At 36.1% G+C, this 71,635-nt stretch overlaps 6 protein-coding genes and 1 long non-coding RNA gene across 7 annotated transcripts; 3 read left to right on the top strand and 4 right to left on the bottom strand.

Annotated features, from left to right (window-relative positions):
* Window positions 1-9,093: 9,093 nt before the first annotated feature.
* On the bottom strand, window positions 9,094-9,615 carry LOC110901416. The gene has a single exon (XM_022148247.1). The coding sequence runs from the start codon at window positions 9,613-9,615 to the stop codon at window positions 9,094-9,096; it is 522 nt and encodes a 173-aa protein (XP_022003939.1).
* A 1,085-nt stretch (window positions 9,616-10,700) lies between these two features.
* LOC110898852 (pectin acetylesterase 5) lies at window positions 10,701-16,507 on the top strand. The gene is made up of 12 exons (XM_022145699.2): window positions 10,701-11,067; window positions 12,345-12,427; window positions 12,765-12,894; window positions 13,005-13,084; window positions 13,183-13,272; window positions 13,476-13,600; window positions 13,963-14,023; window positions 14,249-14,302; window positions 14,427-14,504; window positions 14,582-14,687; window positions 15,208-15,353; window positions 16,230-16,507. Exons 1-12 carry the CDS (start codon window positions 10,842-10,844, stop codon window positions 16,347-16,349), a joined length of 1,299 nt encoding a protein of 432 aa, XP_022001391.1. The 5' UTR covers window positions 10,701-10,841; the 3' UTR covers window positions 16,350-16,507.
* Window positions 16,508-36,104: 19,597 nt separating this feature from the next.
* Window positions 36,105-37,478, top strand: LOC110903062. Its single transcript, XR_002571635.2, has 3 exons — window positions 36,105-36,230; window positions 36,698-36,751; window positions 37,249-37,478. It is a non-coding gene; the product is annotated as an uncharacterized LOC110903062 (long non-coding RNA).
* A 5,364-nt stretch (window positions 37,479-42,842) lies between these two features.
* Window positions 42,843-49,058, top strand: LOC110898853. The gene is made up of 7 exons (XM_022145700.2): window positions 42,843-42,998; window positions 44,683-44,746; window positions 45,691-45,753; window positions 45,862-45,909; window positions 45,985-46,038; window positions 47,674-47,731; window positions 48,794-49,058. Exons 2-7 carry the CDS (start codon window positions 44,711-44,713, stop codon window positions 48,832-48,834), a joined length of 300 nt encoding a protein of 99 aa, XP_022001392.1. The 5' UTR covers window positions 42,843-42,998; window positions 44,683-44,710; the 3' UTR covers window positions 48,835-49,058.
* Window positions 49,059-51,241: 2,183 nt separating this feature from the next.
* On the bottom strand, window positions 51,242-52,905 carry LOC110898854 (thaumatin-like protein). The gene is made up of 2 exons (XM_022145701.2): window positions 52,751-52,905; window positions 51,242-52,073 (listed from the first exon to the last, which is right to left on the bottom strand). Exons 1-2 carry the CDS (start codon window positions 52,824-52,826, stop codon window positions 51,400-51,402), a joined length of 750 nt encoding a protein of 249 aa, XP_022001393.1. The 5' UTR covers window positions 52,827-52,905; the 3' UTR covers window positions 51,242-51,399.
* Window positions 52,906-54,942: 2,037 nt separating this feature from the next.
* LOC110898855 lies at window positions 54,943-60,192 on the bottom strand. The gene is made up of 6 exons (XM_022145702.2): window positions 59,877-60,192; window positions 56,961-57,103; window positions 56,817-56,867; window positions 56,464-56,685; window positions 56,233-56,335; window positions 54,943-55,601 (listed from the first exon to the last, which is right to left on the bottom strand). The coding sequence occupies exons 1-6, from the start codon at window positions 59,960-59,962 to the stop codon at window positions 55,088-55,090; spliced, it is 1,119 nt and encodes a 372-aa protein (XP_022001394.1). The 5' UTR covers window positions 59,963-60,192; the 3' UTR covers window positions 54,943-55,087.
* A 4,384-nt stretch (window positions 60,193-64,576) lies between these two features.
* LOC110898856 (actin) lies at window positions 64,577-70,101 on the bottom strand. The gene is made up of 5 exons (XM_022145704.2): window positions 69,873-70,101; window positions 68,657-68,726; window positions 67,116-67,509; window positions 65,941-66,554; window positions 64,577-64,911 (listed from the first exon to the last, which is right to left on the bottom strand). Exons 2-5 carry the CDS (start codon window positions 68,714-68,716, stop codon window positions 64,846-64,848), a joined length of 1,134 nt encoding a protein of 377 aa, XP_022001396.1. The 5' UTR covers window positions 68,717-68,726; window positions 69,873-70,101; the 3' UTR covers window positions 64,577-64,845.
* Between the last annotated feature and the right edge of the window lie 1,534 nt (window positions 70,102-71,635).

The raw sequence follows: 71,635 nt of genomic DNA, 5'->3' as shown, positions 1-71,635 counted from the left end.
TTCGCACTTTTGCACTTGTTTAAGAGATTATCTTAGTTATTGTAGTAGGCCCCTCTTTTGAAGGCGACGTTACCCTCAACCCAGTAGTTTGAGTCAGCAAGGATACAATCCTAAAGGGTCGGATTATTGAAAGATAATGAATTAAGTTATTAATGCAAATTATGGTAGGCCCCGCTTTTGGCGGTGACGTTACCCTCGGCTAAGTAGTCTGAGTCAGCAGGGATACAGTCCTAAATAGCCGGGTTATAGTATTAATAGTAGTTAACTTATGAGGGGGTCAAAGAGTTTGGATCCCCGCCATCCAATACCTATGGGCATTGAAGGAGATCCTACTAAATTTGACCCAGGTCCCAAGCAGGACCTCTAAACGCTGAACAAGGGCAAGACCCTTACCAAACCGTTCCCTTAACCCCCGACCAGGTAGCCAACATACCTCCATATAGACCGTGGAGATATGAATGGTGAAAATCTTTTATTTTATATAGACAGTAAAATAATGCCAAGACACCACGGACAAACGATAAGGAAAGATCACCTTCAACATAAGTAACTAGTTATTAAAGTCATTAATACAAAACCAAATAAAAAGTGCAAAAGATTAAAAATAAAAAGTATTATACTAAACACTTGTCTTCACCAAGTGATGTAAGAGACTTAGGCAAACATGGCCTTGATTGTCAAGAACTCTTACGATCAATCTTGGATCCCGAGACGACTCACACACTCTACAATGGACAATGGATGATGGTGGTGGATGATGGTGTTATGGTGGTGGTGGGTGGTGGATGAGGTGTGAGAGAGGTGGTGTGCCAAGGGATGAGAGAGAATGAAACCAAGCTCCTCTATTTATAGGCTGGACAGAACGCTGGACACGGCCCCGTGTCCGCTGGACACGGCCCCGTGCCCGTCTGACACTCTCTCTCTTCATTAATTGTAATTGCGAATTACAATTAATGCGCCTGCTGTACTTTCAACACGCCCCCGTGCTCGCTGGACACGGCCCCGTGCCCAGCAATGGAAGCTTCTACTGGTTTGTCTTTTCTGCTGCTTCCTGGGCACGCCCCCGTGTTCGCTGGACACGGGGCGTGTTCAGACTCTGTTTTCTTCTCTTTGTCTTGGGAGGTGCCGTTGAGGGTCCGGGCAGTCCACTTTTGTTCCTTTTCTCGTAATTATGGTAGAATTAGTGGTCTTTTTGCTTCTTTTGTGATTTTGAGCTCATTTCATCCTGAAAATACAAAAGGAAGACAAAAACACTCTTTTTCCAACATTAGTACTTAAAAAGGGTTAGTTTTATGCCTTAATTGATGTGTTTTATATGTTGCATTTTACACACATCAAATACCCCCACACTTGAACTTTTGCTTGTCCTCAAGCAAAACTCTTTTAATGTGGCTTACACTCCCAAATGGAATAGGTAGAAGAGAAGTTTTTTTAGCTTGTCCTAGAGTGTCGGGAATCCAAGGTTTGTATAGGTTTTATTTTTATTTTATTTACAATCCTATTCGTCATGATTTATTTTGAACTTTTCATAAGATAAACTACTTATTTGGGCATAACATGCCTTTTTTAAAATTCCATTTATATACAAGTTCACATACCTCACGGGAGATCACTCAATCACTCGGCCGAAGGTGTATATTTAAGTGAATCGCTCGAGAGCGGCACGGACTTACGTTTTCCATAGGCTTGCCAAGCGATCAATCCTCCTCCTTTTTAACTTTTTACCTTTGTAAATATCAAGAGGACTTTTGGGGTGAAGGCTTGGGTTTAAAGGTGGGTAGTTGGTTAGTGGTTAGTAAAAAGGGCGAAAATCGTAACCAGTGTCGGTTTTCATAAAATACCTTATTTCTAGTGACATTTATTTTTGAAGTATTTCTCCAAACAAGCTTTTGTAGCTTTTGTTTGTTTTTGACTTCATTATTCATATTTTTTTTTTGTCACGTAAAGGGTATGTTTATGAAAAACCGAGCTTGTTACTAAAATAAGGGTGAAAAAATGAAAAAGGTTTTTGGTGGGTAAAAAAAAATTGTTTTGGGGGTAATGAAATGAAAGGTTTAGGCTCAAAGGGGTTTTTCTAGGGGGATTTTGGGTAGGTAAAAAAAATGAAAAATAATGGTTTTGAAAGAAAAATAGTTAGTCCTAATGCCTCCATCATTTACTTACTTGGGTTTAAGTTGGTAAGGACCGGGAATGTATCGTCGTGGCAAGTTCTAGAATTGGTTTTACAACCCAAATTCAAACCAAAAGTTAAGCCCATAACTCATTAATGAAATAAACGAACACAGTTACACGGCGAATTCATTAAAAAGTTGTTCGGAAAATTTTAAGACCAATATTCATTAGTTTGGCCAATATTTTCAAACGCAAACATAGCTTGACCCAATATTTTCAAGCGCAAACATTTCAAGCCAAATATAAAATTGAAATTTACTCATAGGAGACTCGAACCCATATGTAAAACCAAACGCCAAAAAGGTTTTCTAGATCTTAAAACCAAAATTTCAGTTTTGGTTTTGTTTGGTTTTCTAGACTAGAACCCACAACCAATAAATGTACACCTAGAATTAGGTGATACCGGTCTGATTACCTTATTTATTCTACTTTATAGGGTAATAGAATAATATACAAATTTTGTTTACGTTTTAGCTTATAATATTTATTTTTGCCATAGTACGAATATATGAAATTTAGAATAATAAGAAATGTACTTGAGAATCCAAATGAATATGAAACAACATTATCATGCATATGAGATTACATATGATAGAGTATTTTATTATTATGAAACACTTATACGCATATTGTTTCATAAGAAAGCGCACCTTTGCATTCCACCGAATACTTCCATGCTCTGATTTTAAAGGATTATCCATCATTGTTACGATCGATGCTTCTTTGTCATGAGTTTCCTCATCAACTTGAACAAAATCATGCTCAAAACTGTTTTACAGTAACAAGTAACAACATAACATTATTGTTTATACACCCTCAGTCACATTTTGGAGTACAAACATAAGTTTCCACAGATTAAAAACACCGTTGAATGTAAGTTCAATTCTTAACAAATGAGCACATTATTGTCAACTATGATTCATAATGAATGATGTCATTGCAATAAGAATATTTAAACATACCTAAAAGGGACATTCAAAGAAACTTTAACATCGTCCTTTGGCCAATTAACAATCACCTGCAACAATTTAGGGTTTACGCGGTTGTCAAATAGAGAGAACGATAAGTAACTGATCTACAAGCATGACGTACCTTGGAACATTCCGGAGAAGTAAACAGCCTAGGATATCGCTTATCAATAGACAGATAACCCCTTTCCACATCTACTAAATTGGATGAATAAACCTGCAAAGATTGCACTTAAACCATCAAATACAAAGATACGAGAAAATCAGAAAATCGTGTCTTTTAAATTTGAAACCATTGACAATTTAGCCACGTATGTGTCCACAAAAACTCAAGTGATAAATGCCTCATTAGAGCTCAAGTCTTGATAAGAACCCCAAAAATGAAGATATTTCGGAATGCAGTAGCCCGAATTTAAACTGCAAACAAGTTATAATCTAAAACCCTAATCAAAGATACGAACTTGACAACAAAACTAAGAATAAGATGTTGATGAATTACAATCTACAATGTCAAATTGGGGGTTTTGTTCACCCAATTGTACTTGATGAGGATGTGAATTAATCTTTGGAAACCTGGGAAGAACCTTGTCGTGGAATTCATCCGCGCAAAATCCCTAACAATCGCCGGAACCCTAGCCTTGGGAGCCGGAGGTTTGGAAGAGAAAGATAAAGGATCGGTCTCTATATTTCATGAATGGAAGAGAATGGTCGGTATGTGTGAATGCACCAAAGTTACAATACCAACATTGCCCCTCTAGTGTCTTAAAACTTTGGTGATTATACCATTTCACCCCCTCTCAACATGCTTCATTTTCTTGTACATGTTGTTATAAAGGTTGTACATGATGTAAAATTACATTTCAGTACATTAGATTTGCTTTATATATAGTTATATAGATATATAGATTGGGTAGGGATCCCGTACATTAATCCAGAAGTGTGAGAAGTGTATTATAACACTGTACACAACACTATATAACACCATATAAACACCGTATAACACTATGTAACACCATATAACACTATGTAACACTATATAACAATATATAACACTATACATCTATTATAGACATGCTATCAGACAAAATATAGTGTTATATTCGTTATATAGTGTTATATAGTGTTACATAGTGTTATATGGTGTTATATGATGTTACACAGTGTTATACGGTTTTTATATGGTGTTATATAGTATTATATATTGTCACAGCCCCCGATCCCTATCTCCCGGGAACGGGCGGCCGTGAGCCAGTTTCGGTGGTATCACATTTATTTATCCAATTTGGCAGCGGAAATTTTCATCAGGACCGTAGTTAGGAAATATTTTAATCAGAGTAAACCACCATGTTTTATAACATTAAACATATGGGTAAAACCCAAGTTTTCAATACACACATTTCATAGGAATAAATCCTATTTATTTATTAAAAAGCATCTCTTTTATTCTTAGGTAACTTTATTGCCACTTTTCCAAGCCTTCAGTGCTGTCCAGCTGGCTTCTATTTGGCTTTCACATATTGTTACCTGAAACGCGTTTTAAAAATATTTTGTCAGTGGGAAATACTGGTGAGTGAATCCCAGTTTAATCAAGTTTAAATAAAAATTCACAGTGAACAGTATTGAGGGCGCATCCGCAATTACATTTGTTTCCAAGTTATATCAATTACCACCACACGGTACTGTCGTTCCGACTTATGGTCATGTTACTCCTTTACCAGGTGGTAACAAATTTTGTATACAAAACCCCAAATTTACCGACTGTAATTGTATTCTTACAAATACTCAATAACTGTTATTCGCATGGAAATTTAAGGTTTTGTAAAAACAGTTAACAAAAAGTGGATCAACTCACATTGCTGTCTTAGGTGATTCTTTAGGGTTTCCTGGTGAATATCTATAATTTACACAAATGCACGTGTGTTAGTATAATAACCCATTTTAACATTAGTAATACTCTCCCCGAGACGGCATTCCAACGACTACGTCGGGCAGAACCACGACAGCTGTTACGGAACCCTAGATCAATCGGGCAGCGTATCTAATACGTCTCCAGGGGTTATAATACTTACATCGTAGCAGAACCTCGCTATTTTAGGGGGTATAATGCCCGGGTATAGTGTATACTACTCGGAAATTTAGTAAGAAAGAAAGAAATTGAGCGATCGTCGAATGAAGCCGATGCGTGCTATTTATAGGATCTGATCTGGGGTCTCTCGCGGCCCGCGTGACATATGGGCTAAGCTTACGCGGCCCGCGTCAAGGCTGGGTCAACGCGTAGCTTGGCCCAGTCATCGTATAGCTTCGACGGGTGTTTGGCCAGGTGGCGGCCCAGGGTGTTGCCAGATTTCCAGGTGCTCGCGGCCCGCATGAACTTGGGCTACCTTGCACGCGGCCCGCCTTAACTTATAGTTTTGGCGAAGTCTGGTTACATACTCGCGCGGCCCGCATAAGCTTGAGGTGAGGCCCTACGCGGCCCGCCTCAGCTTAATAATTATTGTTTTTATATAGTATAATCTATTTTGGGGCTCGGTTTTCACATACGGGGTGCATATAAAGACAAGTTGATATATTTAAAGATATATTAGGGTGACAGAATTATTATGAGAGGTGTCGGTTTTACCGAGGGTTGTTATATCCTCCCCACCTTGTTTTAGAGCTCGTCCTCGAGATCTACTGGAACAAGTGTGGATATTTCTTTTGCATTTCGGATTCAAGCTCCCACGTGTACTCGGGTCCTCTTTTGGAGTCCCACTTTACTTTGACTAGAACTAGTCTTTTGTGCTTGAGATTCTTAATTTTCCTATCTTCAATTTGCAGAGGCTTCTCCACAAACTTGAGTTGTTCATTAACCTCTATATCCTTAAGAGGTACTACGAGTGATTTGTCAGCTAAACACTTTTTGAGATTAGATACATGAAATACATCATGTATTCCTGCCATTTCCTCTGGCAGTCGAAGCTGATAAGCTACAGGTCCTATTCTTCTGATAATTTCAAAAGGTCCAATATACCTGGGACTTAGCTTTCCTCTTTTGATGAATCTTACCACTCCTTTCCAGGGAGAGACTTTCAATAATACTTTATCTCCTACTTGAAATTCTAATGGTTTGCGTCTGTTATTAGCATAACTCTTTTGTCGATCACGTGCTGCTTTTAGTCGTTCCTTGACTTGAATAATTTTGTCGGTTGTTTCTTGTACTATCTCGGGTCCAGATAGTTGCTTTTCTCCAATTTCTGCCCAACAGACTGGGGTTCTGCACTTTCGTCCATAAAGTGCTTCGAATGGTGCAGCATTGATACTTGTGTGATAACTGTTATTATAAGAAAATTCTATTAAAGGTAAGTGTTCGTCCCAGTTACCTCCAAAATCAATTACACAAGCTCTAAGCATATCCTCCATTGTCTGAATTGTCCTTTCGCTTTGACCGTCCGTTTGAGGATGATAAGTTGTGCTTAGATTTAACCTAGTTCCCATTGCTTTTTGGAAACTTGACCAAAAATGAGAGGTAAAACGGCTATCCCTATCAGAAACAATTGATAAAGGAATGCCATGTAAAGAAACAATTTCATTTACATACAATTTGGCTAATTGTTCCATACTAAAGGTTTCCTTCATTGGTAAGAAATGAGCTGACTTGGTTAATCTATCTACAATCACCCAGATTGTATCATTACCTTTTCTTGTTTTAGGCAATTTGGTAACAAAATCCATTGTTATCAATTCCCATTTCCAAACTGGTATTTCTAATTGTTGTAACAATCCTGAAGGTTTCTGATGTTCAGCTTTAACTTGTGAGCAAGTTAAACATTTAGAAACATAAGCTGCTACATCCTTTTTCATTCCTATCCACCAGAAATTTTTCCTTAAATCCTGGTACATTTTATCACTTCCTGGATGCATCGTATATTTAGACTTATGAGCTTCTTCTAATATACGGTGACGTAAATTTCCTAATTTAGGTATCCACATTCTCTTTTTATGGAACCTCCAAATTCCATCTGTTCCTTGTTCTAATTCCTTAATCATTCCTTTTAATTTTTCAGTATCCTCCTTGATTACTGATTAGGGTTTGCCCCCTTCGAGTTTTAGGGGCCTTGATCCTGATTCCGATTATTCCGGAAATTTCAGGGTTTATGCCAAATTACTTGGGTGTCTTAATTAAAGTTTTCTTATTGGATAATTATTATCCTAATTACGGGTTTTATTGACAGTTGTTACACTTTTATTAATTTTATTGGATCAGTGATGTGCCTTGTTAATTAATTTATTCAACCAAGGTTCGTTTCGTTTCTACACAGACACAAAAGTATCATTGATCTTAACTTTTTTTCCATCCTCAGTTTATTCAACCTAAGCGTTTTAACCCGCACTAAAAGTTACCTTTGAACAGGGGAAAGAAACCGGAAGACATTATGGACTGTGTGCCAACATGTATTCTTCCTCAGTTTTGCTCGGTGAAAATAAACACCGGTCAATTGCTGCTTTACCCATCGATAAACAAAGCTAATAAAGCTGATGGTTTTAAGGTTGTTTTCCCATATATGTTTTCCCCATTTCAATTGATTTGATCTGAAACGACATGATAGAGCTAATGGTAAACACATCATGGAAGCTACAGTCCTCATGGCTGATCACCGCCACTTCGTAGCGTGTCACCCCCTCGCAAGACTAACTACATCATGCAACCTCCACATCATAGACGAGGCGAGTTTCCAACACAAACGGGTGTTTTTATTTCCGTTTCTTTTTGAAGTTATATGTACGTCAAATGTACCGCATTTGAAAAAGGCCTTGGCTTTTTTTGGAAACCAGCATTTTAAGACGAAAGCTTCTAAACTAAAGGAGGTCTCCTTTTAGTTTTTTTTTTTTTATTACAACTTGCCCTATTTATGTTTAATGTAAACTAAAACCCCTCTAGACTTTTTTTGGGTGCCAGAATGTATATGAATGAAGCATACATCATTTAACTATCCCATGTAGCCGGTAAAACCTTGCATTGCCATGAAGTGCGGGGCTTTTAAACGCATACACACCTTACATAGTTTTTTTTTTTTTTTTTTTTTTTTTTTTTTGTAATCGTTTGAAGGCTTGATTTATTTTCCCACCCCTTATTGTTGACCCCGCCGCAACGTGCGGGCTTCCCACTAGTACATATATTAAAAATAGAAGGCAATGAATAGTGTTTTAAATATTATAATAATATATAGTTTTTTAATACTTTTATTATCTTCTTTACTTTTAAGTTGAATAAGCTTGTGTCAACCGGTACTGGTATCAAAAATACCAGTACAGTTATCGGTACATGAAGGTAAAAAACGACACCTCATGGTACAGAAAACGGCAAAAGTCGGTATCGAATTGATTTTGAAAATCTTTTCATTCGGGAAATTCGGTGCTGCTACCCAGTACCATTTGCTCATCCCTGATCACGGGTACTGTACGAACAACAACGGTATCGTGCAACTTTTTTGTTGATTTTCTTTAACTTTTAATTATTTCTTTTTTTAGTTTTGTTAAAACAAAAATTGTGTTTGAAATATTTTTTTTATATCGTAAGCCATACATCTGTCAAAAACCCAATAAATCTAGAGAAAACCCCGTTTGTAGGTATCAAACTCACGACGTAGCCTTATCAAATCCCCAAAAATGCCATGAAGGCAATGTTAGGGTGTAAGGAGTGGTTAAACACCTTAGAGTGGCAAACCAAAAAAACAACCAATCAGAGTCGTGATGTCAATTAGTCAAAAGAGTTTAAACTTTGCTGAAAAGTGTTGGCAATGGTTACACTTGCTGAAGTGATAAACTTTTTTTATTTTTTTATTTTTTTGTAAACTGGTATATTTAATATTAATAAATGTAGAATAAACTAATAATAACATTAAATTAAATAAAAAACATTAAAATTAAATTAAATTAAAAACAATAAAATTACATTAACTTGAAATAAATTAAACTAGTCTTCGTCGGAATCGACCAAAAGGTGGGGTAAATCTTGACTTGCGAGATGATTTATGAGATTGTGTTTTAGTCTCCAATGCGTGTCTTCATCCATCAACTCGCCCAACACCGTATCGTCTAGAGTTGGCTCGACCGGAGGATCCCGAATGTGCACCGGTGCTATCGCCCTTCCTTCATCTTTCAAAATTATGTTGTGTAAAATAATACATGTGTACACAACACTCCTAATTTTTTTAACGGATCTTGCTCGCATCGGTCGACTCAATACACCCCATTTCGCTTTCAAAACACCAAAAGCCCGTTCGATGTCTTTTCTTGCCGCCTCATGTTGCCTCTTGAATTTCTTTTGGTCTACTTCGTGAGGGTAAGGGATCAACTTCACAAACACAGACCACGAAGGGTAGATTCCATCCACGAGCAAATAACCACGTTTGTATAAATGGTTGTGAACGTAAAATGGACATTTTGGCGCGGTTTCATTTCGTTCGTTAAAATAACGGAGATTGTTGTAGCACATTGATATCGTTTTGAGAACCCGGTGGACCAGCAAAAGCATACCAAAACCATAAGTCTTGAGAAGCAACCGCTTCGAGCATAACAGTCGGGTATCGATGATCTCCTTGCATATATTGGCCTCGATACTCTGTCGGACAAAATCGCCAAACGAAATGGGTGCAATCAAGGCTATCGAACATACCTGGAATGTGATGTTTTTTTCCTCATGAGCTTGGTATAAAAGTGCCATGTCGTGGCTTGTCGGTCTACGTTAGAACTCGGGAGCGTATATTTTGCAAACCGTGTCGCAAAAATATTCTAGGCACTCGCGGGAAGTTTTTTCGGCCATATGCAAGTACTCGTCGTTCTCGTCTGGAGTGTTACCAGTTGCGAGCTGTTTAATAGCCGATGTCACCTTTTGCAACGGCGTAAAGCCCTTCCTACCTCTCGCATCAGGGGCCTCTTCAAACCACGGGTCGTTCTCTTCCACGTCGGCCACAATTTATATAAACAAACGTTTCGACATATGGAACCTATGCCGAAAGATATCTTCGTTGTACTTCGGCTCTTCGACGAAATAATCCGCCATGAGTGTCTCATGCCCATCCTCACGTTGACGTTCAATATATCTCCTTCGGTAGATGTGCCCGTGTTTTGAAGTTCGGCTTCTTCGATGAGATTTTGAAAAAAAAAGAATGCTACTATCGGATGAATCGTCGCTACTCATGGGTGGGAACCATAACGGGAGTTCATCCGCCATTTTGTTTTGTAATTGTTTGGGAAGAATTGGTGGTATTTTTTTGGTTTGGTTGGGGTATGAATTTGAAGGTATTTGGTTTGGTATTTATAGTTTAATTTTTTAAAGAAAAATATTTTTTTTTTATTTTAACGGCATTATAGCCGTTATAACTCGCCCAACGTTCAAACTCGTTTCCTTTTCCGAGCGGCATTGTCTCCCCGATTCACTAACCAAACCGCGTCGGCAAAAGGTCGGCGGCGGTGTTTGCCGCTCGGCAACCACATTTGCCGAACCTTTTGCCGACTCCACACTGTTAAATAGTCGTTAATTAACTGACACTAGCAAGTAGCAACCGTTTTTTTATTACTGTTTGGTGAGACAACTGACTCTCTACGTTTCGTCTGGTCAACGGTAGCTTAAACAACACTAAACTCATCAATTACCCCAATCTGGATCTAACATCCACCATAAACATGCTATAACATCACACCTCACTAACCCTAGCAACAATGGCGATCACGCAACGAAGAGGATGCCGCAGTTACATAACAATTTTGCACCAACGATGGGGAAAACGTGAATCGGCGATTGCCGTAGCTGGATTCGCCGCTGTTCTTCTAACATTCTCGTTCATCCTTTCATCAGATTCATCTTCCTCCGATCGTTTCTCCGGCACCGGTACTGACGGTTTTGTACCGCTTACTTTTTTAAGCAATGCTGTTCAACGAGGCGCCTGTAAGTCTTTTTGTTTTGTGCTACTTGTTGTTTATTAGTGAAGTTTGAGATTCCATAGAATGTAGCTGTTGATTTTTGAAGCAGATACGGCCTAGGGTTTGCTGTTGTGCTCATTGTTTAGCTATGAAATTAGAGATACCATTGAATGTAGCGGTTGAATTTTGAAGTTTTAGACTCTAGTTTAAAGGAGACACATGTATTTGGTATTAGCTAATAGCCTAGAGTTTGCTGTTTTGGATTCAAATTTTTTGTGCTAATTGAGTAATTGTTTATCTGTGAAATTAGAGACAGGATTGAATGTTGCGGTTGATTTTTGAAGTTTTGAAGTCTAATGTTAAGGAGATACAGGTAGTAGATATTAGCTTATGGTCTAGGGTTTGCTGTTTGGTTTCAGTTTTTCTATGCTTATTGTTTATGTATGAAATTAGAGATACGGTTGGATGTAGCGGTTGTTTTTTGAAGTTTTGAAGTCTAATTTCAAGGAGATACATGTATAAGGTATTAGCTAATAGCCTAGGGTTTGCTGTTTGGATCCAGTGAACTACATGAATAGAAGTAGGAGTGAGCAAAAACTGAACTATAACCGACAAAACTGATTGGTTATGGTTAAGTGAATTTGATCATTCGGTTATGGTTATGGATAATGTGTCTTCATTAACTGGCTTTAACTGAAACCGAGCCAAACCTTGTATGTTTGTGATTTTCCAGCTTTTAATCTTCAGTTATAGGTCGAACATTTGCATTCATGTTGCAATTGTCAATAACCAAGCTTGGAACACCATAACTGAGCTTGGAACCTGCATATTTCAGCTTGGAAGCTGCATAACCGAGCTTGGAACACCATAACCGAATCTTTTTTTCAGTTGGAACAAAGAAAATAAAATTAAAAGAATACGTTGGACTTTGGACAGTTCACCGAACTTAACCGAACCGACCCATGCTTAACCTTCCATCAATTATGGTTATGGTTAAGCCTTCATAACCAAACCGAACCGACTTTGCACACCCCTAAATAGAAGTTATTAGAGATTATATATTAATTAGGGTTTATTGCTATATCATTATCATAGTAAGAAAAATATGAGTTGATTAGGCTTCCTTTATAATTATTCTCAATGTACTTCTACAAGTTGTTGATCAATAATACAAAAATAAATAAAACTTAATCTATAGATGATGACTTCTGAAATGCAGATCAAGTGAATTAGTCTGTTATTTAGGCATCACTTCGAGTGGATTAAGTATAATGACTTTCATTTGCAACATATGAAATGCAGATTGTTTAGATGGAAGTGTTCCTGCATACCATTTTCAGAAGGGTTTTGGATATGGCTCTAGGAGATGGGTTCTACATATTGAGGTTATTGACCAATTGTATACAATTTAATTTAATGATTTATGGTTAATGAATGTTGCTACCTTGAATAAATATTGTTTCATGCTTTTTATTTGGTAGAGTAAATGATACATATTACCAAACACTGGCACACCGCACACCATGCTTTCAATAAGACAGTTGCACCTTAGCTGTTGGTTCTGCGAATGTCTACGCATTGAACATTGCGTGGCTTACCATTGTGATTCGTGAACATAGAATCTGTAGTGGTCACGATTGGGAAACTGTCGGCATATCATGCTATTCATTGTTTAAAATCTAGCTTACTCATTTTTTTAATTTTATTTTAAACAAAATGCAGGGTGGAGGTTGGTGCAATACAGTAGCTTCTTGTACTTTCCGTAAGACAACCGCCCTAGGATCTTCAAAGTACATGGATCACCAAGTTCTGTTTTCTGGAATTTTGAGTGGTGATCAGTCCCATAATCCAGGTAAATTGTGACTATTGATGTCCATTGGATTTTTAGTTATAAAATCAAGAAATTCTTACTGCCTTTAACATGATTATATTATGAATACTGAGATGTATGCATTTCTTCAGATTTCTATAACTGGAACAAGGTCAAGATACGGTACTGTGATGGTGCATCTTTTACTGGGCACCCTGAAAGTGAGCGAAATGTAATTTTTTATATCTTTCTTTTGGAAATTGTGAATTTTTTTTCAAGTATGCCGGTTTAGTATAAACAACTGTTTTACCTGTTTCAATAATGCAACAGAATGATACTAAACTTTTCTTCAGAGGTCAACTCATATGGGAAGCAATGATGGATGAGCTCTTGTCAATTGGATTATCTAATGCTCAAGAGGTACATTTTTTAAACTTTTTATGGATAAAGTAACTTTTTTCATCAAGGTCATTCATGTATTTAAACTACTAAAGCTATCAGCAAACGTGAAAAGACAAGTTTAACTATTTATATCATTCTGACTGCAGATTATTCTAGATTCTGTATTATACGATAAGTGTAAGTAGATATATTTTACTTGAAAGTTTAAAATAATTTGACAGGCACTTCTTTCTGGATGTTCAGCTGGAGGACTTGCAACACTCATCCACTGTGATGATTTCAGAGAAATTTTGCCGAAAGATGCCAGAGTCAAATGTTTATCTGATGCAGGTTTCTTTCTTAATGAGTATGTTCTTCTGCAATAACCATTATCTGATCACTTCATCAGTGTGCATACTGCATACGCCTGTGCAGTGTGCGTAATATGTATGGAACATATATATTAATATATGTATATGTGCGTGTATGTATAAACATGCACATAGATATATAATTTGCAGGGGGAGGGGTGGGGGGACCAAGATAATGCATATCAACATCTTTTGATTTTTTTATTGCCAACCAAAGGAATGCTGTTTTATGTTTCTTTAAGTGTACCTGATGCATATAAATATTTAATACCTGAAAAATAGAAGCGCATCATACATATATTATTTGCTATTTTCTTGAAATATTGAGAAGTTTTACATCAATTTTCCTTGGTTGTAGGCAAGATGTTGCTGGTAATGCCACCATCCAGTCATTTTACCATGATGTTGTCCATCTTCAGGTTTGTCATTTTATTAAATAACATAGCACAATTCTTGAAAGATCTAAGGCATGTTTAGGATCTACTTTTTATAGTCTTCTCACTAATAGGATGATATAAGGTCTCGCGTTAGTGTCGGTAATTATAAGTTATCAATAGGTATATGAATGCCCATCAGACAACTTGAAAATTTGTGCTAATTAGGTGGTATTTTGTTAAATTATTCTGCATGTATGATGATATTAGGGTACAGCAGGAAGCTTAAAACAGGATTGTGTAGCCAAAATGGAACCATCCAAGGTGCCCTTTTATTTTAATTCCTGAAAGGATCTTTTTTCCTTAAATAATAAGTTACATCTTAATATTTTATCATGTTAAATTTGTTCTGCATTACTAACTAATTGCTGTATTTACTGCAACCCAGTGTTTCTTTCCTCAAAATTTTGTGAAAAGCATAAATACACCAGTTTTCTTTGTCAACCCAACTTATGACTTTTGGCAGGTAATATTTTAATTATATTCGTTTTAAGAACTAAACTTCCTTTTTCTTACTGTCTTCAATGCATTTTTTTCTTTTAGATAAAAAACATTTTGGTACCTCGTTCAGCAGATCCTCGTGGTCATTGGCACAATTGCCATCTTAACATTCGCAATTGTAGTCCTGAACAGATTGAAGTGCTCCAAGGTATTAGATTTTTGATGTTTGGTAAATATTTTGAATAGGCTATAACTTAGGGTGTTAACAGTCGACTAAAATTTTCGGCCGAACCTCTTACTACGGTTTTGAAAAACGGCAAACCAAACCGACCGGGTTGGGTTGGCCTGATCAGGGTTTCAGCGGTTTGGCAGTTTTGAACCAATTCTTTTTTTTTTCAAAAGCGTCATTTTGTATTATTTTGTTTTCAAGTGTTTTGGATGGTTCATGAATGTTACACGTATACATAATTGCATATTCCTTAAATTAAAAAAGCATATATATATATATATATCTATATATATATAGAGAGAGAGATGTTAAATGATGGTTTGGTTTTCATAGCCGATTCCAAGTTCCAACTTTTAAACTGTAAAACCGAACACCGAACCATATACATGTTAAACCGGCTGACTTGCTTTGGTTTGGGCAGTTCGGTTGGTTTCAAAGGTTTATGAACACTGCTACTCCCTAGGCTATGTACTAATTGGGGATATATTTGTATATACAGGATTCAGAAATTCATTTTTGAAGGCATTGTCAGAATTACAGCAAATGAAGGATGTGGGAATGTTTATAAATTCTTGCTATATTCACTGCCAAACATGGATATCTGAAACTTGGCATGGTCCATATTCTCCCAAAATTAATAACAAGGTAACATGAAATATATTATGTGAAATGGTATTTTAAGAGTGTAAGAATTCAAATACACTTCACATTACCTTCGACTCCTTAGACCCGTCCCGTTTCAACCAGGTTAGTAAGCTTTACCCATTAGATGTAGATATAACCCGAACAAGCCCATTTCTAGGTAAATAGTAGAAATTTCCACCTCATTAGGAGGGTGATTGGTGAACGAGCATTGGTTATTTTATTTTATTTTATTTTATAAACTTGAGTTCGACTCATTTATTACTTATTAGTTATTTTATTTCTATACGTATGTAATTATTTTTCTAATCGTAATTATATATAACGGTTATATATATTAATAAGATATTTTTTTTTATCATATTTTATATATGCGTGTGTATAAAGTTACATTTATTAATATTAGACTCCTTGGGAATCACGAGCCTAGTCATGCCCAGTATATGAAATCCGGGTTCGAGCTCATTTATTAAATGAGCTTCTATTTAGACGTGAGCCTGTTTAAGCTTGGCTCAGTTTGAACTTTTAGCTAACGGATCTCGTGCAACTCATGAACGGCTTGATTCCTATTGTCTCTTTGTACCTACTACAAATCTACAGTAGGGTGTTTGGAATTGCTTATTTAAACCGCTAATCTGCATATTGCCTTTTGAATTAAGATGTTTTTGGTAACTAGTTACAAGTTGCTTATTCGAAACTGCTTGGTTCACTAAAAGAATCAGATAAGCAATTTGGTTACACAAATCCCAAATAGACCAAAAACCGCCTAAAACTCAATAAGCAGGTAAGTAGTTTTAATAAGTAAATCCCAAACACTCGATTTTATTTTACAAGGTTGGATTATAACCACTTACAAGTTTTTTTTTCATGGTTGAATAGACAATTGCAGAATCCGTTGGTGATTGGTTTTTCGAACGAAAAGTATCAAAGCATATTGATTGTCCATATCCTTGCAATCCTACTTGCTACCATATGGATTTCACTCTTCATCGACGATAACCAGAATGCTGACATCACGTGTGCGGAATCATCAACCCGATTTTGTAATTGAATTCTTGTTGTTTATATATTATAACCATATGGTTTTATGTGTTAGTAACTATATGCAGAAAAATACTTTTTATCTAGATGATCTAATGGGTGTTTTATTGGTAAAATGAACCACGTCAAAATAGGCAAATTTTAAGACCCAGTCCCAGTTCATCATTTGCTTTGATACTTTTTTTTTGTAAGCAAATGCAAGATGCCATAACATTTGATTATGCTTGTTTTTATTTTGTGCAACCAGGGTTGTAAAGGTGCCGAGTCGAGCCTTGAGCTCGGTTCGTGAGTTGTTTTTCAAGCTCGAATCCGGATCGTTTATTATTTATATATTATTTTATATACATTTAAAACTATTTTAGATATATATATATATATATATATATATATAAGTATAATTTTTCTATATAATATAGTATATCTTATTTTGTAATTTTTATCATAATTTTTTATATATAATAAATATTATTATGCAAATACATATTTGGGTAAATTACTTTTTGAGTCCATGTGTTTTAGTGGTTTTAACCACTTGAGACCAAAATCAAAAAGTTTAACAACCTGAGTCCCTATAAGCATTTTCTTTAACCATTTGAGTCCTTTTGAGTTCGAATTTTAACCTTTTGAGTCCAATTTTTTTGGACTCAAATCGTTATAAAATGAACAAAATTGGACTCAAAACGTTATAAAATAAATGACTAGGGACTCAGGGCGTTAAACTTTTTGATTTTGGACTCAAGTTGTTTAAACCACTAAAACACATGGACTCAAAAAGCAATTTACCCAAATATTTACTATATCAAACAAAAATAATATAATATAAATAATGAGCTGAGCTCGGTAGATTCGTGAGGCTACTCAAGCTTGATAAGTGAGGCTTGAACTTATTTATCAAACAAGCTTATTTTTAGGCTTGAGCTTGAGTTTGTTTAAGTTTGGTTTGATTCAAGCTTTTAATGAACCGATCATGAGTAGCTCACAAGTGTCTTTAGTCCCGGTTGGTTTTAAAAAGTAAAACTCCATATGATCATATTAAACAAACGTACCATACAATTGACTGCTAAACCGGTATCAAAGCTACTTTTAGCTTGAATGTGGATGGCACATCGCTCAAATGTTGCGAACCAATCTGATTCAATGATAGACGGTCGATCGAACTTTTTAACTCCCACTATCTCTAAGAAGATGGATCACTTGGTGACTTGTATCAATGGTCTTCCGGGGACGTGCCTACATGATAATATTTGATAAAACAAATATATCCGGTGTTTGGTTAGTTAATACTTACGTTCTACTCATGAATATAATAATAGTTTTTGTATAATTAACCAAAAAAATAAATAAATAAACAAACAATCAATCCTATCACAGTAAAATCTTACTCCTATAAGGTAGTACTAGTTGTAGGACCCGTGTGAACATACGGGAAGGTTTAATAACCATCGAAATCCAATATTAAAAAATAGATTATAATACATCATTTAAATTGTTTGTGTTTAGTTACATATCTTTATAAAACAATGTTAAAAACAGTATATGTTAGTATTATAAGTATAATGATAAAAGTTTTTGTCTACATCTATATGTAAAATATGATGTGAAATTATTTAATGAATTCACATTCGCATTATACTTATGAATTGACAACAACATCAGGCATAAGTCATAATTGAAGCTACAATACATTAAGAAACAAAGGTCCTCTGTCTCTGTTTAAAGCCAAATTGACCTTAAAACCATAACTGCAAGTGGCGCTGAATTTCTTGGTCTCAATACCCAACCTACCTGAAATGGACAATTACTATCCAATAAGTTTCAAAACCACATTGAAAAATCATACATAACAACCTAATTTTCGAGATGTATTAAGGAAAATCGTTACCTGATATGTAAACGGAAAGAATGTGATGGCTCAATAATGGTTGCTGTCATTAGGTGCATTGAGACCTAACAAAAAGAATGTGATGGCTTAAGTATAATTATAAGCTTATTAACAAATGAGACCATATTAATTTAAAATTTAACCTTTTTGCCATACCATAATGCTATCTTCATTCAATTTTTACTCAGATCTACAAAATCATCATAGCCTCATGTTGAAAGGACAAGAAAAACACCATAGTTTTAGTCTCAGCTGAGAAGCATCTCATCAACATCATTGACTGAATATCCCATAGGTGACATCGATATCAACATCATCAACCGAACATCTATAATCTATATAATAATCTATAATAAGAGATGAGAAGCTGATGTCGTTTTGCTGAATATCCCTTAGGTGACATTGATCTCATCATCATCAACCGAACATCGATTAATTCAGATTTATGACATGAGCATGAACAATGTGAGATCATCTTCTAAACTCTTATTATAGATTATATAGATATAGATATCAATATCGATATTAAATAACCTGAGATCCAGTAAGAAGAGTTCGATTTGCAGAAAACAACATTTCTTCCCATAATTGGAAACACTTCTTCACATGAGCATTGGGCTGTCATGAACAAAATTAAAAATTATAATTTAAGATCTCATATGTAAAAATAAACGTGTTAATGTAATTCCAAACATATAACTGCTTGTGTGATTTGACATTGCAATGCAACTGTTGTAGTCTTATTGAAGTAGACAAGAAGTCATCTAATTATTCTTAATCGTGAATGCACAATCAAAACAAAACGTATATCTGTCGAGATCTCGACGACGGTACAGAGCGTCTGGTGCATCTTCAATTTTTAGAACGATTGAGAATCCATTTAGGTTAATGATCATAAACACAAAACCTAATTAAAGAAACTTATGCATCCATTACAAAATCTCAAAATCTGGTAATAAACATACCTGAACTTCACCAGCTTGACGGTTAACATCTGCACCTGATACATAAAGAAATCAATCAGATTTAATCATCAACAATTTTCATCAGCAATTTTAAAACAAAGATCTTGTACCTGATAGAGGCCAGTTGACTGCATAGCTCTTTGAAAACATTACATGTAAAAAAAATCCACAAATTAGAACCCCAATTTCTAAAATTAAGCAAATTATTACAAAAAGGTAATTAATTTATACAAAAGTGGACAGTTCTAATTAGGTAAAACAATAAATTCAACTTTAAAATAAAGCTTTTAAATAAAGCAAACTTCAAAGTGAGATAAAACACCACGTGCAATAAATAAATTTCAACCAAAATCAACCAAATCACAACAAAATTACAGAATCCTGAGTTCAAATTGTTACATAATTCACTTAATCAGTTCTAATCATGTCAAAAACTGAACAAAACAAAATTGCACCTGATTCCTTACAAACTTCAACAGCTTCTTCTTTCACCACCACCACCACCGAATCTTTCAAATTCAAACCTATGAAATCTCGTTCCATAGTTCCACTACAAGATTCCAATGCCAATTTCATCAAACTTTCACCCGATCAAAAACGCCCAAAATTTCAAAAAACTCAAAACCCTAAAAATAAAGAACAATGTACCATCATACTGAAACTCAAAAGGGGATAATGTAAATCAATCACCTGGAGAGACGAATGATGAAGTTTATGAGGTCTGTGCTTTCTATGGTTCAGAACTTTCACAAACCATGGCTGCAAGAAGGGTTGCAGGTTTAAACTTGCCTTCCACTATTCTTGCCACGCCATGGTCATGAATTGTGTGTAAAAAATTTGAAGTCATCATAACCAAGCCACAGACCACTACCAATTGAAACCAGAGCCACCATCGTCAACCACCGTCCAGAAACCCTAAAGGGTTCCAAGACGAACACGGAACAACACAAAGGCGTCGGCGGTGAGTCTGTGCTCCCCATCATCACCAGAGATACTGAAACAAAAAGCTTCCATCATGGCCACAACAAAATCAAAGAAGAAAAATTTAAGATATAAATCTACAAAAAACAAATTCGATTTACCTTATCAGAAGTTTTAGATCGAGAGATCACTGTCATAATCTAAAGTATAAACCGAGTCACCGTCATAATCCCAATCGGAACCGCTAGATCTCGCCATCGTAGCCTCGGATGACAAAATCATCTTCATCGATCAGAGTGACAAAGATGGTGATTCACGGACGGAATTCTTTGCCGATAACATGGTTCGTATAAAAGATGAAGAAAATAAACCCTAGAATCGGCTGTAGCTATTGAAATGAGAAGAAAGAGTGAAGAAGAAAGAGAGAGTTCAGATATGATTACTGTGAATTAAATGCCCATTTCATCTCCCAATGCATTTTTAGAATTCCCTCATAACAAAGGCTTTATCATAATAATAATAATAATAATAATAATAATAATAATAAAATGTTATATTATATTACAATTAAAAAACAGAATTATGACATCAGCATGTACATGTGGCATAGCTTAGGAGTTGACACGTAGGCAGATTTACACCAGCCTCAAATCTCTTATTATAGATAGTATAGATTTGGTATGCAAGAATGAGATGCGGAATGGAATAGACTATTACGAGGGAATGAAATCACCAATAATGCATTTCACAACTCGCCACCACCACGCTCCACTGCTGCCACCGTCATCGACTACCGGCGCCACCAGCCACTGCCGCTACCTTGCGCCACCAACCATTCCATTTCCACATAGTAACCAAATAAGACTATGCAGTGGCGAAGCTTGAAAATTCCACCGGGGGGTCGGAAGTCACCGGACCTAAAAGTATATACCTATTTTTTTATGTGTCTTAACAGGTCGTGTCAGACATGATACGACCTGTTAAGATTTAAGACCATTATATAATATATGTTAAGACCTGTTAATGGCTAAATATTAGATATGTAGTAACAGGTCGTATTCATGTTTTAACAAGTTGTATGATACATTGGTAATTTTTTCGTGTCTTAACAGGTCGTTTTGTGTAACATGTTTATTATCAGGTTCGTGTTCGTGTTTGGAAAATCTGACACGATAAGATTTTGTGTCGTGTTCGTGTTAACCTGTTTTTTGTTCGTGTCCTTACAAGTCGGGTTGATACAATATGCCAGCCCTAAGATATATGATATTTGTTCTCTTAAAAGGAAGCACGTGATTCAGTTTTCTTAACTAAATTAAACTAATTGGAAAATAAACTTTAAATCTGTAACTACTTTTACCATACTCCTTATAATTTTCATCAAGTATAAACAAATAATCGAATTTTTAAGATATATTGGCAAAATTATCTTTAGTTCGTTTCATCCTAAGTAATCAGTTTTTTTACAAAATATTTCATACCAAAAAGTCTACCATATTTTTCTAAACCATAGTATTGAATCTACAATAGTATTATATAATCACGATGTCACTCTTTATTTTCTTTATTTGTTTTTTGACTGACCGGATCGGTCACTCTCCTTTATCAGGGATGAGATTCGTATGTTTTTTTAACAAAATACTTGCATCGGTCAGCCTTTGTCCTGAATCTACAATAGTATTATATAATCATCATTTTTCATTTTAATGCTACATGTGTTATGTGACCAATTGAGTAATTATGTATTTGGACTATACACTAATCAGCCTTTGTCCTTTGTCCTAATTCCTAAGTGTTATTTATAAAGACCCAATTATTTATTGTCACTCCGTCATCATCTTCTAGTTAGAGAAACATTATAAATCGTGTTGGTTCTAAGCACGGCAATTCCAAAATAATAGCTTCTACTTCTTCTTCACGCATTAGATCTTCTTGGATCATCTAGTGCATTTGCGGCATTCGAAGCAAATACTCGTCCTTCGTCAGTGGTTTGGACAACATTCCCACCAACAGTTCCTTTAGGATCAGGCTTAGGACAATCTTTAATCATGTGCCCGGACAAAAGGATCAGACTTAGGACAATCTTTAATCATGTGCCCATTTTGTCCGCATCTAAAGCAAATCCTCGTTCCTCGACGACATATGCCTTGGTGGACGCTTCCCACATGTGGTGCATATATGGGTTTGATTTTGATCTGGCTTTTAGGATTGTCTAGTAGTTGTGATGTGGTTGCCGCGATTTCTCTTGCGGTTCTTTTGTTATTTAGTGAGTTTTTCTCTTATTTTCTACGTTTTAATAGCGTCTGCTAATTCCGTTTAGTTGCTAAACTTTTGCATTATCCATCTTATAGTATTGTAACAAAATGTTCGCTTCTTAGTTTCTGCTACTGTGTTAGGATCTGAGTTTGGATTGATTGTGATTTGTGTTTGAATTTAGATGAACAATGAAAGAGTAGTGCAGCGGAAATTAAATGGAAGCAAACTTTTCACAATCAAACAGAAGAAATGCTTTCAATCATACATTTTCACCACAGAATCAAATGATTAAATTTATTTCAAACTTTGATTACAATGCATGTATGATTCGCAAACTCCCCCTCAGCCTGAGCTCAGTATTTGTTCGTGCAGGAAGAAGATGGTGAAAGAGCTAAACAGAACAGTACAGAGTACTGTTCTATTTATATGCACTAGCAAACTACTGAGCATCTAAGCTGACGTCACCATGAAAGTGACATCTAACCTCCTAACAAACTCTTAACAACTGACCTATACAAACACTGCTTAAGCTAACTACTGATATTACATTGTATTACATAAACAAATAAAACAACTGCTGCATCCTTCCACTGATGTGAACCCAGCAGTACTTGTCATGATCAGCAGTGCTTGAACCAAGGCAGTAGATTGAGCAGTAGAGCTTTAATTCTTCAACAGTCCTTGACTTTGCTCAGTAGTTGTAGGTCAGCAGTTTGCATGATCAGCAGATAGGAGGTCAGCAGATGTTGAAACCACTTTCAAGGGGAGAGACTTGCATTCAAAATATCTGCTTATTCTGGATCCACTGCCCTGATCCAGTTTTGGCTTTTATTATCTGTTCCTTTGGCAGGGTTCAATCCCAACAATCTCCCCCTTGAACAGATAATGCTAAAACTCTTCATTATTGGTAGATCTTTATTGCCTCATCAGCAGTTCCCTTATTTGCCCTTTTAGTTGTAGTTCAAAGGTTAAGGCATCTGTATCATCATCATGCCTGCTAAGTGGAAGATCAAGGAGATCCTGCAAATCTTCAAGACTCTAGCCAAGAGCTTGTTCCCTTGTTAGTTTCTTCACTTCTCCATCAGACTTAAACACTATCAGTACGTGGGTCTGTTTATCAGTTTTCCACTTTAGTAGTTTTAAGCCTGGTGGGTTTCTTGGGAGATTTTTATTCGATGAGGTATTTGGTGATGCTGGCCTATTCATGACTGGCTGAGCAGTGCTTGCAGATTGTTCCAATTCAGATTCTTCTTTCATCATTAGCCTAATACCTTCTTTTACAAGTTCATTACCAGCATCAAGATCTTGAATTGATTCAGCACCTGGCTGGTTTTTACTCCTTCTTTTGTAGATGGCAGCACCAGCTGGAGCAGTGTTTCTTTTAATTTGCAACTTTGGTGGTCTTTTTGAGACCTCTGCTTTGGAGTAGTCAGGCTTTTCTGGAGCTGTTGGATCTTTCTTCCTAAGTTCCTCCAACCTTTTATAGGTGGCCCTAACCCTCGCTTCTCCCCACTTTGACACAGAAATTTTTGACCCATAATCAGCTGTGATAAGCTCCTCTTTCATTCTCTTCAACTCTAATGCCTTTTCAGCTTCAAACTGTTTGAATTTTTCAGGAGGAGTCTGCTGGACATTATCTTTGATCATCTCTTGGATCCTGGCTGCTTCATTTTCAAGCTAAGGAATGGTCCAGTTTTTGTACATGTGTTTCTCCCCTTTGTATTTCTTGTAGGTCATAATATTTTCAGTGTAGTCTTTTCTCAGGGTCTCATCTGCCCTTTCTGAAATTTGTTGACTAACATTTTTGGCAAATTGCTCCATTGATCTGACCTGTGTGAGAAGAAACTGATAGTTTTGCTGATATTCCCTATCATATTTCCCTTGTTTATTTTTGTTAGCGATATCCTCTGCTTGCTTGGCTTTGATTTCTAAGTATTCTTCAATGTTGTTTGGCCTAGGATATCCTTTAACTGAAGGCAAGCTTCTTTTGGCAGGGTTATCCTCATAGTAGAAAGATTTGATTTCATCTCTAACTGCTATGAGTTCTAAAGGAAACACAACACCTGCAGGAGGTAATGGCTTTTGAATTCGAGTTGAAGAGAGAGGAATGGGTTTTGAAATTGTGACAAGTGCTTGGGATTTTGTAGATGTTGGTGGTGGTGATGGAGAATCATCATCTGGTATGATAATCCTTCTCCTTTTAATTTTAGGAGAGGCAGATGATGTTTTGGGTGGAACAGTGGATGTGATTTGAGTGGCAGTGGTTTGTGTCTGACTAACAGTTGTTGAAACAACTGGTGTTTCAAACACTGTTGTCATTACAACAGATGTTTTAACATCTGCTGTCTTCTGCTTTATGGCAGGAAATGATGGTGGAGATGTTGTTTTTGGTGGAGATAAGGCAGTGGTAGTGGTGTGTGTTGAAGTGGTGTGTGTTGAAGTGAGAGCAGCTGTTGTAACAACTGAAGTATCAGCAGATGTTGATACAACAGAGGTTTCAGCAACTGTTTGGGTGGAGGTTTGATGTTGGTGGCTTTTGGATGGTGGTTTTGAAGTATGCTTAGGAAGACTGGATGGTGTGGATTTGGGTTTCCTTACTTTTCTAGTAAGATTTCCTTTTGGAGCAGGATTTTGATCATCCTTTTCACCAGAACAACCCTGTGCATTCAGCTTCATGAAAGCTCTCTTCTTCTCATTCCACCTTGACAAATCCTTTGCCGCTCTATCCCTTTTTACACTTATGATGCCATCATCAAGTGCATTTTGGGTAACATCAACCCTCTTGCTACCATCTGGCAATGGAATTTTTCTGAGCATTGCATCCTTTTCTGTATCAAGATACAACCCATTATCAATCCCTTTCTTTATCCACTCCTTAATTTTCTCCCCCTTTTTGGCATTATCTGAGGGGAGTTCATCAATAAACAGAACTGTTGGAGGAGCAGTGCCAGTGGTTGCCAACAGATGTGTTTTTAGAGCCTTGATGTCTGCTTGTGTGGTTTTGAAACTAGACTCCATTGCTTCTCTGAGCTCTTGAACATGTTTTTCATGCTGCTGCTCAGCCATCTGTTGTTGTTGGTGGAGAAATGGTTGAAATAGATTCCAGAGCTCATTTGTAACATCTGCTAGTGGTGGGGCAGGTGCTTGAGGTGGAACAACAGTGGATGGTACCATTTGAACTGTTAACAACTGTTGCAGCATTTCTTTGATTTCTACAACAGTTGTATCCAGTTTTTCAACTCTTTCCGTCAATTCCTGGTACTTTAACCCATCACCCAATTTAATGGGATCATCTGATTTCCCATTAGCAGTGGTTGTATCAGAGGTTGAGGTAGGGAGTGTACTCCAAACATCAACAACTGATGCCCATTTTTCTTGGTACTGGGGTCTTCTTCCTTCAACACTTGATAATCTTTTGATGGAACCAGTGGTTAAAACAAACTCAATAGCAGATAACAGAGGTGTTATGGAAGGAATTGCCTCCAAGGAAGTCTTATTGATGTAACCACTGTCCAAGTGTAAACCGGTAGGTTCAACACTTGTAGTGGCTGCTTCACTTGGATTACCACCAAGAGTTACTTGTAACTCAAAGGGTGTAACCTCCTCAGGTTGTGTTGGTGGGTTAGCAAAGATTGATGCATCAGGCCCAGTCTCATGTTGAGGTATATTCTCATAAACAGGTGATTGAGAAGGACTGGTTTGTGCCAGGTTCAAATCAATTGCATCCAACAGTAGTTTGGTATTTGGTGGAATTGGGGATGTGAAGGTAGGTTTAGAAAGAGAAATTGCCCCGGGCATTGGGCTGTGGATGATGGAAGCGAGTGCTTCCAGAGCATCATGATGTGGTGACCCTTGTTGTACAACCTGTTCTTTTTGTGAAGAGACAGGAGGAATTTCAGGTATGGTGTGAGATATTTTTACCAACTGCTGTGAGGAAGTAGCAGCAGTGGTTTCTTGTGACAGTAGTGTTGTCACAGACAGTTGCTCTGGTATCTCATCCTCCAGAGTTGCCTTTTTGTAACACCCTTAATATTTGGATAGTATTTAGATGATAATCATATGAACTTTATAATAAAAAAAAATCAGAGTTTACAAAAACATTTCGTGTTTAACACCATACACACTTGAGATAGTACTAAACACATCCAAGATAATGCATAACGAGTTTAAAGTTAACCCTTACTAGTCAACTACAACTAGTTTACAGGATTCCAAACAAGTTTGACAAAAATATTTACAATGTGATTAAAGTCTAGACAAAGTTAAGTTTAGTGCGGAAGCTTCAAAATGCGTGTTCGGTTCTTGATAACGTATTGATCACCATCCGGAAGAGAACTCATCCATACCTAGAGTCAAACACTAAAAACATTAGTTTTGACATTAATAGAATACATATAAACGAATGCCGATATGGGATAATGTTAAATAAAATACAAGTTTTCCTGGGTTCCACCGTAACTTACGGTGTCTACCGTAAGTTACGGTAGACCCTGAATGACTCTGGTTCTGCCGTAACACAGGGGTAACACACCGTAACATCTTGGTTTCCACCGTAACTTACGGTGGAACCGTAAGTTACGGTGGGCTCTGCATCCTTACCCCTTAACTATTTTTCAACTTAAAAGATCATAACTTTTTGCTCATTTATCCGATTTAACCGATTCTTTTTCCTATGAGTCCGTAATAAAATTACGGATCTAACCATATAAATTTCACATCAAGGAAACCGAGATACCAGTATTCGGCTCACAATTTCCTTACTTCGATTATCCAACCCATTAGTAAGAGTGCATAATCCCATATTTCAATCCTAAAGACACTTTAGACATAGTTACCCCATTTTCCGGGCTATAACCTTGGAGAATTCGCGCCATACCATGGCTTTGCGTTCTCTTAGAACTAAACACTTGTTTTCACGGAATTCAAGCATTCCGTTGTCCAACGACACATTCCATCGACCTCTATTATTTGACCCGATATCCCGGGTTCGTAGACTTAAAATATCATATCCAATTTCTTGGTGTAGTATCATTCATCACCTACCGTGATATGAGAATTTCAAGTTTCTACTCATGTGATTCATTTACAAGCAACATTTTGGCCCGTTTGGCTATCTAGTGAAGACTATCACTTTATTATCAAGCCAAACCAAATTTCAAATCTTTGTTTGACCCGTTTGATGATCTAGTGAACTTCGCCACTTTAACGACGCATCAAACACATCTATTACAATACGTTATCATTTATACACTAAAACCAAACGTTATTACACACTATAACGAGACTAAAGTCACGTACCTTTATAGCACACCTTTTCCGCGTGTATCTCCTCCGGCGTGTCCGCTTGACGTTCCGGAATCCTTGCCTAAAGAGTTCAATTCATAACAAGTTTAGAACTCTTTCGTAAGCTTTATCGCATTATTTCTTAATATATTCAAATCTGCGTTTTAGCCAACATTTAACATTTTAACCCTCATTCAGGCGTTTTATCAAACACCTAGCGGGTCAGATTTCTACATGATCTAAACCAATTTCATAACTTGTGATTATCATCCAAATTGCTTTAATTAGTCTATTCTACACAAATCTTAACATCAATATTTCTGAATTTACTCTTAATTTCAGATTTATGTTAGAACAAGATTATATTTTTAGGACTTATTAGCCACCTACAATGGTGGTTATAAACTCTATGATTATCATGAAATCTTTTAACAAGATTTCACCTAGGGTTCATCCCTAAACAACATATCTCTTCTAATTACACACATGCAATACACAATCAAGTTAAATTCTGATTTTTTTACAACTAACCTAGAACTTGAGATGAATCAAAACACTAGAATTTCACATACCTTGTGATCCCTTCAGTGAGGTGATCACCAATTCGTGCTTAGAAATCGATTTGGACTTGATTTATGCCTTGAATTTATGATTTCTAGGGTTTTGAGAGTGGGGGTCGCCCCTTCTCTTGCTCTGATCGACCAGACCTCCTCAATGGAGTGTTTGGTTTTGTTTTTAATTAATTTTGATAGTATAAGTTTCAATTTTGACAACACGAGTCCCTCATTTTTTGTTTAACATATAGTTTGGTCATTCTAACCCTAATTGGAGTTATTTCTAGACTTTTAGTTAACTAGGTTATAATTTCCTAGTTAAATAAATTCTAGTTTATTTATACTTTATAACTCTAATATAAAGTTTTATATTTTCGGGATGTTACACTTTTTGGTAGGTTTTGGGGGTTTTTGATTTTTCTTTTTCTTTGGCTTTTTGGTGATTTTAGGTGTGGGTTTCAAAGCAGTTGTTTTGCTACCTTGATCACATTGAGCAGTGGGCTCAGCAGCAGATGCTTGAGGAGCAGTGTTTGCTGCTAAAGTCTGTTCAGGCACCTCTGCTTGTGTTTTGCAAGGTGTTGACATTCTTGTAAAAGTTTCAGCAGTTAAGCTGTGCATTTGTAAATAGTTACCTTGGTTTATTATAGCAATATCATCCTTACTGAATTTTTTCTCAAGGTAATAACTTAAAAATCTTGGAAACAGTAAGAATGATTTTGTTTCAACATTTTTAACCAAATCATTGAAGATTACCTTGGAATAGTTAAACTTTTCTTCTTGTAAAATAGCATATCCCAAGTTTTGAATCTTCATTGGTATTTCATTAAAAGAAGTGGTTTTATTAGAAACACACATGAGGAGGGTATGGAATAAAAATCTTGTTGCAGGAGGGAAGAAACCTTTTTGTAAGGTATCCTTCTTCATCATTGTGTCTGCATACCCTCTCTCAATGAAGTCAATTTTTAAATCGTTTTTAGGGAAAGAATCCATACCTTCCTGATCATCGAGCTGAAAGACTTCAGATATGGATTGTGGTGTTATTTGAACTGCTTTTTCTTATAGAGTAGAGTTAATGGCTATGACATCTTCACCTTGTTTGTCAAGGGTACAATGTTTCCAAAACTCTCTCTGGGTTTGCAGGTAGATGGGAGCATCTGCTGTAAGCAAAGTTTTGTACTTTGACGCAGTGATTATATCGAGGATGGAATCAAATGTATCGGTGGTGCCGGGTTTTATGAGAAGACCCAGAAGATTATGAGACGGTTTGTGTGGGATTTCTGTGGAGGTAGCCTTTTGAGAGGCCCCTTTTGAAGATTTTGCGGATGATTTCGATTTTGTCATTTTGAAGATGAGAATCGAAGATGAGTTTGTGAAGAAATTTGATGGAATGGGATGGAAACTGCTTTGAGAAAAGAATTTTTAAGAATTCAATTCGACAGTGAAACCCTGTTTGGGGTTTGAAAGGGGGTTTTATGGAGGAAAAGTAAATGCTGACATGGCAACGGTTATAAAAGGTCTGGCCACTATGTACTGTCCGCATGCCATCCCCTGGTGAAATGAAGGACATTACTTTTGAACAGTACTTTTTGTGAAAACAACTGGTGAAGACAGTAGTGGTAATGGTAATGGAGAGCAGTGGATGCTTTTAACTATCAGTGGATAGCACAACAGTGGATACAACATTGATTTTAAACATCAGTGCTTATCAAGGAATGTGAGAACAGGGGATGACTTTCAGCAGTGGACAGACTTTTGAAGTAGAGCAGACTTTTGAACCCATCAGTGGTTATGGCAGACTTTTAGGATTTTAATGAAAAATTCATTTTTAGCTATTTTTAAGGATTGATTTTTGATTTTCTGAAAACATTTTAATGCTTTTATTCATAAAACAACAGGATTTTGCCTGTTATTCCATGTTTAGCATGCCAATCATAGAGATCAAGCTTTCAAATGTGGATGTGTCTAATGCTTTGGTTAGCACATCTGCTAGTTGATCCTTAGTTGGAACATGATGCAGAGAAATCCAACCTTTTTCATAGCAATCCCTCACAAAGTGATGTCTGATGTCGATGTGTTTGGTGGTTGAATGAGAAACTGGATTTTTGATGATATTTTCTGCTGCCTGACTGTCCAACATAAGTGGTGTTTTCAAGGCAATGATACCAAAATCCAGCAACTGATTTTGAAGCCAGAGCAGTTGGGCTGTACAGCTTGCAGCAGCTATATATTCTGCCTCAGCAGTGGATGTGGAAACAGCTGCTTGCTTTTTGCTTTGCCAAGACACTAAGCAATTTCCTAGGAATTGGCACCCTCATGAAGTGGACTTCCTTGTCTTGTCACATCCAGCAAAGTCATATCTGAGAAACCTGAAAGCTCAATTTTACCATCAGCTGGATACCAGATACCAAGTGTGGGAGCACCTTTGAGGTATCTGAATATCCTTTTTACAACAATAAGGTTTGACTTTCTGGGGGCTGATTGGGATCTTGCACAGACACATGTTTTCAAACATGATATCTGGTCTAGATGCAGTTAGGTACAATAAAGACCCAATCATGCTTCTATATAAGGTCTGATCAACCAAATCATCATTTTCTTCAGACATGACCAATTTATTGGTTGCAATGGGTGTACTACATGACTTACAATCATCCATATCAAATTTCATTAAAAGTTCTTTGGCATATTTGCCTAGATGGATGAAAGTACCATTTTGCAGCTGCTTTACTTGGAGACCAAGAAAGCACTGGAGTTCACCCATTACACTCATTTCAAACTCAGTTGTCATGAGTTGCCTGAACTCTTCACACATTTTATTTCATGTGCTTCCAAAAATGATGTCATCCACATAAATTTGGACAATCATCAAATCCTTCCCTCTCTATTTTAAAAACAGTGTTTTCTCAATCCTGCCTCTGGTGAAACCAATGGAAAGTAAAAAGGTGGACAGAGTTTCATACCAGGCCCTTGGTGCTTGCTTCAAGCCATACAAAGCTTTATTAAGCTTGTAGACATGATCTGGATTAAATGGATCCTCAAAACCTGGAGGTTGACAAACATAAACCTTCTCTTGAATCTTACCATAGAGGAATGCACATTTGATATCCATTTAATACACCTTGATGTTGTGGTTGACAGCAAAGGCCATAAAGAGTCTGATAGCTTCAAGTCTTGCTACAGGGGCAAATGTTTCATCATAGTCAATGCCCTCTTCTTGTCTGTAACCTTGAACCACAAGCCTGGCTTTATTCTTGACAACAATACCCCTTTCATCAGTTTTGTTTTTGAAGACCCACTTTGTGCCAATAGGACTTACATTCTCTGGCAGTGGTACAAGCTCCCATACTTGTTGTCTTCTGAATTGTTGGAGCTCCTCTTCCATGACTTCTACCCAGCTGTTGTCTTTTAGTGCCTCTTGGTACTTGACTGGCTGATGGAGTGATAGAAAACCAACAAAAAGACAAATGTTTTGGAATTAACTTCTTGTGAGCACCCCTTCATTAATGTTGCTAATAATTTGATCTGGTGGATGAGATTTCAAGAAGATGAGCTCTCCTTGGTATGGAACAATGGCATTGAGTGGTGAGGGCTGCAGATGTGTATCATCTGAGCTAACCACTGTTGGGGACTTTGATGACCCAGCAGTGGCTTCAAAAGGTGGTGGCATAGGGGGTAAAGATGTGGACACCTGCTGACTTTGATTCACTGTTTGAGGACTTTTGTCAGCAGTGTTTGATGATGTGGAAGCAGTGGTTAATGGGCTACTTTGGTCAACAACTGTTGAGGTAGCAGTGGTTGAGCTTTGACAGCTGTTTTGAACATTTGCTGCTCTTCCCATTATGGCAGACTTTTGTTGAGGAATGATGATTTCATACCCATAGTCTGGTGATGAATCTTCTGATGGACCTGCACTGTTAGTCTTGACAGCAGTATTTTCAAAAGTGAATTTTTCAAGATCAAACAATTCTGCAGGATTTGCAGGGATTTTCATTGATGAAAGTTCATTGAACTTTACATTCAAAGTCTCTTCCACTGCTTTGGTCCGTGTGTTGAACACTTTGTAGGCCTTAGTAGTGGTTGAGTATCCCAGGTGGTATCCCATATCAATTTTGGCTGCAAACTTTGAGATAGAATCTTTTAAGTTTAGAATGAAACATGGGCAACCAAAAACTTTGAAATATGAGATTAATGGCTTTATTTTATACAGAATTTCATAAGCAGTCTTTTTGTGCCTGGGGTTGATTAAAACTCTGTTTTGGACATAGCAAGCAGTGTTTACTGCCTCTGCCCAAAAAGTTAATGGCAAACCTGAATCTGCAAGCATGGTTCTGGCAGCCTCAATCAATGTTCTGTTCTTCCTTTCAACAACCCCATTTTGCTCTGGTGTTCTAGGGATGATGTACTGCCTTACGATCCCTTTCTTCACACAGAAGGCATCCAACTCTTTATTTTTGAATTCTGTGCCATTGTCACTTCTGAAGACTTTCACTGGAAGGTCAAATTTCTTTTCAACCTGTGTCACAAAGTCTTGCAAAATGCCTGCAGTCTCATCTTTTGAGTGTAAAAAGAAGGTCCATGTAAACCTAGAGAAGTCATCAACAATAACCAAACAATATTTCTTCTTTTTGAGACTCATGACTTGCACTGGGCCAAACAAATCCATGTGCAGCATTTGCAAACACTGGGTTGTTTTGGACTCTTCAATGGGCTTGAAAGAGCTTTTATGCTGTTTTCCTTTTAAACAGGAAACACAATGCTCAGGACATGAAAACATTTTTTGTGGTAAACCTCTCACTAAGCCATTTTTTTGAAATTTCATTGATTGTCTTGAGATTTGTGTGCCCCAGTCTTTTGTGCCATAACTCTGTCTCTTTGTTAAAGGCAGCTGAGAACAGACAGGCATCAGTTCTGGGACACTCTTTTGACATATCAACAACATAAACATTGCCACTTCTTTGAGCAACAAGTTTTGTTTTTCCTGATTTTATTATTGCTTCAATCTTTTCAACCATTTCTGGTCCAACAATCTTACAACACTCCTTTGTGAAGAATGTCCCATACCCCTTGTCACTTATTTGTGAGACACTCAGGAGATTGAATTTCAGATTGTCTATTAGATTGACATTTTCAAATTTTACATTTCCAGACTGAACTGTACCAGACCCCAGTACTTTCCCTTTACTATTATTCCAAAGGATATATCACCCCCTCCATGGATTTTGAAATCTTTGAGTAGGGCTTTACATCCTGTCATGTGCCTGGAGCCTCCACTATCTACATACCAAAGACTATCTAAGCATGCAGAAGCTCCCTGCACATGAAGTAAAAGGATTAGTTCATTAAGGTCTCCAAAGCCAATAAGGCTTTGGATGGGGTCTCAACAGTGTCTGGGATGGTGGCAGATGCATGGACAGTGGTTAGCACAGAGGTTTGAACATTTTTGGGAATGTTTTTCTCTAACCATTGTTGGGGGTCTTGGCCAATCACCTGTTGATAACCAAAAGGATGCCTGTTCACTCTTGGTTTAGGGGGTCTTTTGTAGGTCTCATAAACGTGTGGAATCTTTTGGTATGATACTTTTTCCTTGCCTTTTCTGAATTGATTGGCAGGGGGTGCATCAGTCACCTGTACATCTCTTTGGACAGATGTTTGGTTCAGCTGTTTTGTGACAGCAGTTTGGATAGGGATAGGCAGTGGTTGTTTCTTGGTGAACTTGACAGATGATGTTGATGAGCTCAAGGATGTTTTTGCAGTGTATTCATTCTTTTTTATATCAAAGTTCTTGAGATACACACATTCTTGAGTTTTGTGGTTATCTTTACCACAGATGGTGCAGCATTCAGCAGGAACAATGACACTTGTTTTGTTTAGATCATATGCTTTTAGATGAAAACAGTCTTTTGTTAGATGATTTCTCTTTTCACAAAAATCACAAAACAGGTTTTTGATCTTTTTTCTTTTCTTCCTTTTCTCAGATTCCTTAGCAACAGAGTTTTGAACCTCTGTTGGGATATCTTTGATAGGAATGACCTTTGCTTTTGGAGCTTTTACACCATCAATGGTTGTGAAATCCATTGGTTTGAAATTTTCCAGGATGTCACACTCATCAGACCATGTGGGTTTAAATTGGAATTTCTCAATCTCTTCAAAAGTTGAAGATCCCACAGATCTTTCCAGAGTAATTTTGTTACCAAGTTTGTCAGTTATTTTAACTTCTTGGCCATTTTTGTTGGTTGGTATTATTTCAGATGAATCAACTTGTTTTTCAACAATGCTTACAAGTTCATCATACTTTCTATGACCTATATCAAACTTAACATTGCTTTTAAGCTGTTTTTCAAGCATAACCTCATACCCTTTACAGGATTCTACCCATCTTTCACAGGTGATCTGGGTAGACTCTAACTCCTTTTTGCAAACTTGGTATTTTTCTACCATAGTTTGGAGTTGAGTTTTGGTTATGCTCTGCTCTTCTTTGAGACTGCTGATCTCTTTATCTCTTTATCTTTTTCAGCCAATTTGTTTCTAAGTTCTTTTAATGACTTTTCAAATTTGACCTCATCAGACAAGACTTTATCCCTAAGGTTTTCATTCACCTCTTTAATGTTAGCAAATGCAATAATACAATTGTCTGAACATAGTTTTTCAAGAACTTGAGGTGATACCTTAGCAGCAGCCATCATGGCACAATCACATTGATGATCATCTTCTTCATCAGCTCTTCCTTTTCCCTCACCAACTTTTTTCAATTCTTCTTTCTTTTTGTCATCTTTGGACCAAGGGTCAGACAGTGGTTCAATCAGGGTTTCTGAATTTTCTCCCAGCAGTAGTTCACCAGCAACTGCAGTAACCACTGCTTCAACAACTTCATCCACTGTTTCAGCACTTAGCTGTTCACCTTCAGGTTCTACCCCTTCTGGTATTGACTTTAATGCCATCAAACAAAATTCATCATCAAAAGTATCATTAGAAGCATAGAGAGCAAAATTTTCATCACCAAGTTCATCAAGCATGCTGCTCCAATCAACAAAGCCTTATGTGAAGAAGCTTTGCTGATCTGGTTGAGCCACTGTTGGAGCAGTTTGTTGAGGTGCAACAGGTTGCACCTGTGCCTGAGGAACAGGGGCCTGAACATACTGAATTTGTGGAACAGTGGTTTGAACATAATGCACAGGCACAGGGGTTGCAGCATAATGAGCAGTGTTAACATGTGCTGCAGGGGCATATTGGGTATAGTGCACAGTGTTTTGTTGTTGTGGTCTAGGGGTTGAGCTAGGATGAGTAATTATGGGACCAGTGGTTTGACTCCTACATTCCCTAGCAAAATGACCTAGCCTATTACACTTGTAACACTTGATTTTTGACTTATCGAACCCCACCCTTAAATTCCCATGAAGCCCTGAGAATTTTCTCCCTGTTCTTTTGTAGAATTTGCTTGTTCTAACACTAAGCATAGCCAATTGATGCAAAATGTCCATCTCTTCTAAGTCAGTGGGATCAAAATGTTGCAAATCATTGAGTTCAAAGCACAAGTTATCTGACATCTGGTTTTCATTGTTTGCAGTGAAAGCATAATTTGCAGAGTGAGAATCAGAGTTGTTAAAATTAGCACCAGCAGTTATGTTAATAAAATGATCATAACTCTAAGCCTTACTGCTGCAACCAGATTCTTCTTGTAACACCCCAAAAATATTAATTCACTTAGGATAAATGTAGAAATAAAAGGGGGTAGTATCTAAATTAAATAAGTATTTGAAATTGAGGGACTAAAGATGCAAATGCCCAAAAGTTGAGTTACTAAAATCAAGTTGTGTCAAACACCCACACACAGTACGTGTGTGGGGTTCTGGTCGATCAACAGAGGGGAGCAAGAAGGGATAAAACCCTAGTTTATCAAAATCCACAAGAACCAAGTGAAATTTTATGAAAATCGAAAGCATAAACAACGAATTTTAAGCTCCTACATCTGTTCTTCGAAGTGGTAAGTTCAATTTTATGATTTAGCAAAATTGTAGGAAAAAGGGTCTTGATGAAATCTGATTTGCATGATATGAAATATATGAAATTGAGTTAAGATTATGATATAGGTCAGAATCATGTTTGATTACTATCAATTTTGTTGTTAATAGCCAAGACCCAAATTGATAAAAAGCTACTAGGGTTAGAATGATCAAGTATTGTTACATGTGTGTGTGTGTGTGAAGAATAACCCTATCTAGGATGTAAAATCATTAGATAAACTGATATAGAGTAAAACTCTATTGTTTGTTGTTGAATGATTAGAGTAACTAGCCTAGAAATATATGTTAGTAAGATGGGTAAATGTCCCAAAAATGCGAAACCCGCCACGTGTTTGATGAAATGCTTGAATGAACAACTATGTGTAATTTAGAAAATAATGGAACGAAATCTTGGGTACTAAAAGAACGAACGAATGTGTTGATATAGGCGTAAAAGAAGAAGGTTCAAATTCCAAGAAATCGGAAGGATCACAAGACCGAGGTATGTTCCGTTTCATACGAAAGTTTACTTTTATTCGTTAGTAATTATATCGAACAACCCTTGTTATAATGATTATACTATGTTATAGTGATTTCGGTGCTAATAAATGAATAGTAAATCCCTTGCGGATTTGTTTATGCTAACGAAAGATTATGCTAAGTTATGCAAGTCGACCGGTTCTTGTAACTAGGTCGGATAAGGATATGAGACCATCCGTCTAGAACGGGTGGTCGTGTAAGCAAAGTTGTATGCATGAGGTTCAATCCGTTATACGGATAGAACGAAAGATTTTTAAGTTGAAAGCAATTAACCCGATGTTATCGGGTCGTATGCGATATGCTTGAATCTCTTTATGAGGTTGTATGCCATACCCACTTAAATGTGTAATCGAATGCGTATGAGAAATGAAAGTATATAAATCATTGCAATTACAATGTTAGTATTGCGGGTAAAATAAGTATCTTTACTAACTTTTTAAAGTTTGATGTTTAATGTAGGTAAAACCTCGACTTAGGCGATTGGACGGTTTGAAACGTGCACACTTGATTCATGTCCGCCTTACGCTTCCGTTACAAGTTAATTTGATATGGGTTAAAGTTTTGGTTAAATGTATTAAAACTTATGTAGTAAGTCGATGTCCTTGTTGTAGGGTTAGAACTTAGTAATTGTAGTCTTGTCGTGTTGATTATAAACCTTGTCCGTCGTTGATTTTGTCGAAAAATGTTAAATGTTGGTGGTTGTTTGAGTAAAACAGGTAATAGTGGTTTAGTACGAATGGGTCATGCCGAAATTTCCAAAAATTTTTCCATATATTAAGCTAGTTAATTTCTTTATGGTTTGGGGTGTAACACTTCTTGACCAAACAGAGCTGTGCTGCCAAATGAATAGTCATCAGCAACTTTACCAGACTCTTGCAACTTCCTTTTCTAGTTTAACTCCCTTTCATAGGTCAGGAGTCTACCATGGAGTTGGGTCAGGGTCAGATCTTTGAACTCAGCTGAATTCCTGGTGACAAATGCAATTGTGTCCCATTTTTCGGGCAATGATCTAAGGAACCTGCTATTTTGAGTTGCATTTGGAAATGTAACTTTAACAAGCCTTAGTTCACTGATGAGACAGCTGAAACGCTCAAATTGTTGGGTTAGAGACTCCCCTTTGATGTGACAAAATGTTTCATACTGCTGATTCAGAATTTCCCTGTTGTTTTCAATAACCTCTTCCGTTCCCCCAAATTGTTCCTTCAATGCATCCCACAACTCTTTGGCACTGTTACAATGTAACAGCACAGCATAGATTTCGTTGGGTAATGCTGAAGCTATGATGCTAAATGCTTTGGCATCGAGTTCGAACTTTTGAAAATCAGTTCAGTATAGTTTTCCGTTGGTTTTGGAACGAACTTCTTTGCATCCTCAGCACTTGGCACCATAGGAACATGGGGACCAAAAACAACAGACCTCCAACATCCAGTATTCTGTTGAGCAATGATATGACCCATCCTTCTCTCCCAGATGTTGTACTCATTACGTTTAAGCATGGGTGGTTTGAAAAGAGAACCGATGTTATTCTTATCATCTTGTGATTGTGACGTCATCCTGGTTGTTTTACAGGCACTGATTAATCAACTTTAATGGTGATTAAACCTTGCTCTGTTTTTCAACGAAACGAACAAACTATCAGTATCAACGATTGTAAGCTGAACTATTTATGTCAAAATGATTGTTAAATCAAATTTGACTGTCCAAGCTCTGATACCAATTGTTAGGATCTAAGTTTGGATTGATTGTGATTTGTGTTTGAATTTAGATGAACAATGAAAAAGTAGTGCAGCGGAAATTAAATGGAAGCAAACTTTTCACAATCAAACAAAAGAAATGCTTTCAATCATACATTTTCAACACAGAATCAAATGATTAAATTTATTTCAAACTTTGATTACAATGCATGTATGATTCGCAAACTCCCCCTCAGCCTGAGCTCAGTATTTGTTCGTGCAGGAAGAAGATGGTGAAGAGCTAAACAGAACAGTACAAAGTACTGTTCTATTTATAGGCACTAGCAAACTACTGAGCATCTAAGCTGACGTCACCATGAAAGTGACATCTAACCTCCTAACAAACTCTTAACAACTGACCTATACAAACACTGCTTAAGCTAACTACTGATATTACATTGTATTACATAAACAAATAAAACAACTGCTGCATCCTTCCACTGCTGTGAACCCAGCAGTACTTGTCATGATCAGCAGTGCTTGAACCAAGGCAGTAGATTGAGCAGCAGAGCTTTAATTCTTCAACAGTCCTTGACTTTGCTCAGCAGTTGTAGGTCAGCAGTTTGCATGATCAGCAGATAGGAGGTCAGCAGATGTTGAAACCACTTTCAAGGGGAGAGACTTGCATTCAAAATATCTGCTTATTCTGGATCCACTGCCCTGATCCAGTTTTGGCTTTTATTATCTGTTCCTTTGGCAGGGTTCAATCCCAACATACTGCTTCTAGTGTTTTAGCAGTCGACCCAAGAAAACTGCCTAATCTATGTGCAAGTTTAGTTAGGGGTATTCTCGTCACTTTGCATTTATCTTTTGTTTTTGCCATTTTTATCCAATACATCTCTTGCATATATGTTTTTTTTTCTTTTCCACACACACACATGTGGAAGCCATATCAGCATGCGTCAGAAAAGTAGCGTGGTGCAAAAACGAAAGGAGTGAGACGGGGCGTGAAAAGAGTGGCTTTATTCGACACGTGGTACCAATTTTTTATTATTAAAGTTATTATTCAAAATTAAAACATTAAAACAAATAACATTAATAATAAAACATTATATAATTTAAAAATTAAAAACATTTAAAAAAAACAAATTACATAACTTTAAAAAAACTCTATAACATAACGAATATTAAACGTTAACCTAAACACACGTAAACAAATAATCTTATTAGTTGCCACGCTGGGAAGTGTTTGAAGTCACGATCGTGAATGGTATTGTACTCGACGAGGGCAACTTGGATGACGTCGTCTTTGTTGAGCTCACCATCATCGTTGTCCACAACTTTGACAACCATCTCAAATCTTGAACTATCAGTACGAATCATCCAAAAATGTGAACAAAGTGCGTCCACGATTCGGATGGCCCCTTCTTCGGTCCATCGAATAACCGGCATTTTGAAGAGTTTTGTGAGAAATAAGATGAAAGTTGAGAAATTTTGAAGGTAAAAAATGGAAGAAAATGGTTTAGAAAATATATAAAGGGGAGTATTTTTTTTTTTGAAAATTATTTTTACTAGCCGTTGGGGGCAATAAGTAGAATCACAAGCCAATCAATTAACGCCACGTCGCCACCCCATTTCCTTCCATGCCGGTGGAAAACCTCCCGTCTCCGTCACCACGCCGTTGATGGGTTGGTGTACACAACATGAAGAGGCAACAACATCGGTTTTCCACGCCCACACCGCATGATCTTAATCTAACATTTGAAAAATGTTTGTGTACAATGAAGTAATTGGACAACCTACCAACTCAAGTGATACTATACTACCATATATATTCCTTCTAATACATTTCAATCTTCCTAAATAGCATAAGAGTATGAAGTCATTCAAATGAGAATCATCAATATGCATCCTTTATCACGACGCCAAGCCTTTAAGTTATGTAGATTAAAATATCGCCATATAGGTTTGGAAAGCAAGTCATCACATAAACATGTTAAATGTTTACCAAGTTTAGCTTTAATAAAGCAAGTCCTCACAGTTGAGGTATTGCAAGCTATAATATCTTTAATATACAAATTTAAAGAACTAGTATGCTTTTTTTTGAACGGCGTACGGTTAAGATGTCGCTAACCGGATTAGTAGTTAGTATGTTAGCATCGTCAAGTTAGTATTAAAACCCCCTTTGTCTATTTGAACAGAGGACCTCTAAGAGAAACAAAACTTCTAACCTCCCCCCTTGACCACTAGGCCAAGAGATCATTGGTAAAGAACTAGTATGCTAAACATCAAACTAAGCTTATACGTTTATTCAAACCAACAAACTATATAGTTAGAGACTTCTATACATGTTATAGTAACGGGCAACAAAATCACTTCGTTCGTTTAAAAAAATTTACCAAAATGAGTTTAATCACCTCCTATACAAGTTTGAAGGTTGAAATACACTTGTGAGAATTTGGGCAAATGTAAACACTTGTTTTCATGAGAACAAATGTTTGTTAAACAATTTACAATAGTAACTTTAATCGGTTTTAATCAATGATTAATTTTTATAACGCAATTTGAAAACACCTTCAACAAAATTTATGTTTTACGTGTTTCAAAAGTGAGATGACCCATATCTCCAATCTTCACTTATCTAGAGATTCATGATCCTCAAACATAAATAGTCAAATAACATGGGTTCAATTCAAACTTTGAACACACAAAAATCAAAAATTTCAATTTTATGATGATTTTGACTTTATGATTTTCCAGTCCAAGAATTCGCAACACAATTTAAATAGAAATTAAATATTTGAAAATTAAAAATACCCAAATATATTACATCATAAAGTTAGAATGTTATACAACCAATGTTTTAAAAACTGGTTTTTAAATCATACTAGGTTATGATCAGAAATAATTCAATCGAGTTGACTAATTAACTCTATAAATCCATAAAATACAGTTTTAACTCAAAAAATAATCCAAAACTATATCATTTCATAATAAAAAAATATTCTGAAAGTTGATACATAATGAAAAAAATAACCCAAGGATCGATGTGGATTATGGATGAAGTTAGATCGATGTGGATTGTGGGAGCTAAGTTTTACTAAGAAAGTAATCCGTCACATTTTTGCGCCATAAAAAGTCTAAATTTGGCTCGGTACTGGGATACCGGTTTAAACTGGTATAACCCAATTTACCGGTGTTACAACTTCTTTGTCGTCCCCTCAGTTTACTGATATAATTCATGCAGAGCAAGCTTTCGGCATCCGGTTTAACCAACCAGTTTTTTCAAAACATTGTATACAATTCACCATCCCGCTCTAAAAAACCACTGACCCACAAAAACGAGACAATCATCAACGGTTTCCATCATACTATCTCCAATTGTGTATATATACATACCCCATGGAGGGGAATAGTGCCAGAAAGCTGTCTGACACTCCTACATTGGTCCAGAAAAATTACGATTTTACTCTATTCAAAATTTTGATTTCGCCCCCTGTTTAGAAAAATATGATTTTGCCCTTTGTTAAAAATTACAATTCTGCCACAAGCTCAAAATTACAATTTTGCCAACGTTTTGGCTTTTACCAAATAACGAATTTATCCCCAGTTTAAAATTATGATTTTACCCCAGTTCAAAATTACAATTTTGCCATTATTATGGTTGTGTTTGTTTTAATTGGTTGTCTCCATGTAATTTATATTCGTGCCAAACAACTGTCTAGCACTCACTCATTGGTCCTGACAAATAACAACTTTACTCTAGTTTAAAATTATTGTCTTGCCATTGTTCTAGGGTGTCTTTTTTTTTAGCAAAACTATGATAGTGTTTTGTTTTAACCGGTTGAGAAATATTCGGTCTAGCGCCTGGCAATGTGGGCGGGGCATAACCCCATTAGTCCAGCCAAATTATGATTTTACCCCGTTTAAATTTACAGTTTACTATTGATTTTGTTTTTTTCTTCTCCTAGCCAAATTCTGATTTTGCCCTGAGCTCAAATTTATATTTTTCCCATTGTTTTTATCCTATCAAATTACGATTTTGCCCCCAATGTAAAATTCGTTTTAATGTTTTTTTTTTTTTTTGACAAAACTATGGTAGTGTTTTGTTTTAATTTGTTGGCTCGATGTAATTTTTATTCGTATCAAGTTGTAGTTTTTCCATCGTTTCAGTTTTTTTAGCAAAAGTATGGTAGTGTTTTGTTTTAATTGGTTGACTCGATGTAATTTTTTTTGAGATCGTGTTATAAGTAGTATGTAAAAGTAACCGAAACATTAACGTAGATAATGAGAACTAGTTTTAAAACATTTGACATAATTCACTCAAAACCGACAGAAACAAGTATATCCCATCTCCCCAAAATTATTAAAATCCAAAAACACGTTTTATGAAAAGAAGAAAAACGTGTTGAATAAAATGGTCAAAACTCATAACATTAAATGAAACGATTAGTTTCCAATTGGCCCCAAATCTTCTTCAATATTCCTTCCAATTCCCTCCATTGACGCTAATCGCGAAAAACCCTTTTTTCATCGGTAATAATTCGTTTAATTCACCTCGAATTTTGTTGAATTCATGTTTGATTATTATTAGATCGTTAATCGTATTTGTTGTTCACAAATTATCGGTGTAAATTTCGTTATGTGAATCTTTGATGTGAAATTAGCGTGTTTTGGGATTATTTGTTCTTTTTTTGTGTTTTCTTTGATGATTAATCGAATTTGTGGATCGGATTGAATGATTTTGTGTTTATATATTTGAAATTGGTTTGTTTATGGTGAATTGTAGTTGGGTTATGGATAGTTTTGTTAATAGTGAATGTTAGTTGGTTGATATTTATGTTTGTGTTATGGACTGAAACCGTTGCAAGGTACGGGAGTTTATCGGTTGTATGGGTAACCAATGGTGGGGATTGTAGATTAAATGGGCTTCTGGGCCCACTAGACTAATGTTTTGGGATGAGTTCGCATGTTTTTTTTCTTTTTTTTTTACGACCAACGAATAAAAGCCTGGCTATCTGGGGTAATCCAATGGCAAAAGGCGACCCCATATGCCCGCAATCGCTGATAACGCTTGGTAGCCCAAGCCCACAATCTCCAGTTCCGTGGAAAACCCCCCGCCCGAAGGCCTACTAGGGTAAAATCCGGTTGGGATTGGTTCGAACTTGAGACAGTGACCTTTGACCCAAATCTTCACTTCCCTTCCGATGTCAGTTGAGCTAGCTAAAGCTCATGGGCATGAGTTCGCCTGTTTGGGGTGTAATGGTTTGGTGGTTATGTTTATGAGTTGTAATGAGACGCCCCGCTTGCGGTGTGCACATATAATGTATATATGTGTAGTCGCTTAGGGGGCAAAAGTGAAATTGCACTAATTTTAACGTTATTTTACTAATTTCGTGAAAATAACGTTAAAAGCGATGGGCGGTTAATCATGCATCATGTAGTGGTGTTGATAGCCGAAAGACAAGGGGGTGCATGCACCAATCGGTCTTTTTCCCGATTGCTAAGTGTTATGTGCCTTATGTCCAAGGCCTGATGCAAAACTACAATCGAGCCGGGGGTCTTACTGGAAACAGGCTCTCTATCCTATGGGGTAGAGGTAAGACTGTCTACATCTTACCCTCCTCAGACCCTACCTTAGCTTTGCTATTGGTGGGATTTACTGAGTATGATGATGATGATGATGTTTATGAGTTGTAATGAATGTTGTTGTATGGATTAAGGTAAAATGATATTACAATGGTTTTGGTGTAATTTTAAAATTTAGGTTATGTGAATTTTAGTTGTTAAACCCTACAAGGGGTCGTAGAGGTAAACGCGGAGTCACAATCCAGCTTCTACTGTTTTTTTTTTTTTTTTTTTTTTTTTTTTTTTTTTTTTTTTTTTTCGCGTTTAACCCTTTGAAGGTCACCTGCCGTGATCTGTTTGGTGGGGTCCGTGAGTTTACTGGTAACGGTCTCACGGTTACCATAAGAAGTTCGAGTTGTTAAACGTATTTTTGGAACTTATATTTATGTTAAGTTAGATGGTAGCATGATATGCTCGTGTGTTTGGATATTAAACTTGTTAAAGTAGATGAAATGATCTCGTTTAATGCCGGTAGGTGATATAAAGCATACGGTTATAAGTAGTTGAATACTTATCCATAAACACCATGTTTTATATCATTAATTACTCCCTAATAATTCATTGATGGGAAACATGTGTTTTCTTATTGCAGCTTGTGTACACTTGTAGCGTCAAGAGAAATGGACGAGTCATCTAAGGTTTCATCACAACAGGAGGTATCCTTTCGTTTTTTTTTTTATTTTTTTTTTATTTTGAATATTACAAATGCTACTATCCTTTGGTTGCATAGTTATTAAAGGCGCTAGGCGCACTCAAGGCGCATAGGTCTCACCTGGGGCCTAGGCGTAAGGTGCAAAAAATGCGAGGGCCTGAGAAAAAAAAAAGATATGATATAATATTTAATATCATCTATTTAGTACCGAAAGTTCTAAAATGTTAGCGTATTAGTGTAGAAAAGTAGTTTTAGTTAGATAAAAGCAGTGTTGTAAAAGTCGCTAGGCGGTCCCTAGTCGGCCGACTGGGGAGTTGGGAGTAATCGGAGTACTCGGGGAGTACGCGGACATGGTAACTATAAAGAAAATTAATTGTTATATATTATATATATGTTAAAATAAGCATAATTCATGTCAACTGAGTATAATTTAAAATGAAACATGTTTAAAGTTCAAATATTCTGAATACAAGTCCGACTAGTCTGAGTACAAGGTCGAGTAGTCCGAGTACAAGGTCGAGTAGTCCGAGTACAAGGCCGAGTAGGCCGATTTTGACTAATTAAAAGTCAACAAACCACGTTGACCGCCTAGACCGACTAGGCCGACTCTTTCCGGCTAGGCGCCGAGTTTGACCGAGTTTGACCGAGTTTGACTGAGGCCGACTAATTGAGTCCGCCTAGGAGGAAGTCGCCTCGGAGGGGTTCCGAGGACCGAGTACAACACTGGATAAAAGTAAACTTTCCATAATCTAGGAATCTCGCCGGAATTTGCGCCTGAACCATCACATGGAGAGTTAAAGCGCAATTGCCTTGACGTAAGGCGCAAATACCTCGCCTTGCCTGAAAAAATGTGCCTTGACGCAAGAGGCGATGGCTTTTAACAACTATGTTTGGTTGTAATGTATAAAATTTAATAACCACTGCTTTTGTTACATTGTGCCTTGTTAGGAGGAAGTCATTAAGAAGAAGTACGGAGGTATCGTGCCAAAAAAGCCACCACTTATTTCTAAGGTAAGATTCTTAAAAGTTAAAACCATTCACGAGCTACTTTTAGATTATAGGCTTTAATGCAAATTTAGGTATTGTTGGTCTTATAAAAGATGTTAAATTTGATGTTAGGATCATGAACGGGCTTATTTTGATTCAGCCGACTGGGCTCTTGGAAAGGTAAACCTTAGAAGTTTGATGGTATTAAACATTTGTATATTGGTTGACCTAAAAACATAATGTTACCGTTGACAGCAAGGTGTAGAGAAGCCTAAAGGACCTCTTGAGGCGCTTCGGCCTAAACTGCAAGTAAGCGAATCTTGACGCGTTATTGCAAATTGCTTTATGTTCCTTGAACTGATATATTTCTATGCTATTATGGGAAATTGGTCTGTAATAATTCCACCTAGACCTTATTGGCCATTAATAATCCCACCTCAGAATATTCCCCCCACCAGTCCCACCTTTTAACTTATTTTTCCTACAATGGTCCCCCGTTAAAAAAACTTAACGAAGTTAAGCTTTTTTCCAAATTACAAACAGATTTTTTAGGGCTTTTGATCAGAGCGACGATACGAGTCCATTGATGTAAAACTTGCCTCGAAACGGTGCTCCAAACGATGAAAACGACGCTTCAATTCGGGTGTTTAAATTTCCAATTAACCAAAATCAAGTCACTTGGAGCACCATTTCGAAGTAAGTTTTAGATCAATGGACTCGTATCATCGTTCTGATCAAAAGCCCTAAAAAATCTGTTTGTAATTTGGAAAAAAGCTTAACTCCGTTAAGTTTTTTTAACGGTGGACCATTGTAGGAAAAATAGGTGAAAGGTGGGACTGATGGGGGGAATATTCTGAGGTGGGATTATTAATGGCCAATAAGGTCTAGGTGGGATTATTACAGGCCAATTCCCCTTGATTTATTGCCAATTTTTTTTGAACTGTAAATTTTAGTTATTCCTTTGTACCTTCTGAAGTCCTGTTTACAAACCACGTAAATTCCTGTCTGTTTGTAATATCTTTATTTTTCTTATCACTGGTACTTCGACTTTATTAAATGGGTGGGTTCGGTAAAGAGTCAAAGCGGGTACGTTTGTACTGGTTGGGTCCGGTTGACCCGTAATACACGGTAATACCTTTTATTATATTTTTTCTTATGAACTGTCATTATGTCGAATACGATTACCAGATACATTTTTGGAGACTTTCGACATGTTTCCTTTTAAGCTAATTTTGAATTTTACGCGTTTGTAAGGAAACTAGTAAATTTCCCCCGCGCGTTGCGGTAGGAATCCAGTCGGTGTTGGTTCAGTTCGTGATGGTATCGATACAATATCGACACTCGTATACCAACTGAAAGGAAAATCTCCGAAAGTACAATACCGACAATCGGTATAATTAACGAATGCAAGCTATTTAAAGTATACGGGTGCAATTGAAAGTAAAAAAAAGAGTTAATTGCCATTTTAGTCCCTAAGGTTTGTCCAAATTTGCCATTTTAGTCCAAATAGTTTTTTTTTTCACCTCTGGGTCCCTGACTTTTCCCTTTTGTTGCCATTTTGATCACATACCCTAACTCCATCCAAAAACCCCATTTTTAACCAGGGGTATTTTGGGGATTTTCATTTTAAATCTTTTCAATTCCCATTTTGATCCAATTCTAAAAAATCAAAAAAATTTTAAAAAATCCAAAAAATAAAAAAAAAATCATAAAAATAAAAAAAAAAATTCTAAATTCTAAAAAATAAAAAACTAAAAAAATTCTAAAAAATCAAAAAATTTCTAAAAAATCCAAAAAATTCTAAAAACTTGATTATGGATCAATTACCTGTATGCATTATGTATGTATCATCTTTGAGTTTGTGAAGTATTTAATTTTCTTTTATCAAATGACTGTCTTGATGGTAAGTTTCTTGTTTATTTATTTTGCTGTTTTACCATCCAGCCAACTCAACAGCAAACGCGATATAGGAAATCACCTTGTGCGCCAGCAGATGGAGATGGTACGTATGCTAAATTTTGACTTGCATCATTTGACCCTTCTACAAAAAAGTTCAAAATCATTCCAGAGTTATAATCAAATATCGAGAATGAACTTGAATCTTGTCGACCTAAATCACTAACACTAATCTATTTTGTGATAATAAATTTATATGATGAAAATATTCGGAAACTATATGCATGGATTATCCGAAATTTAGAAAGTCTTGCAATTATTTATTAATAAATATTAAATAATAACTATTTCGTAGAAACAAGTTTTTATTCGTGGTTGGTCTAGCGGGTTAAGTAATGGGTCAAAATGTTATTATTCGTAGTGCAGGATGAAATGGGTCGGGCAGATTCACTCTAAAACACTTTTCTGTCCATTTTTAAAAGTATAATTTTTGTAAAAAGGTAAGGCATTAACTATGATTACAATTAAAAAAAAAAGAGTAAATTGCCATTTTAGTCCCTGAGGTTTGGTCCAAATTGCCATTTTAGTCCAAATAGTTTTTTTTTCTCCTCTGGGTCCCTGGCTTTTCCATTTTCTTACCATTTTGATCACATTGCCTAACTCAGTCTAAAAAGTTGGTTATAACCAGGGGTATTTTTGGCATAACTGTTGTGTAGTGGTAACCAGAGGTAGTTTACAACATAATTTATAAACCTCATAATAATTTAATGCCAAAAATACCCCTGATTATAACCTGGTTTTTAGACTAAGTTAGGCAATGTGATCAAAATGGCAAGAAAAACGAAAAGTCAGGGACCCAGAGGAGAAAAAAAACTATTTGGACTAAAATAACAATTTGGACAAAAACTCAGGGACTAAAATGGCAATTTACTCAAAAAAAATTTATAACGATGCTGAAGATTGTATGCATTACAAACACACTTTCAGCAACTTTCAACCCTTTCGTTTTGTTACGTGCCATCGATTTTTTTCACCCAGTTGACCCGTTAGAGATAAAATATAACCCTAAAATATTATCCACAATGGGGGCCCAAATTTCATGTTTTTTTTTCTTACATTTGGGACCAACTTTGGTTGATTGGTAGCTAATTATTTGGTGTTTGTATAGATGGTACACAAGCAGCAGAAGACACACCCATGAATGCATGAGAAAGTGATGATCTCATCAAACAACTTATAAATTCTCTCTCTCTCTCTCTCTCTCATGATTAAATACATGCACTGCAAACTTATTATGATACAAATATGGAACTGCCATTCTTTTCTTTTTAATCTTTTTTTTTTTTTTTTTCTGTTTTCTGTTTGACTTCAATCCAATATTTCAACTAGATTTAATGTTCCAAAATAGTCTTGACTTTGACTTTTGTGGTTCAGATTTACCAAAAATTTTGTTTTTGTGTGTTTCTCAACTTGTGTTCATGGCGGGCGGAACTTAAGGGAGGTCGATTGAAGAGACCCGGTTAATTTATTTTTCTAATTATAAACAAGGGTATCTAACATTTTTCGCATTCTTATAGTTTGACCCCTGGATTATCGCGGGGAGAGTAGTTTGATGACCCCTTTTGTAGAATTTGTTCATTAAAATCAAACTATCTCAACTCAAATTTGTTACCTGTTCTGTTACCAGGCTTAATACCAACATTTTCTTGTCTTCTAACATTAATCAATAAGTTATTAAAGGGGTTGTTTGGCAACCTTGTGCTGAGCCATTGATAGGGCTGACCGATTAAGATGTAACATCTGAATTGGTCGACATGTTTTTAAAATTTACTTGTTAAGAGGCTTAATGAGCCTTTAAGAAGTGCCTTTTAAGTGGACTGAACACACTCTACTTATGACTGATTCAGATGTAGCCTTTTAATGGAATCATTACTGATAACGGGTTATCTCATGTTACTATAAGGCTCGTAAAATGTTAGATCCAACTTATAGGACTCTAACAAGGGCGTAGCTTTGTGGGGGCGGGAGGGGGCGACCGACCCCCCTAACTTTTCGCTTAGTAGTGGAGAGTAGGTAGTTTTCGTATAGAAATTTTTGGGTATATACGTTTTTGACCCCCCGGTTTTATAGAAAATTTCGGTATACACGTTTTCGACCCCGGTCGGAAATCTCAAGCTTCGCCACTGGACTCTAAGATCCGACCAGACAATAATTACTTCAACAAGTCTCAAACAAATTATCCAGAACTCTGTAACAAGAGTTAATTGCCAAAATCGTCCCTGAGGTTTGGGCACGTTTGCCATTTTCATCCAAAATGACACTTTTGGTACCAAATTGCCCCCAACGTTTGTAACTTTTTACCATTTTCATCCAAACCACTAACTTAGTTTATTTTTCTATTAAGTTGAGGATATTTAGATGAAACTGGCAAATATAAAACCACAGGGACGATTTTGGCAATTTACTTATACCCTTTTTAATTTCTTTTATTTAATTATTTTTGTTACATATATAATAAAAAAGAATATACATGGAGTTTTTAGAAAAAAAATTAATAGTTTTGTCACATAATTTTTATAAATTTTCATCTAAATCACTACCTTAGTTTATTTTTTCTGTTAAGGTGAAAGATGTTTTAAATTTTATAAATTAAAACAGAAATTAATTTACAGCTTCTTTATATAAATCAGTTTTATAAAGAGAAAATGTCATTGGTGTGCAACACATAACAATCGATTACAACTTTTAGTATTTATCAGTTGTAGAGATAGAAAAAAATTGTAAAACGTTACATATTTTTTAAATGTGTTGAGCACCTAGGAAATATGTTGGTAGAAATAAAATATTTATTTAATTAAGATTATGAGGGTAACTAACTAATACTTATTCTGAGTGGCTTGAGTAAAGAAACTTTTGGTTCATAGCATTATAATTACAGTCTGGTGGGTAATTTTAAGGTTTGGTAACGATACGTTGTTTGATAGGGGGAGGGGAGGGGGGGGGGGGGGCACTGGCTTCTGTTTTTCCTTAGGAGCGAATTTAAAAAAAGTAGAAGATAAAATTACAAACTTGGTACATATGATAAGATTTTTTTATTTCACTTTTTCAAAAAGGTCACCAGCATTTTAGTTTTATAAAATTTAGAGGTTTAAGTAAATTTTATTTTTATAAAACTGATCTATATAAAAATTAGAAATTAATTTCTATCTTAGTTTATAAACATCCTTCGCATTAATAGAAAAATTAATTTAATTAGTGGTTGGATGAAAATTTATAAAAATTATGTGACAAAGCTATTATTTTTTTCATATAAAAATTGGATGTATATTCTTTTTTATTATACATGTAACAAAATTAATTAAATAAAAGAAATTTAAAAAAGTTTGAGTAAATTGCCAAAATCGTCCCTGTGGTTTTATATTTGCCAGTTTCATCCAAATATCATCAACTTAACAGAAAAAATAAACTAAATTAGTGGTTTGGATGAAAATGGTAAAAAGTTACAAACGTTGGGGGCAATTTGGTATAAAAGTGTCATTTTGGACGAAAATGGCAAACCTGCCCAAACCTCAGGGACGATTTTGGCAATTAACTCCTGTGACAAACTACATTCTAATAGGTTAAAGTTTAGGATCCTGAAAATAACAAAGAAATGGTACAAAATTAAAATGCAATAATTAAACACCACATTATATTACATGAGGTAGAACTAGAAACACTAACTAGCAAATATTATCAGCAAGCTAACAATCTTTCAACCACCATTCATAATGATCATTTAGGAGGGCAAAATGTGATGACATATCGCGAAGCCCGACACTTATTGAGACTCGAAGAGTCGTCGAAAGCGTAACTATACGCTTTCGGGCATATCGCCTTGAAAAGATGCGCAAAGAGTGTTGGTTTACACGTGTTTGGGTTCGCATACGCCCCCGTACAACAATATTTAGGCGACATCATCGCCAAACACGCGCTTTTACACCCGACCACCCGCCCTCCGACCTTCACCTCGAGCGCCGACGGACAACACACGTTTAAATCGACCTCACACGCAGCATGACCGCACCCTACACCGCCACCAACTGGCGCCATTGCGACCGGAATGTTAAACCCATCCACCAAGCTCACATCATAGAAATGCAAGGGCGAACTCGAAGACCCGAGTGTCATTTCCACCACGGTGGCTGGCGGTTCACCGCCACTGCCTCGGCAATGTAACTGATCGGCGCAACCACCGGTGACACACTGGCCCTTACCATTCTCATTGAAAGAGCAATCTTGCCTAGCCCATATTCTCCCTGACCATTTATCTTTTACATCAATGACTACTTCCTCAGCACTACCCAATCGAAAACCGCCATCTTTCGGGCTTGGGTGGCCCGCGCCGCCTTGTAAACCGGGCCATATGGTTTCCCTGCAGTTGTTGACTAGGATCAGCTGCACCCCATCTGCAGTTGATGGTTAGGTTAAGAAGAGTAAAACAGAACAAGGGTTGATATATGCAGGAAAATACCCTGTAAGTTACTCGAGATCAGCTCGTCAAAATTTCAAACCGAGCCAAGCCCAAACGAGCTCGAGCCCGAGCTTGACCCTAGCTTCACTTATTTTTCTCGAGCTGGCTTGTGAGCTAGTTATTATATAATTTTTATTTTGTATATTAAATATATATTACATAATAGTTATTGTATATAAAAATATGCTAAAAATAACTAAATAAGATATCATTTTTTATATGAAATATAAAACTGAAAATACATAAAAATTATAGTTACAATATACATAAAAAAACTGAAATGTATGAAAGTTAATTAATAAATAATGAACGAGCTGAACTCGAGCTTGAAAAATATTGCTCGAAACGAGTTGAGTTTGAGCTCGATCTTTTGTAACTTAAACGAGCTCGCCTAGTTGAGCGTGGGCTCTGCTCAACTCGTTTGTCGGAAATGTATAGGAAAATATCGTCAGTTTCCCATTACAGTTTCCGGAGAAATCTGTTTTGTCGGAAACTTGTCGCGAATGCCATTTCCTATGCATTTCCGACGAAAACGACCGACTTTTCTCTCAGTGATATCAGTATGTATAGATAAAGATTGTGTTTGAAGAGATTAAAGTATGCAAGGATTACTTGAAGTGAAGAAACATAGGAACATGCATAGTCCTAAAATGAAGAGAGAGTACAATGATTTGATTGATTTCCCCATTGTTGTTGCTTAGGTTGTTTGTGTGGTGTTTGATGGTTGGTTTATAGATTAGAGTGAGTGTGAGTGTGTGTGTGTGTGTGTCACTTTCACTTTGTGGGAGTCAAAAAGGGGTTGGATAGATGCATTGCTTCCATGAGAGGCATTTTGCATTATCTAAAGTACAAAAGGAAAAGCCTATAATCCTATGATATCTATTATAAATATTGTTATTGTCTTCTTTAAAACCTTTACTTTAAACATCCATAATGAAACATAAAATGATTCTCTTATATGTTGTCTAAAATATGAGTGTTTATACATAAGATGTCGTCGGAGTTTGAAAGGAATGAAAATTACACGGATAATGATAAGTTTATATTGAGGGTTCGATTTTTTTAATATATTATTCAAAACGCGTTGCTGATAATATTCTTTATGACCCCAATATCTGTCATGCAATGTGATATTTTCCTCGAGTATTATACTTGTGAGTAGCGAGTGGTCCGGTTTTATAATGAATAATTTCAGTTTGGAACTTTCTTGTCTTAATTTAGATATTGCACTATAAAATAAGTCCACGACAAGGTGAGGACGTGGGAGACGAGTGGTGAGCCGCATGGGTTGGGAAGTCGTTGGTTTATGAGGAAGAGAGGATGAGCGGGGGTTGTTTTTTTATTAAAAAAATAAATGTATAATGGTCATTTTCAAAAGAAAAATGTTTTCATGTCAGTTAGTGAAAAGGATCGAACTTGTTACTCTTAAATAAACAATACAGACAAAATGTGTAACTTATTAGACCAAACATGTATATAATCTTGTCAAATTAACCATCTCTTGAGACTACATTTAGATATATATTACTGATTTGAGCTTTTTAAGTCTAGAAGTTGTATTTTTTTTTCTTAAAGAACTCATCTTTTTAAAGCATAAATTATATTGTATCCAATGGAGTACAAGATGCATTATTTAAATTTATAAAAGTAAAAGTGGTGGTATGTGCTTATGTGTTAAGTTAGTAAACAATATGTAATTAATTTACTTTAATAAGCGATGGAATATGACACAAGTTGCAACTTTAGGACAATTTGAATGATTCATTTGGTTTCAACTTGTGTCATCAAATAAACAACAATATATAAAGATCTCAATAGCTATACATATTAATGTTACTAAGCTATTACACATTTATATGAATTCTAAAAAAATACCCTGCATTTATAGAATTTTGCTTAGAAGTTAACCAAGATTAAATGTTTTTAAATAATTAAAAAGAGTAAAAATGCTAAAATGGTCCCTGAGTTTAGGCCACTTTTGCCACTTTAGTCCAAAAATGAAACTTTTTGTATCTGGGTCACTGAGGTTTCAGTTTTGTTGCCATTTTCATCCAATTGGCAAACTGGCTTAGAGTTTTATATTAACTTCTCTCCTTTTTGTCGTTTTCATTAAATGAAGGGTATAAGTCAATTTATGCCATGATATATATTTTAACTAAACGAGGAAAACGACAAAAAATGAGAGAAGTTAACAGAAAATTCTAACCCGGTTTGTCAATTGGCTAAAAATGGCAACAAAAATGAAAACTCAGAGACCCAGATACAAAAAAGTTTCATTTTTGGATTGAAGTGGCAAAAGTGACATAAACTCAGGGACCATTTTGTCAGTTAACTCGATTACAATGGTCTAAACTACATAGCTGATGCCTTAATGGTGTACCTGCTTAAAGACATTGTAAATACAATAATTTTTCTTTAGCTTTGGAAAGTGGTGAATCATATGCTTTAACCTACCAATATGCCAATATCACTCTTGTAAGTAATACATCATCTCTTTATTTCTATAAAAGAGCACACAGAGGTTAAAGAACACAAGAACCGTTCTTGTTGTGGTTGGGGAATGAGATCACTTTTGCTTTATGGCATATAATAATCAAGAGTAAAATACAAAACTCGTCCTTTACGTTGACATCAGATTGCAAAGATTGCAAAGTGTTTCCTTTGTCACCCTTGCACGTTATGTCCTTTAGCCCGACTAATAAATTGATGTGACGTATGACTAATGAATTGATATGACGGCTTAAAGGTTGTGCACATGTGAGAGGGGCAGCATGTCACAATCAAAACATTTATAACACAATATGAAACCTATGAAGGGATAATAAAAGTTCTCAAATAGATAATTTATACAAGTATGCAAATGTTAAAAAGAAAACAAACATGAAAGAGCCACATAGATGAACCAAACTACCAAAGCCAGCCAAAAACACAGCTTTTGTTGGTTCACACTCAAGGACCAGGACCAAGTAACAAAGGTGGTGCATCTTTCTTTTCAGATTTATCACCATTATTAGCCGCCGGGCGGTTCAAACCTCTAAGTGGCGAAACCAAAACTCTAGACGCAACATCAGGCGGCAGTTCATCCACATCATCACCCGGTAGAACCACAAGTCCCTTTTCTCTAAGGGCCGACGGTTCGTTATAGTGCGCGGTCCATAACGAGTCAACAAGGTGTCTTTCATCCCTAATAGCCGCAAGATCTTCGGATGACATCAGGCTGATGACATTAATCCTTTCTTGAAGGGCTTGTTTTAGTCTCTCATTGTCTTCATGTGTCATGTCATATGTTTTTACCGGTTTGTCCTTGATGAGTTCGTATAGACCCCTTAACGCGCCTTCACGGACTTCTGCGTCTTCACTGGTGGCAAGGTGTGTCATGATTCGCGAGAACCCGAGCTCGGTGATGACGTGGCAGTCGTTAGGGTTTTCTTGAATCAAGTACTCAATCAAGTTGAGTGCTTTCCTACATTTTTGTTAAAAAAACTAGATGAGAAAATGGGATTTTCAGGAGTATAATCAAATAACTAAAATTGATTCCCCGTGATGCAGGGGTCAGTTTATTTAACGTTCAAATCACGTACTGAATTGTTTTTGCAATTGCTTATCGATCAAACGTAGACCAACTGAAAACGTCAATAAAATCAAGCACAAAAACGTTTTATATTTGACGTAACTCATATTCGAAAAAAACTACGTCAAACCGTAAACCAACTTGAATTTATATCGACACGTACATAAACATGAAATGTAAACCAACTTGAATTTATAACGACACGTACATAAACGTTAAAACACAGACCAACTGAAAACGTCAATAAAAATATCTAACATGAAACGTAAAGTAAATCGAATTTATTCCTTTTAATGAAAAGGTATAATATCTAACATGACTCACTTTTGGAAAAAAATTACGTCGAAACGTAAACTAACTTGAGTTCATACCGACACATACATAAAAATAAGCACGTAAAGCTCGAGGGGAGTCAAGATGACATTTTACAAAGTTTTTAGAAAGTTGAGGGATGAAATTAAAAAAAATGGTCAAATCCACTGTAGCTAAGTGGTCAACCAATTATGTATATAATAATAATTACCTCTGGAATCTAACACTTTCGGAGCTAAGAGCATCTTTGAGAGCAGCATAACCGTTCGCAAGACGAAACGCTGCAATCCCGGGCTTGTTGTGCCTAATCAGAGCTGAAATTAACCATTAAAACAATAAAACATCATCATACATGATTTATATTTAACAATTTGAGGCGCGTGTCATATGAACGCGTGCCAATGCTATAGTAGGTTGCATAATCATATGAAGGACTACTCACAGGAGATTGCACCAAGTGCTTTGGTGCGAACGGTAACATCATCATCGGAAGTAAAATTTGAAAGCAATGGTTCCATGCCATTTGCATCCATGACCAACTGTTGACTTCTCGGATTGTTTTGAACGATAGTGCTTACAACCTCCGCAGATTTGGCTCGTATGTTAGCATGCGAGTTCTTCAGATATTTAAGCAAAGGTGTCAAGCCACCAATAGAGTGAAGATCTATCAAAATAGTTCATACATAAAGTGTATTAGACATAGTTACTAGTAATATAATAATAAAGTACGACATGTGTGTGTGTGTGTATATATATATCACATCTACAGAAGATAAATATGAAACAAAAGCTCACCATTAGCCATATCAATAGACTCCACATGCTCTTGAAGCTCCTCCAACATATCTACAAACAATCATATCACCATAAATAAACACCTTTTAATAAACTTGAAACTGCATATTCACTATATAAACATTGTTCTTTACTATACCATACCTTCAAGATCTGTAGCAGTTACACCTTGTTCCTCTAATACACTATCAGGAGTTTGCATAACCAGAGTTATTTCTTTCATACGTTTAACCACATCAATGGTTTGAGCTTGCATAGCTTCCATGAACCATTTCCGATCCTCCTCACTTCAAACCATACAAAACGAAAAAAATCTTCATTACTTAAACAAAACAAATTTCTTCACTATCATCAAAACATAATTTTTCAGTATTTTTGCACTACTGGTACCAAGCCTAATACAGATCATTGCAAATCACGTTTCAATATCTTTTTTTACATATTACAACGTTATCTGTGCCTGTGTTTAAAAAAGCGCGCTTAAAGCGAGCTTTAAGCGTGAAGCGCTGGAAACATCGCTTTTTTTGGTCTGAAGCGTTACATTACGTGAAGCGCTGTGAAGCGAGCTTTAAGCGCGAAGCGATGATGGTTTGAAGCGACGCTTCAGCCCAATCAGGTCACATTTGGGCCATTTTTTAAGCCCAACAGTCCTTAAATAGGGTTAAATGAGGCCTGTTTCTTTACCCTAATATCAGCGCTGTCTTTTTTAAATTCCAGCCGCTGTCTTTTTAACATTCCAGCGCTGTCTTGATTAAAGACTATTTTTATGTTTATGTTTTAAGTGTGTTTCGACTTTAATTTATGTTTTATGTTTATGTTTTAAGTGTGTTTCGACTTTAATTTATGTTTTAACTATGTTTTTTAAGTGTTAACTGTGTTTTTTAATCATGTTTTTGTGTTTGTCATTGATTAACAAGTAGAATAGGTCATATTGATGTGTACAATGTTTTTTTTATTTTTTATTTTATTTTGAGCGCTTCGTATACATGAAGCTCTCGCTTCGCGCTTGAAGCTCGCTTAAAGCTTTTGGAACCAAAACGCTTCGGAGCGCTTCGCGCTTTTTTAAACAAAGATCTGTGCTACACAGGTACCTTTTGTTATAAATACATTATTCATATTTTGTAATTTAACTGTTTGTTTGCCAGTATCTTTTACTCTTTTAGTTAACATGGAGTACCTATTATGCACTTATGCTTTTAGGATCAGTGATTTTTCATATTATCATCTATTTTTTTTGGTTATCCTGGTATTATCTAAACCATACTTGTTAATAGCGAATAGCGAACAGTAGCGACAAGCTACCTATACGCTACGTAGCAATAACGAAGAAATAGCGGGCACTAGTTATGTTTAGCATACACTAGAAGATAACTTTATAAATATTTTATATGTGTATTTTATCAGTTTCTTTACCAAAATACGCTGTTTTCATATTTAAAAAAAAAAACGAAAAAATTCTTCTATTTTATAGGCATATATTATCACTATTTATATCAACACAAAAAACTATAATCCCGCTATTTCCACTCTATGGAGGCGCCAAAATTAGATTGTGGCCTGTAATCTCATTGCCACGCTAAACGCTATAGCGAGCGCTATGCTCGGAATTAACAACACTGATCTAAACATTTCGGAAATATCTTTTTCCAGATGTTGTAGTTGATTATGATCATGTCAGACCATCTGATATTTTCAAATGATATCTTAAAAGGCAAACAATGTAGATCATTTTTGTCTCTAATTGGCTTTGTTTTCATAGGTATGAGAATTTGATCAAGATCATTAAAGATGACATACATAGACTGCTTATAAATTTATCTATACTGATTTGGTTGCTTTTGTTATGTAATTGTTGGTTTTAAACATGTAACAAGTTTAAGCCATATGAGTTGATAGCTCTTGTAATGTCCAATGGAATATCAATACGGAAAATGTCATCAATGCGTCATATCCTGGCCATAGTTGTTAATGGCAAATAGCGACAAATAGTGATAAGGTACCTATATGCTACATAGTAATAAATAGCGGACTGCTATTTTATAAAGAGCGATACATTAGAAAAATAAATTTAAAAATTTTATATGTATATTATATCTAAATACCCTGGTATGTATGCTATTTTACATGTATATTTAACAAAAACCTAAAATCCATCTATTTTATAGGCTATTATGGTTGTAGCGGTAGATAGCGATAATAGTGACACTTTTTTTTAATTATAAATAGCAATTAAATATAGCTATAATTTATAGCTATATTTAATTGCTATTTATAATTAAAAAAAGTGTCACTATTATCGCTATCTACCGCTACAACCATAATAGCAAGTCTAGACCTATACGCTACGTAGCGCGATATAGCGATCGCTACGCTCGCTATTGACAACTATGATCCTGACCCTAATGGAAGGTTCAGTTGAGAAAGTTGTTATGTTTTCTTGAGAAAGTTATTCAAGCTGTCTAATACACCGAGTTATAAACAAGTTTTGTATAGGCATTTATTGCCTAATGGAGATAGATATGATCAGGTGGTTTGGTTGATGGCACGATGATACTCCAGTAGTCCAGTGGTCCGTCTGTTATCCGAATTTGTCATTCAAACCAAATAAGACCAAAGGGTGTGGGGGGAGTCCCAGGGTCGCCGAGGCACGTCTAGGGTTGTCCACACCGCCCCCGTCCCCATCGTCCCCCAATTGCCGCTTGCGACGGGCCCGCCTCTTTCTTATCCAACACTACCACACCCTGGCCCATCCATTGGGGCTAATCCCCCACACCCGATGACATGGCTACCTACGTGAACACATACTCTGAAAAATGAAAATGAAAATGAAAATGAAATAAAACTTGGGGGTGGGATTCGTTACAAATGAAATTAACCTACTAAACATACAAATAACTATTACTCTCCAGTTTTGAACTAGAGTAATTACACGAAAAAAACGAAGTAGAAAAATAATAATTACTCGTACGTTTAGGATGTTAAATCTATCTGTACTGATCCAAACACATAAAACTTATCTAATAATTATTGTAAACAATAAACAAAGGGGGAAATATGTACCTTAAGTTTCTAGGGTTTCCAGTGCCATCAGAATGAGCGATACTCCATTTGAGCAAACCGTCCCAGTTAGGTCCCTCTTTCGCCATGAAGGAAAACGCAAACCCTAATTATTACTATTATTATGCTGGGTTTTGTATGGTGAGATGAGATATAATTGATCGGTGATAAGAGGAGAGGGAGGTTTAGCGATTTGATTATATAATAAGGGTTTTGGATGTGTGAAGATGGTTCTAGAAGATGCTTAGAAGAATTGTGTATAGGATTCAATTAGGGGCTTTGTATGGCTGCCTGCGTTTACCAAAGAAAGGTCACCGTGTTTGCAATCTGCACCCGTTCGGTTTAGTTCGGTTTTTAGGTAAAACCAAAACAGAATTATCGGTTTTTAGTTTTTGAAAACTGTTTGGTTTCGGTTTTTTTGGTTTTGATTTTTTTTCTACATCGGTTCGGTTTTACGATTATTTCACTTTTGAAACAAAAGTACGTAAGATTCAAAAAATAAAAAGTATAATTTAAAATTTAAGAATTTTTCTTATATGTTTTCATTTAAGTTATTAGGGTGGAGTTATTGTAAAAAAGACCAAAAGTGTGAGAAAGGTAAGAAAGAATCTCAACCATTAGATCTAAATTAATTGAAAAGGGTAAGATTGTAAATGCATTAACAAATTCAAATATGGTAATCCTTGATTTAAGGATTTGGAGAGAGAAAATCCTTGATTTAAGGAATATAACCGTCCATAACATCACTCATTTTTTTTTTTTTTTTTTTTTTTGCATCATTCACAGAATCATAACCATGTTCATGACATGGTGTTTTAAAAAATTCATAGTTCAGTGCATGGTGTTTTTACGAAAATAATATAACACCATTCAGTAAACAAAAATATAACATCATTCAGTACACAAAATAACACCATTCAGTACAAGATATAACACCATTCAGTAAACAAAAAATAAACACCATTCAGAAACAAAGATAACACCATACAGAAACAAAATAACACCATTTAGAAACAAAATAACACCATTCAGAAACAAAAAAAAAACCATCCAGTAAACAAAATATAACATAATTCAATAAACAATATAACACCATTCAGTCAATAGTATAACACCATTCAGTAAATAAATATAACACCATTCAGAAAAAGAAAATAACAACAACAGAAACAAAATAACACCATTCAGAAACAAAATAACACCATTCAGAAAAACAAAATAACACCATTCAGAAAAAGAAAATAAACACCATGACTGAAAGAATAATAACACCTCTGTATCATCTTCTCCACTTCCGGCACCGTTCGATGTAGAGAGAGAGATCGCACAACCACCACCACTGCCATCCATCATCTCCGACATTCTCCGAATCTTCCGATTTCCGATTAACAAACAAACTCGTTAATATAAACTCGTTCGATGTAGAGATCTTTGATCGTATCTTCCGATTTCCGATTAACAAACAAACTCGTTAATATAAACTCGTTCGATGTAGAGATCTTTGATCGTATCTTCCGATTTCCGATTAACAAACAAACTCGTTAATATAATCATTCCGATTTCCGAATGGCCGCTGTCATGATTATGAGAGAGATCTTTGATCGTAGATGGAGATATTTGGAGAGAGAGAGAGAGAGAGATTGTAGGGATTATGATTTACAGTTTCCATTTTTTGAATGGATATAAAGACTTTATTACCCCTAGAATTTTCAATTCAGTCCAAAAAATAAATCAAATTTTACAATATGGTCCCTATTAATCTCAACCATTAGATCAAAGATCTAATGGTGTAGATTCTTTCTTACCTTTCTCACACTTTAGGTCTTTTTTACAGGATCCTCTACCTAAGTTATTATATTTAACATTTTTAACTAATAATGTTCAGGTAAACCTAACTTTCTAATTGATTTTTATGTTTCTTCAAAGTTTTTATTATGGCATTTTCTTTTATAATACTTTGAATATTATTTAATTTTTATATTAAGTTTTGTTATCTAATTTAAATCATACCGAAATTTCGGTTATTAAAAATCCGAAAAGCAACCTGTCGGTTTTTGTTTCGGTTCAGTTTTGTTGGTTATTTCAGTTACAGTTGGTTATTTCGGTTTTCTGCTTACCCCTCACAAATAGACAATTGTTGCATAATATATTATTTTATTTTTTAAAATTCATGTTATTTTTGTATTCATAAATATCACATTATCAATCTCAAGTAATGAGTAGATTAGTATTTATTTGGTGTAATTTAGGATTATGTAAGCGTTGTCATTTAAAAAAAATAACTAAACATAAAAACACGAAAGTCAGTCGTCAATTTTTAGGTTGAGACACGTTGTATGAAGAAGATTTTAGTTTTGTTCGGATGATTGCGTAAGTTACTTCACTAAATATATATGGTAATGAACTATTGGTTGAATATCCTAGAATGTAAACTAAAATTTAACCCAACATTACGGTAATTCCAATTTTCTAAACTTGTATTTGAGAGGAAAAACTAACCCGATGTACTAATTTGGAAGCTTAACTATGACCACTTACACTTAGTTGTTATACTTACGGTTAAAGAAATTGTAAAGTTTAAGAGATGCTAATCAAGTTGGCTCCCAATTTATTGGTTTGACTGTGATTTAGATAACCTGATGCTGCTAAAACTTTTTATTGGTCGTAAATAAACTATATGTGAAAATTCTCTTTGTAAATTGGGGTCCCAATCTAGGCCCCTAACTCCTAAGCCCATGCCTAGTACTTCAAAGTAGTGAAGCCGGAAGTAGTGGTGCACAAAAAACCCGAACCCGGAACCGGACCCGGAAAAAAACCCGGAACCGGGTGTTATAAAACTCGGGTTTTTTATACCCGAACCCGAACCCGATCCTACCCATAGGGTAGGGACCGGGTATTCATATCTGATCTAAAACTCGAACCCGGAACCGGGTTTTTTTATACCTGGTTTATACCCGGTTTTTCGTAGTACCCGGTTTTATAAATACCCGGAACCGGTTTTTATAAATGCCCGGAACCGGGTTTTATAAATACCCGATTATGTTTTTTTTATCTATGTTATTTTATCTATATTTTCAAGAATTAAGACGTCTAATTCTTATGATTTAACAAAATTATGTATCAACTTAATGTAATCTTGTTTAATTATTGGGTTTCTAAGAATTATGTATGCACTTTGATGTAATCTTGTTTAAAAATTTTATTAAATTTGAATAAGCTAAATCATCCACTAAAACATATAAAGAAGCATTTAATACCCAGTCGGGTTTTTTTAACACCTGGTGTGGGTTTTTTGCCAACCCGATGCATACCCGAACCCTACCCGAACCCGGAAATAGGGTATTATAATACCCGGGTTTTATAAAACCCGACCCGGACCCTACCCGGACCCGGGTATATAGGGTATACATTTTTTTTGTAGAAAACTCGGACCTGGACCCGACCCGGGTTTTAAAAAAACCCGATTTTGTAAAACCTAATCCTACCCGAACCCGGTTCCATACCCGAAACCGTTTTTTAAGAAAACCCGATTTGTGCACCACTAGCCGGCAGTGCATATAATTAGGAGTTAAGCCATGCCGTATTGCTCTTTATTACATGACATGTCTATCTAAATTTGAATCATATGAGAAGTACTCCTGTGTTTGATTTATCATCGCAAAAGTACTCTACAATATTAACTATATATCCACTGGGTTCCATGATACCCAAAACGGAAAATGGTGAGACATATGTTTGGTTTGTTGCTCCTTTAAAAATTGTTGAGTCTTCTTGCCCCTTGTAATAAATTTAGAGTCGTGTCTTTGGGAATGGCCTCCAAACATTTTTTTAATCTGGCTAACAACTCAACATTTTATGTTGTCGGTGACATCCTTACCTTCTTGCCTGCTGGTTGATATGTTTTTGTTTCCATCTTGTTAAACTAGCGACCGATGTTGATAACATTGGTAGCTTATCATGCTTATTTATTAATGCATGCTTTTTCAACAAAGGGGGGACTGCAAGTAATTACTATACTAGGGGTTTGTATCATGATCAAATAAGTTTGTGCAAACACCTAGCAAAGTGCTTACTTCTGGTTTCCCTCTTTGCAACGTCTTTTGTTTCAGTAAAACTTGTAATACGAGTTCTATCATGTTGCAATGGTTACATTTTTGTGTCAATATAAATGTTGTTATTGTCTATTTAGAAAGTTGTGTAAATCTGGAAGCGTAGTTATAACAAACTTTAACTTATAACATAAAACATGTTATCCAACGCTTGATAACCATAAGGGTGGGTAACTTTTTAGCATGGGTCAAAATAGATTCACCAATAACCATTTTTTCGTCTACTTTTAAAACGTTTTTTATTATTAATGTGTTCACTATGATAAATAGATTGACCATTAATTACATTCTACTCATTTGACCCGTTCTATTTATAGATATAAAGAAAGTGGCCCGTTTTTCTATGCGAGCATGCCAAAATTATGATTATGAAAACCATTCATTACATTCTACTCACTTGACCCGTTTTATTTTTTAGATAGACATAAAGAATTGGCACATTTCTAAGCAAACAGGATTATCAAAACCATTTACTACATTGTACTTTACTCACTTGACCCGTTTTAGTTCTAGATAAAATATCAAATAATTGCCCTATTTATACTGTATAAGTAAACAGACCAAAATTGTCACCTCTACAAAGGGCAACCCTAGTTAAGGCTTAAACTTAAAATTGGTATTATGCCATAAGGAATTCATTCATAGAAACACAGTCACAAAACAAACAAAAAAATGAAACAAAAATGGCATACATTGATTGAAATTTATGCTTGACAGTTGAAGTGAACTGTAAAAAACACTTGAAAGAAACTGGGGAATAACGTGCCTGCGGACGCTCGTATTCTTGATGATGAGAAATCAGAATTTCCGAGCTCCAAATAGCGTAGTAGTTATAAAGTAACTGTTTTTCTTGTTTGTCAAAATTAGAAACATTTCCTGTGGACAATGGACGGTCCAGATTCATCATATTCAGCCTTCGCGATCCACATCTGCGTTAAGTAATTGCATCGTATTAACATACGGTCATAATCGATAGCAATGATAACACATTCAAGTTTCACAGGATCATGTAACATGATTGAGGAATAGGTCTAAACACGATTGAAAACACTTTTTATACAAATTTACATTTTTTTAAATAACTAGTGTATGATTCAAACATATATTATTTAAATAATAAACGAATTTACTTACCAAGTTTAGAGGATTTTACACCTTAGAAATATCCTATGGTGACATACGACCCGTTTCCTTCTAATTTTTTTTTTTTTTTTTGATATGATGTTTATGTGTGTGGGAGATCAACTATGACATAAATTGACCCGTTCTTAAGTTAACGGGCCAATTATGTCACCCTTAGTCTAGCTGGTGAAATAGTAAATGGGTCAAATAGGTTAAAACATCATCCAAATTGTATTTTTAATGCATTAAACTCCCCAACTCATTTTATTTAAAAAATGTATTACTGAAACTGAAATTATATAACCCTTAAAATTATGACCCACAAACAATTTATGAAAATTAGAAAAACTATGTTTCAGAGTCAAGCCAACCTGTATAAAAATTGATCCGTTTTAAAACGGTATCCAACCCGTCCATTTTATTACCACATGGGCACAAAGAAAAATAATTAGGGATATTAATACGGTTTTAAACCGATCAAACCGAAACCCAATTAGATAATCAGTTTTCGGTTCTAGCAAATTCAACTGGGTTAAAACTGAGAACCCGAATTACATTCTAGCCCAATCCCATTTAACCCAAACCTAATCCACAAAAACTGATACCGAAACCAAAACCGGGGAATCCGAATTACATTTTGATTTTTATGTTTGAATTGGGTATGTCGGTTTGAGAACCAAAACCAATCCGAGCTTGTATTCCATATCGGTTTGGTTTGCCAGCTTTGAGTTCGGTTCAGTTTCCATTTTCTACTGAAAAGTCTTCAAACCAAGGAATCCGAAACCCGACCTGATAAACACCACTAAAATAAACAACAAACGACATAAACAACTCACCTGCTGGAAAGTACTGAGAGATGCCAAAATAGACCCACCAATCCAGACACTATACTTCCGTTCTGGTGGAGCAACAACCTTAATCTTCATGCTACTCGGGGCTAAAGCCGTAATCTCCTTACTCATCCTATCAGCAATACCCGGAAACATAGTAGTCCCACCACTAAGCACAATATTCCCATACAAATCCTTCCTAATATCCACGTCACACTTCATGATCGAATTATAAGTCGTCTCATGAATCCCAGCAGCTTCCATTCCGATCATTGACGGCTGGAACAGCACTTCCGGGCACCTGAACCGCTCTGCCCCGATAGTGATCACCTGCCCGTCGGGCAGCTCAAAGCTTTTTTCAACCGACGAGCTAGTTTTCGAGGTTTCGAGTTCTTGCTCGAAGTCAAGTGCGATGTATGCGAGTTTTTCTTTCATGTCTCGCACAATTTCTCGTTCAGCGGATGTGGTGAAGGAGTAGCCTCGTTCGGTTAGGATTTTCATCAGGGCATCAGTTAGATCACGACCTGCGAGATCCAACCGGAGGATAGCGTGTGGGAGTGCGTAACCTTCGTAGATAGGTACTGTGTGGCTCACACCATCCCCAGAGTCGAGAACGATACCTGAAAAATGAAGCACGTACCAGATAATCGATTCATATGCGATTTTATAAAATAATAAAACTGGACCAGTTTAAAAAAACGGTTTTTGAAATATTGGTTTCAACCAGATCCAACCCAGCGGTTTGTAGACCGGTTCGTATTCCCATACTTTGAAACCGGTTGTAAAAAACCGGTTTAAACTGGTAGAAACCGTTTTTTGATTCCAAAACCGGTTTATAAACCGAACCGAATCGGTTAAACCAGTTTGGGGTTTGGACCTTGAAAACCGGTTTTAAAACCGAACCGGTTGTAAAAAAAAACGGTTTAAACTGGTAAAAATCGTTTTTTTTTTTTTTTTTTTTCCAAATCGGTAATAGCGCCGATAATATCGGTACCGGTAAAAAAAACGGTTTAAACTGGTAAAAATCGCTTTTTTTTCCAAACCGGTAATATCGCCGATAATATCGGTACCGATATTTGACACCCATATATTTTACATGGGGACCGATAACCGATATTAACTGCAAAGAATATGACATTTAGCAACCATAAGAAACAGGTATAAATGAAGAAGAAACTTACCAGTTGTACGGCCACTAGCATACAAGGAGAGCACAGCTTGAATTGCAACATACATAGCAGGAGAATTAAACGTTTCAAACATAATCTGAGTCATTTTCTCCCTATTAGCTTTTGGATTAAGGGGTGCTTCTGTAAGTAGCACCGGGTGTTCTTCTGGTGCCACACGGAGTTCATTGTAAAACGTGTGATGCCATATTTTCTCCATGTCATCCCAGTTGTTCACAATCCCATGTTCAATTGGATATTTCAAGGTTAAAATACCACGTTTGGATTGTGCCTCGTCACCAACGTATGCATCCTTTTGTCCCATACCGACCATGACTCCAGTGTGTCGTGGACGTCCGACAATGCTGGGAAAAACGGCTCTTGGTGCATCATCTCCAGCAAAACCAGCCTTAAGAAGGGAAACCATTGAGTTACCATATGAACTTACTAAGCGGTTTTGAGTGTTTGACAATTCGATTATTTCAGAAAGTGATACATACTAGTATTTTTTACCCGCCGCGCATTGTGGCGGCACCATACGCGGCGTGATAAATTATAGACTACAATCAACCCGACTTGTTTCCGAACTTAATTTACGTTGAAACGTAGAGTAATCCGAATTCATATCGTTGAATGATAATGTACCGACTCGTTTCCGAACTAAATTTACGTTGAAACGTATACTAACTCAAATTTATTCCGTCGAATGAAAACTTATTATATTTCATCTGATTTGTTTCCAAACAAAACTTACGTCAAAACGTACATAAAAATAAAACATCATATAATTAACCCGACTCGTTTCCAAACAAAAATTACGTTAAAGCGTAGACGAACTCGAATTTATACCGACACATACAAAAAAAAACCCGTAAGAAATTAGTTTTAGCGTAAACTCAAAACTTTAGAAACTTTAAGGGGTCAAAGTGACATTTACAAAGTTATAGGGGTTAGTTTTGACATTGTCACAAAGTTCAAGGGTAGAAAGGGCCCGTGGCAAAAAGCCACCAACCTTTCATTTTAAGGTATTATAAATATGACCACAAAGGATATTTTTTTTTTAATGAAAAAAACATGAGACGCATTTTACAAAATGGTTGCAAAAGTTTCTCAAACAATTTTAAAAAAAGGATAAATAGGTAATCAGCTTCTTTTGCAGCTAGTATTGCACTGACTTTTCTAAAAATTATATCAAAAAATAATTAGCTAACAGGCAGAATCTGTTTATCCAAACATATGGAGTGTGGGATTTTCTTTTTATTAAAGTAAAACTGGTTATTTGGTTATATGATCTTGAGATAATCAGTATGGAATAAGCAACTACAACTAGTTACACTCAAAATACATCTAACAAATGTAATTGGGCCAGCCTTAAGAAGGGAAAACACAGTCTTGCAGTAAGTGTAACTGGTGTAACTTCTATATAAGAAATTGCTAAAGGGGTGTTGAAAGTTGGTTACAAAAACCACTTATCTGTGTTATTACGTTTTGATACAACAGATAAGCGGTTTTCATGTAATGCCACAAATAGTAATGCCACTTTTTAACTTTGATACCTTGACCATTCCAGTTCCATTATCGCAAACAAGGGGCTGAATATCTTCTCCATCTGCCATTTTTTAGTACCTGTTTGTTTAAATGTAGCAACATTATAGAACAAACAAAATAAGATGTTAATCATCACCAGTGATGTATGAGTTCAAAATAACAGAGGTTAATACTCTAATCTACATAATCACATGATGTCTCAGACTCTCAACGTAGAAAGCATAAAAATAATGTATCCTAAGCCATTTTGTTGACAAATAAACAAAGATCATATATATATTTTGATCCTCCATTATGATTATTTGAGCTTAGTTGTATGAATACCTTTTCCGATGTTATGATACTAATTCTGCTACACAAAACAATAAAAGATAGCATTTACCGTAACATTTTTCAGATTTTCAAATATAACTTCTAGCATCAAACACAACAAATTAGAGATAAATTGATTAAAAAAACCTTTTATATATATGATCTAAGGATTCATGCTAAGACTGGAAGGTATGGTGTGGGGAGGATGGGCCGCCACGTCACCCGCCACGTAAGCGGGTGTGAGGATGGGCCTAAAGGGGATGGACCAAGGGGGTGGGGGATGAGCCCCTTTATGTATATATATGTATGTATCTATAGGTGTATGTGAGAGGAGGAGGCACGGCTTGGGCGGCTGTGGGGAGCCGGTGAAGACGGGGACGGGCCAAGGGGGGCGGTGTTCTGGGGCGGAGCCGGGGCTCGCCTGCCCTTGGCCGTGCCCCATACCGTCCAGTCTAATCTACAGGCTACATGAACGATGAACGCTACAGAATACTAAATAAACCTAAAATTCATTTCTAATTTAAACAAATCAGAACCGCTGTAAGCACAAATCATCACAACTAACAACCACTACAAACACAAGCGAATAAACATGAAGGTCATGAATAATAAAACCTAAAAATCACAAAATAAACCAAAAAAAAAAAAAAAAACGCTAAACAAATCAAAATCACAACGGCTATAAGCACAAATTATTCACAACGAATAACTATACAAGCAAATACACATGAATTTCATAACCGACAAACACCAGATCTAAAATTCTATCATCAAACGCACAAAACACATCGATAAAACGCACAAAACACGTAGATCCACCAGTAATTCGCACAATACGAAACAAAAAACTTACAAACAGCAACGGAATTGATGAATTACGAACAAAATTGAAACCGAAGAGTGATAATTGACCTGATGAATTGGATTCTGAAGGGTGAATGATGTTGTTCGTAATCCGGATTGAAACAAAACGGAATTGAATCGGAAGAATAGCGAGGTTAAATCATAAATGTAGATGAAAATTGGCCGATTTTCACGAGAATCCATTGGTGGAAATCGGTGGTTTGACGGTTATTCAGGATCTTCTGTGAACGCCATTTCAGTTAGGGCTTTTTGTCCTTTTCAAACGCCATTTTGAATTATTATGATTAAAAACTCAATGAGAGTTTTAACCCGGGCTTGGGTTTGGGTTTGGATTTGGATAGTGATATAATCGAGTCAAGTCGAGTTGCTCCAATTTAAAAGAGTTATTCAAGTTTTTTTCTCAAATTGGTGTTGGTGAAAAAATTATTTATTAAAATGGTGTTTCTTGAAAACTATTTACCAAAATAGTGTTTCTTATTTATTTTATACTAGAACTTTGACCCTACTGCGCGTTGCAGAGGTAACATCACGTTTGTGGCTTAATCACAAATTGTTCTTTCAATCTTTTTTGGGTTATTGGATTTTATCACTCCTAACTATTGGGTATTGGCCGCTGTCACTCTCAACTATCACTTTGACTCCCACCACTCCCAACTTAACACTTTGTGTGTTGTGTCACTCCGGTTGAGTGGATTTTGGCTCCCCTCTTGTCTTTTAGGAGCATATTCACCTGCAGTCATTAGCAATTCACAAAGTGTTAGCCTAATATCACCAATAACACAAGTCAAACACTAAGAAATGTTCACCTGTGTTGGGATTGAACCCTATCAGAGGAACAGATAATTAAAGCCAAAACCGGATCAAAGCAGTGGATCCAAAATAAGCAGATGTTATGTGTACAAGTCTCTCCCCTTGAAAATGGTTTCAACATCTGATGACCTCTAATCCACTGATCCTTACAATTGCTGACCTACAACTGCTGATCAAGTCAAAGACTGATGAAGACTAAAGCTCTGCTGATCAATCTACTGCTATGGGTCAAGCACTGCTGATTATCTCAAAGTACTGCTGGAGTCACAACAGTGGAAGGATAAAGCAGTAGTTTAGCTTGTTTTATCTAATGTATTGTAATCAGTAGTTAGCATAAGCAGTGTTTGTATAGATCAGTTGTTTAGAGTTTGTTAGGAGGTTAGATGTCACTTTCATGGTGACGTCAGCCAAGATGCTTCAGTGGTTTGGGCGTGCCTATAAATAGAACAGTACCCTGTACTGTTCTATTAGCTCTTCACCACTTTTCTTACTGTACGAACAATCACTGTGAGCTCAGGCTGAGGGGGAGTTTGTTACATGCATGCATTGTAATCGTTATTGAAATAAATTCAATCATTCGATTCTTTGTTGAAAATGTGTGTTGAAAGCATTTCTCCTGTTTGATTGTGTGAAAAGTTTGTTTCCATTTATATTCCGCTGCATTACTTGTTCATCTTTTATCTTAATTCAAACGTAAAACACAATCGATCCAAACTCAGATCCTAACAATTGGTATCAGAGCTCGGACAATCAAACTTGATTTAACAATCATTTTGACATAAATAGTTCAGCTCACAGTCGTTGATACTGATAGCTGTTCGTTTTGTTGAAAAACAAAGCAAGGTTTAATCACCATCAAAGTTGATTAATCAGTGCCTGTAAAACAACCAGGATGACGTCACAATCACAAGATGATAAGAATAACATCGACTCACTTTTCAAACCACCCATGCTTAAACGAAATGAATACAACATCTGGGAGAGAAGGATGGGTCACATCC

Source organism: Helianthus annuus, chromosome 13, assembly GCF_002127325.2.
Source record: "Helianthus annuus cultivar XRQ/B chromosome 13, HanXRQr2.0-SUNRISE, whole genome shotgun sequence".
Classification (NCBI taxonomy): Eukaryota; Viridiplantae; Streptophyta; class Magnoliopsida; order Asterales; family Asteraceae; genus Helianthus; species Helianthus annuus.
Note: the sequence above shows the minus strand (reverse complement) of the source record. Positions and strands in the feature narration are given on the sequence as shown.

What these genes read in the sequence shown, in the direction of transcription:
- LOC110898852 (XM_022145699.2), top strand. Translation starts at nt 10,842, where the DNA reads ATGGCGATCACGCAACGAAGAGGATGCCGCAGTTACATAACAATTTTG. An exon ending in GCAGGTTTCTTTCTTAATGA is followed by an intron (nt 13,601 to 13,962) that starts GTATGTTCTTCT and finishes CCTTGGTTGTAG; the next exon opens with GCAAGATGTTGCTGGTAATG. An exon ending in CCAAAATGGAACCATCCAAG is followed by an intron (nt 14,303 to 14,426) that starts GTGCCCTTTTAT and finishes ACTGCAACCCAG; the next exon opens with TGTTTCTTTCCTCAAAATTT.
- LOC110898855 (XM_022145702.2), bottom strand. Translation starts at nt 59,962, where the DNA reads ATGGCGAAAGAGGGACCTAACTGGGACGGTTTGCTCAAATGGAGTATC. An exon ending in GTCTATTGATATGGCTAATG is followed by an intron (nt 56,686 to 56,816) that starts GTGAGCTTTTGT and finishes CTATTTTGATAG; the next exon opens with ATCTTCACTCTATTGGTGGC. An exon ending in GAAAGTGTTAGATTCCAGAG is followed by an intron (nt 55,602 to 56,232) that starts GTAATTATTATT and finishes ACAAAAATGTAG; the next exon opens with GAAAGCACTCAACTTGATTG.
- LOC110901416 (XM_022148247.1), bottom strand. Translation starts at nt 9,615, where the DNA reads ATGTGCTACAACAATCTCCGTTATTTTAACGAACGAAATGAAACCGCG.
- LOC110898853 (XM_022145700.2), top strand. Translation starts at nt 44,711, where the DNA reads ATGGACGAGTCATCTAAGGTTTCATCACAACAGGAG. An exon ending in AGCCACCACTTATTTCTAAG is followed by an intron (nt 45,754 to 45,861) that starts GTAAGATTCTTA and finishes ATTTGATGTTAG; the next exon opens with GATCATGAACGGGCTTATTT. An exon ending in CCGACTGGGCTCTTGGAAAG is followed by an intron (nt 45,910 to 45,984) that starts GTAAACCTTAGA and finishes TACCGTTGACAG; the next exon opens with CAAGGTGTAGAGAAGCCTAA.
- LOC110898854 (XM_022145701.2), bottom strand. Translation starts at nt 52,826, where the DNA reads ATGGGGAAATCAATCAAATCATTGTACTCTCTCTTCATTTTAGGACTA. An exon ending in CCTATGTTTCTTCACTTCAA is followed by an intron (nt 52,074 to 52,750) that starts GTAATCCTTGCA and finishes CATCAACTGCAG; the next exon opens with ATGGGGTGCAGCTGATCCTA.
- LOC110898856 (XM_022145704.2), bottom strand. Translation starts at nt 68,716, where the DNA reads ATGGCAGATGGAGAAGATATTCAGCCCCTTGTTTGCGATAATGGAACT. An exon ending in TGCTAGTGGCCGTACAACTG is followed by an intron (nt 66,555 to 67,115) that starts GTAAGTTTCTTC and finishes TTCATTTTTCAG; the next exon opens with GTATCGTTCTCGACTCTGGG. An exon ending in CTCTCAGTACTTTCCAGCAG is followed by an intron (nt 64,912 to 65,940) that starts GTGAGTTGTTTA and finishes TACTTAACGCAG; the next exon opens with ATGTGGATCGCGAAGGCTGA.